The 60948-nt window shown below is 42.2% G+C and overlaps 1 protein-coding gene across 1 annotated transcript; it reads left to right on the plus strand.

The window, feature by feature from the left end:
• The first annotated feature begins 22142 nt into the window (after nucleotides 1–22142).
• On the plus strand, nucleotides 22143–57578 carry ARGLU1 (arginine and glutamate rich 1). Its single transcript, XM_051849986.2, has 4 exons — nucleotides 22143–22735; nucleotides 35849–36074; nucleotides 38348–38431; nucleotides 53770–57578. Exons 1-4 carry the CDS (start codon nucleotides 22389–22391, stop codon nucleotides 53932–53934), a joined length of 822 nt encoding a protein of 273 aa, XP_051705946.1. The 5' UTR covers nucleotides 22143–22388; the 3' UTR covers nucleotides 53935–57578.
• The last annotated feature ends 3370 nt before the right edge of the window (nucleotides 57579–60948 follow it).

Genomic DNA, 60948 nt, shown 5'->3' on the forward strand with positions numbered 1-60948 from the left:
AGATAGAGCGAGAGAAAGAGAGAGAGGTCTTCCATCTGCTGATTCATTCCCCGTAAACAGCCAGACCTGGGCCGCTCCACAGCCAGGAGCCAGGAGCTTCTTCCAGGACTCCTATGTGGGCACAGTGGCCCAAGGACGTGGGTCATCTTCTACTGCTTTCCCAGGCCTTGGCAGAGAACTGGCCCCATTCATTCACTTTTAAAAGTGCAGTAAGGCAGATTCTATTTAGGACAATTCCCATAGGTGTAGAGACCACTGCAACCAGGTTTTGCAGAGAGGGCTACAGTAAGAAAAGGTGATGATTTATAGCCAAGGAGAAGGTGGAGGCAGTGTCTATAAAATTACCACGAGGAAATATCAAGGGTATGGGGAACTGTGGCTAAAATGACTTAACAGGCCAGCTCTGCGGCTCAATAGGCTAATCCTCCACCTGCGGTGCCAGCACACTGGGTTCTAGTCCCGGTCAGGGCGCCAGATTCTGTCCTGGTTGCTCCTCTTCCAGTCCAGCTCTCTGCTGTGGCCCGGGAAGGCAGTGGAGGATGGCCCAAGTGCTTGGACCCTGCACCCCATGGGAGACCAGGAGAAGCACCTGGCTCCTGCCTTCAGATCAGTGAGGTGTGCCGGCCGCAGCACGCTGGCCGCGGCAGCCATTGGAGGGTGAACCAATGGTAAAAGGAAGACCTTTCTCTCTGTCTCTCTCTCTCTCTCACTGTCCACTCTGCCTGTCATAAATAAATAAATAAATAAATAAAATGACTTAACAGGATTTTTGAAGAAGGCAGGCCACGATCAACCATTGCCCGGGGTGGGGGGTGGTCAAGAGTTGGATACCCATGGTGATCAGATATGCAGGGTGGGAGGTCTTGGCTAAGCTGCCTTAGTAAGATTCTTGCTAAAACTGGACAATGCAGAAAAGAACACAGAAGCCCCAAAGTCAGGTCCCATTTGACAAGAGTTCAGAGGCGGCTGAATACTTTGTTCAGTTAGAGAGACTCTTCATCAGCACACACACACACACACACACACACTCACACACTCACAAAAGCAGGTCACTTCTTGGTAACCGACAGGATGTAGCACAGCTTCTGGAGTGAGGTGGGAAGTCTCTTTAGCTTCTGCTTCATTCTCTCGGGTCATTCACATTTGGAGTTGCTAGAAGAAAGCTGCCAGGTCATGGGGAAGCCCAGGCACCGTGAGAAGGCCACCAGTAGGTGTCAGGGCTGACGGTCTCAGCTGAGGCTCCAGACTACAGCCGGCCTCCACGCCAGACATATGGGTGAAGACATCCCCAGAAAATGGCAGCCTCTCACTATGGAGTCATGCTCTGCCTTCCGCCTTGTGAGCCCCAGACACTGTGGAGAAGAGACGCGCTATCCCCACCGTGAACCTAAGTTCCTGACCCACAGAATCTTCGAGCATAATTGAATGGTAGTTTTATGCTGCTAAGCTGTAGGGTGATCTATGATGCAGCAGTAGGAACAGGAACCGTTTTTATTTCCTTTACTACAGATTTCTGGGAGAGGAGCAAAGAAAAATATCCAATTCTAGTCTATTTTATCTCAAGGCAAACTAAAGTCAAAATACTGTATTTGATTTTAAAAGAGAAATGAAATAAAACCTGGTTCTGAATTTTAACTTTCTGTAGCACAGATTCTTTGAGGAAACAAATGTAAGGCAATCCCAAGAGGTTTTTCTATTTTAAATGTCATGAGATTTTCAGAAGATTTGATAAACACTTCCTTAGCAGTTCAGTTCCCAAGCAAACACTAGGCAATTATTCACACATATCTAGCATTTTATCTGGGAAAAAATATTTTTGTTAAAAATTACAATGGCTTGCTACTTTTTAATAATAGTAGCTAACATTTTAAAGAATGTATTTGAGGGGCTCACACTGTGGCGTATAAGTTAAGCTGCTGCCTGCAATGCTGGCATCCCATATGGGCACTGGTTTGCGTCCTGGCTGCTCCACTTCCAATCCACCTCCCTGCTAATGTGTCTAGGAAAGCATGGAAGATGGCCCAACTCCTTGGGCCCCTGCACCCTCATGGGAGACACGGAAGAAGCTCCTGGTTCCTGGTTTTGGTCTGGCCCAACCCTGGCTGTTGCAGCCATTTGGGAAGTGAATCAATGGATGGAAGATTTCTCTCTGTCCCCACCCATCCCAGGGTAGTACTTTCAAATAAATAAATCCTTTTTTTTTTCTAAAAAAAAAAAAAAAAAAAAAAAGTGTATTTGAGAGTCAAGAAAGGAGAGAGAGAGAGAGTGAGCAACATTTTCCATCTGTTGGTTTATCCCTCACATGCCCATAACCACTCTGGCTAAGGCTAAAGCCAAGAGCAGAAAACGTAATCCAGGTCCCCTGTGTGGGCGGCAAGAACCATCACTGCTGCCTTGCAGCGTCTACGTAGGAGCAAAGCCAGAGATCAAAGTTGCTCCAATAAGGGATTCAGCAACCTAACCTCTAGGCAAAATGCCCCTTCCCACCCCAATCCCCTCCATACAAATACTTAAGTATTAAAAACACTTTACATACTGAAAAAAAATACAAATACTTTTAAACGTATTTGCAGTTAAAAGTAAGCAAGTGCTTCTTTGCTTGAAAGTATGATGAGTTGCCAGTGCTGTGGTGTATTGGGTAAAGCCAGTTCACGATCCGGCTGCTCCACATCCGATCCTGCTCTCTGCTATGGCACAAGTCCTTGGGCCCCTCACCCGCGTGCAAGACCTGGAAGAAGCTCTTGGCTCCTGGCTTCTGATCAGCACAGCTCCAGCCACTGTGGCCAATTGGTGAGTGAACCAGCAGATAAAACACCATTCTCTCTCTCTCTCTCTCTCTCTCTCTCTCTCTGCCTCTCCTCTCTCTATGTAACTTTAATTTTCAAAAAAGAAAGAAAGAAAGTATGATGATACAGCCGATTTATTGTCATCATGTAAACATCACTTTTTGTCTAATGCTCAACCTAAATAAAGCAAGGTCAGGTGAATGCCACTTGGGTCAGAGTGTTCTCTGTAGCCACTGACCTTCTTGGGACACCAGTGCAGCCAGACAGCAGCATCAGAAACAGGGGAAGTTGGGGCATTGCATTCAGTGGGCTTCTTCCTCTCCTAGAGCCACTGTAACAAATTACATCCACTTTGGCAGCTTCATGAGGGTGGGAAATATCTGGCCCCTAGGTCAAAATTATTTGGTCTGGCCCTGCCAAGGCAATCCCAGGTGGGACTCGAAGTTCAATCTATAGCAGACTGATTTTTTAAGCTGATAATTTTGTACAGCCAGCAAATGATGCTATAAATATCCAAGTGGCCCTTGGCAGTAAAATGGTTCCCCACTCATGAAACAGAAATACATTGTCTCATGGTTTTGGAGGCTAGAACTCTTAGATCAAGGCATGAGCGCCCGTCTTCACGTGGTCCCCTGCTCTGTGTGTTGTGCCTCCTTTCCTCTTCCTATAAGGACACCCATCACATTGGATCAAGGGCCCCTTACTCAGCTGTGACCCCATCTTTATTTGACTCTGTCTGAAAAGACCTCATTTCGATATAAGGTCACATTGACAGGCTCCGGGGCACAGCACTTCAGCCTGTTTTTGAGGGGGAGGTGCAGTTCAACCCACAGTGGTGTCCTGAACAAAGATCTGATACAAGGCTCTGGTCCTGAGGAGATGGGAATTAATCCGGGAGCATCCCTAGTGCTCCTTATGACGTCTGAAGAACTGGATCTAAGTGCTGCCAGCTGTCAGGTGGTGCGAAGTGACTTCCTCACCTGTCCCAGAGTTCCCCCTCTCCAAGGTGGCGGGCCCAGCGAGCAGCAGAGAGATCACCTAGGGAGACAGGAAACGCATGCCACAGCCCCCTGCCAATGCCCGCCACAGCCCCTGCCAAGGGAGCCAGTATCCGTGCTTTTCCAAGTCCCAGCCAATCTGGGGCACACTGAAGTCAGAGGAGCATTTAGCTTAGCCCTAGGGGCACAATCATTTGCTGATAATTGCTAATCCCTTCTACTCATAAATAGAACAAATGCACTTAAATAAAACAGCTGAGTTTACATTTAATTTAATAACTATGGACTGGAATGAAAATGAGGCAGGAGAAAGCCAGGTCATTCTAAAACTAATTTCTCCTCCAAAAAGAAACTGGCTAAAGAGCAACAGACTAGTTTCAAGACACTAACTTTGGGGCTTTTTTGACTGTCTCATGTTTTTGTTTTTGTTTTTTTTTTTACTTGAGGCAAGATTGCTGAGATAAACGGGGAAAATAGGAGAGATAGCTCATTTACATAAATAAATAGATATATGTTAAGAGTGTGTCATCAAAAAGGAACAGGTAAGTCCAGAGATTGCTAGAATGTGATTACAGGAATTTACATATTTAAACACACATACACACACATTTTAAGTATATATTTGTAAAAACAAAACCAAAAACTCAAAAGCAAGGAAGCTGTTATCTCTAAGCTGAACAAACTGAAAATCAATGACTTTTCTTAGATCCATCACGGAATCGAGGGTCACAGGATCACCCACAACCCTGAGAACGGAGGGACAGGCGAACGCAGTGGTCCCCCTTATCTGTGGGGGGTATTGTCCAAGACCTGTAGACTCTATGAGTCAACTTCCATTACTGCATTGAATTACCTGATGCAAGCTAACTTGATAAGGAAAGAGGCTTATTTTGGTTCATGATTTTACAGCTTCACAGACCAAGACCAAATGGGCCCCCTTAGTGTTGGGCCTCTGGTGATGGTGTTCTTGCCAGCAGAGTTCTGAGGTGGCACAGGGCATGGGCATCTCATGGAAAGATCCAGGGAGAACACGTGTCTGTCTGTCCATTCGTGTGGTCTCGTACAAAGCCACCAAGATTCAATCATGGCAGCTCCACCCGCACAATTTATTCCAATCTAATCCCTCCCCAAAAGCCCCATGCTCAGAATATCATTAACATATTAGAATTGGGAACTAAACTCCTGAGTCTGGGGTATAAATATTCAAACCATAGAACATACATCCCTATGATAAAGTTACAAATTAGGCACACTAACAGATGGACAATAGTAACTAATAATAGAATGTAACAATTATAATGATACACTATCAAAAATTGCCAGAATCACTACTCTTATACTTTTGTGCCATTATTAAGTAAAACAAAGGTTACTCAATACAAGTACTGCAGTACTGAGACAGTCAATCTAAACACCAAGACAGGGACTAACTGACTAATGGGCAAGTGGTGTATGCAGTGTGGATACGAGGCATCAAAGAATGTCCCACACACTGGGCAAGACAGAGTACAGGATGTCATTATGCCACTCAAAACACTACAATTCTGAACCTTCCGAACTGCTTATTCCTGGGATTTCCCAGGACTTTTCCCAGGAATATTTTCAGACTGAGGCTACACAAGGAGAACTAAGACTTCAGAAAGTGGAACTACAGGCCGGCGCCGCAGCTCACTAGGCTAATCCTCCGCCTAGCGGCGCCGGCACACCGGGTTCTAGTCCCGGTCGGGGCGCCGGATTCTGTCCCGGTTGCCCTTCTTCCAGGCCAGCTCTCTGCTGTGGCCAGGGAGTGCAGTGGAGGATGGCCCAGGTACTTGGGCCCTGCACCCCATGGGAGACCAGGAAAAGCACCTGGCTCCTGCCATTGGATCAGCGCGGTGTGCCGGCTGCAGTGCGCCGGCCGCGGCAGCCATTGGAGGGTGAACCAACGGCAAAGGAAGACCTTTCTCTCTGTCTCTCTCTCTCACTGTCCACTCTGCCTGTCAAAAAAAAAAAAAAAAGTGGAACTACAGATGAAGTGGGACTGCTGTGTGCAGAATACAGGCCAGCTTACCTGAGGCAGAAACCACGGAAGCCAGACACAGTTAGGAAGGCTGAAATGGAACTCTGATATTTCTGGAGGCTGAGGGCAGACAAACTGGAGAGTCAGAAACTCCTGGGGGCACAGTCTTAAGTGGGGAGCCCATTTGCATGTGTTTTACGTCTAAGACCCTCACCAGGTTCTCATGGTGAAAGTAAGAAAAATCCCCTCATGTCTGGCCAGGGGCAGGGAAAAGCAATCATTTTGAAATATTGAGTATTTTACACAATAAACACAAACTAGCAAAAGACAAGACTACTAGAGCTTCATTCAATTTGAGGGAAAGAATATTGCTCAAATCCAGCCCCCTCTAGCTTGTCTGTCTTACCTTATAGGAAGGAAAAAGATTTTGAGCAGCTTTGGTGAAGGGCACAGCCCAGAGGCACAGGCTCACTAAAGCACTGACAGCTAAATACAGGATCACAGAGCGGTTTCTCCAGCCCTCCACCAAATCAACAGGGCTCCTACACAAAAACTGGAGATTACAGCTGAAAGAACTATAAGGATCAGACTCTATTTAAGAAGGAGTTCCTAGGGAAACCCACAAACAGAAGGGGAGACAAAAACCAAACACTCTAGGGGACATGGAAGCACCTGACACCTAAAGTCACAGAAAATAGTAAACATAGCCTAACTTTTAGCCAAATAAGCATGAACCCTCACATTAAAGGTCTATCTACTTGAATTCCTATTGCCCAACACATAATATCTGGCTTTCAACAAGAAATTACAGGTCACATCATAAGGTAAATAAACAAATCCAAACACTTGAAGGGACAAAGCAGGTATCAGAATCAGACTCAAAAACATGGTGGAAATGTTAGAATTATCACATCAGGAATTTCAAATAACTGTGATTTTCAATGCCAAGGGCTCTAAAGAAAAAAGGGGACAGCATGCCAGACAGAGAGAGGTAATATAAAACAAAGAGATGAAGACTTTAAGAATCAAATAAAATCTTTGAAATCAAAAACCCCTCTGTAACATTACTGAAATGAAAATGAAGAATGTCTTTGAATGGGTTCATCTGTACACTGGAGACAGCTGAAGAAAGAATCAGTGAGCTTGAAGATATGTCAATAGCAACTTCTCAAATGGAAATGTCAAGGTAAAAAATTGAACAGAATATCCAAGAATTGTGAGGCAATTAGAAAAAATATAACATACAATACTGAAATACTACCAAAGGGGCTGGTGCTGTGGCACAGCAGGTTAACGCCCTGGCCTGAAGCGCTGGCATCCCATATGGGCACCAGTTCGAGACCCGGCTGCTCCACTTCCCATCCAGCTCTCTGCTATGGCCTGGGAAAACAGTAGAAGATGGCCCAAGTCCTTGGGCCCCATACCCCCATGTGAGACCCAGAAGAAGCTCCTGGCTCCTGGCTTCGGATCGGCGCAGCTCTGGCCATCGCAGCCAAATGGGGAGTGAACCATCGGATGGAAGACCTCTCTCTCTCTCTCTCTCTCTCTCTCTCTGCCTCTCTTCTCTCTGTGTAACTCTGACTTTCAAATAAATACAAAAAAAAAATCTTTAAAGAAGAAGAAGAAGAAGGAGAAGGAGAAGGAGAAGGAGAAGGAGAAGGAGAAGGAGAAGGAGATGAAGAAATAGAAATACTACCAGAACAAGAGAGAAAGGAAGAATATTTAAAGTGATAATGGTTGAGAATTGTGCAAAATTGCCAATAAAAAAATCAAATCATACAAAAGCCCAGAGAATATGAAGCAGAATTAAGTACCCCAAAAGATCTACATCTAAGCATATCAATATTCAAACTATAGTGAAGACAAAGAGAGGATCCTGAGAGGAGCATGGGGCATGAGAAGGGGGAACACACTGCCTGCAGAGGAAGAAGGGTAAGCACTGGGCAAGCAAGAAGAGTGTAGCAAAATATTGACAGTTTCACAAGAAAAGCCCACCTACCTAGACTCTCACCTGTAAAAAAATGCACCCTTCAAAAGTGGTGGAGACATTAAGATTTCTCAGGTAAATAGATACTGAGGGAACATGTTGCTGGCACAGCTGCCTGGCAATGTTGAAAGTCATTCTTCAGAGGCAAGGAAAAAGGAAATGATGGGTCAGACACTCAGAGCTCCGTGAAAAGAGGAAGCAGCTCACAAGTGCAGACGAAACTCCTAGGTAGTCTTTAGAGCCCCTGTCTGTGGCCAGTGTTGGATTTTACCTGAGCCCCATGTTCCTGGAATGGTTAAGAAATCTCCTATCTTCTGTGTTTGGGAAATCTCTCTGGAGAGAACCGTTAGCACTGCAGTGGAGACGCACAGGGCCTGGGTGTGATTCCCAGCTCTGGATCCTGACAAAGCTGATCCCGGGAGGCAGCAGGTGATGGTTCAAGTTCTTGGGTTCCATCTATCCATATGACAGACCTGGATTGTTCCTGACTTCAGCCTTGGCTATTGTGGACATTTGGGGAGTTACTTAGTGGATGAAAGCTCTGTCGCTCTAGAACTCTGCATCTTAAACTTAAAAATAAAATTTAAAAAAATCCTCTTCCTACCAAGCCATTCTCCAAAGCCCCCTTTCTTTCTTGTGATGATGCCAGACACAGACCTTCCAAATTCCTGTTCTTTGTATAAAAATTACTGAATTATTTTGAGCCCACAGATCAATGGGAACAAAATTCTTGTTTGCCAAACTTTGGTTGAGTCTCCCTCCTTCCTCCAGTACAGAACGTCGGCCCACCCTCAGTCAGAACAAGAACTGGGCTCTCAGCTGGTTTCTGGGAAGGGTGTCCTTCCCCTTTGACCTCTCAGTTCCTGCAGCTTCTGCTGCCCAGCTCTCCAGGCATCTGAACAGAAGCGCCGTGGATCTCTGGGTTTGTGACTGCTGGGACAAACTGCGTGAGCTTCTAGCAGTCAGAAGATATTTTTTTTCTGCATCCTGAATGAAGAATTCTGATTCTGTTTCTTAGATGAAGTACTGCATTGTTATTATTATTTCATACAGAGGCATGCTTACAACTAAACTTGAATATGAAGCCAGTAGTTTTAGATGGAGAATTAGAAGTTCATTCATTTTAGGAAAAAAAAAGGTTGTATGTTTTGTGAAGAACTGAACACTCTGAATTGAATCAGAAGACAGTTTTTGGAAGATAGAATTCTCCAGATTTTATTGCCAGAAATGTGAGGAAAGCAGATTATTCTATGTTGAAATTATGTAATATTCCATAATTTTGAATGTTGCCTAAAGCTCTTTTAAAAGAATCTGTGTTTTTAAGGTTGCTAGGGGAAGCCAAACGACACATTCTATGTTTATTTACTCATTCACATTGCTTTGTTGAATGCTTCCCATGTGCAAGTCCTAGGCCCAAGATGAGATCAGAGCAGTGGGAAAAATCAGATATGGACTTCAAGGGGCTCACTTTTAGCAAAATGGAAGGATATTAAATCATTAATTAAATTTTTTAAAAATTATAAATATGAAAACTGTTGTCAAGGAGACACTTTGCAGAAGAGTAGGAGTTCGATGGGTTAAGGTGAAACAGGTAAACACTCAGGAAGTGAAGAGGCAACCAAGAAAATGGGAGAAAATATTTGCAAACTATACAACTGATAAAAGGTTAATATCCAGAATCTATAAAAACTCAAGAAGTTCAATAGCAAAGCAAACAATCCAGTTAAGAAATAAACAAAGGTCTTGAACAGGCATTTTTCAAGAGAGGAAATTTAAATGGCCAACAGATACTTGAAAAAATGTTCAGGATCACTAGCCATTAGAAAAATGCAAATCAAAACCACAATGAAATTTCACCTCACTCCAGTTAGAACAGCTGTCATACAGAAATCAACAAACAACAAATGCTGATGAGATATGGGGAAAAAAGATTTTTCACTGTTGGTGGGAATGTAAACTGATGCAGCCACCATAGAAGACAGTATGGAAATACGTCAGCAATCTGAATATAGACCTACCATACGATCCAGCCATCCTACTCTGTGGAATTTACTCAAACTTCTAATAAATCATCACATGAAAGAGTAATTTGTACTTTATGTTCATTGCAGCACAATTCACAATAGCTAAGATATGGAATCAACCCAGATATCCATCAGCTGTTGACTGGATAAAGAAATTGTGGTTATATATATACACTATAGAGTACTACTCAGCTCTAAAAAAAAAAATAAAATAAAAAATGAAATCCTGTCTTTTGCAACAAAATGGATGCAACTGGAAACGATTTTTCTTAGTGAAATAAACCAGTCCCAAAAAGACAGATATCATATGTTTTCCCTGATCTATAGTAACTAATAGAATATCAAAGATGTAATGCATAGGAGTGAAAATCAACATTTTGAAGTTTGATGATTGTCTACAACTCTTGTCTTGTCTGTTGCGGAGCAGTGTTTTCTTTCTTTTTTTTTTTTTCCTTCAGACTATTTGTTGAACGCTTTTACTTAGTGTAGGGTTAACTTTATGATCATTCAGTAAACCAAAAGTAGATCTTTGTCAAAATTAAGGGTGGGAATGGGAGAGGGAAGAGGAAGAAGGGTGGGAGAATGGGTGGGAGGGAGGGTAGAGTGGGGAGTGTCACTATGCTCCTTAATCTGTATATATGAAATGCATGACACTTGTATAATTAAAATAAATTTTTTTAAAAAAGTGAAACAAGTATACAATTCAGGAAAAGTAAAGAAAGTGATACTCTAAGAATAATAACAAAAAACTGGTCCCAGGCAGTGTGTGACACATAGAAACTTGGGACTCTGGTGCCCAAGGACTCAATTACTCTTTGGTGTAGATCATATTCATGAGCAGGAAGTCCTGCTTCTCCCAAAGGGCATTTATGTCCTACAACAATGATATTTACTGGACATGCTGCAGGAAACATCCCCAGTTTTGAAAAGTTAGCAAAACAGACTAAGGATTAATAATTTCAGAATTATGAGGAAAGACATACGCAAACATCTCCTTGGTATGATCACTGTTGTGAAATGGTCTGTTATTTACATTTGGATGTCATAATTATTCAAAGGTGAAGTGAGGAAATGCTTCACTGGAAATGAAAATGGAGGAAGAGTGGCAACTAGACGCTTAAAAAGATTCTAAGAATAAAACAAATCATCCAGATGCATACTCAAAGTGAAAATCTTTTAAATCCTATTTATCCAGTTAATTCAGTGTATATTAGTTGAGACTGGAATTTATTTATTTATTTATTTGACAGAGTCAGACAGTGAGAGAGAGAGACAGAGAGAAAGGTCTTCCTTCCGTTGATTCACCCCCCACAAATGGCCGCCGTGGCCGGAGCTACGCTGATTGGAAGCCAGGAGCCAGGTACTTCTCCTGGTCTCCCACACGGGTGCAGGGCCCAAACACTTGGGCCATCCTCCACTGCCCTCCCGGGCCACAGCAGAGAGCTGGACTGGAAGAGGAGCAACCGGGACAGAATCCGGCGCCCCGACCAGGACTAGAACCCGGCGCCCATATGGGATGCTGGCGCCGCAGGTGGAGGATTAACCAAGTTAGCCATGGCAGTGGCCTCCAAGACTGACATGTTAACCTGTAGGGTCACAGTGGGCCCAAAACAGAGGAGGAGCCAGAAATCTGTATTCTTAAGAAAATAAGATAAATCGATGGAATGTGAAATGCTGACACCTGGATAAGTACACTAAGAAGTGCAGGCACTGGAAAATCCCTAGATCTAAAAAGGCTTTGATGCACTTTTTTCCAGTGGGCATCAAAGCAAGATGGCCGGAGTGGATCAATATCACCCTCTTTTAAAAGTAAATTCTTGGGGCCAGCTCTGTGGCATAGCAGGTAAAAGCCACCACCTGCCAGGGCTGGCATCCCATATGGGCACTGGTTTGAGTCCTGGCTGCTCCACTTCCAGTCCACGTCCCTGCTAATGTGTCTAGGAAAGCAGTGGAAGATGGCCCAACTCCTTGGGCCCCTGCACCCACACGGGAGACCTGGAAGAAGCTCCTGGCTCCTGGCTTCAGATTGGCCCAGCTCCGGCCATTGCAGCCATTTGGGGAGTAAACCAGCAGATGGAAGATCTCTCTCTCTCTGTCTCTCTCTCTCTCTCTCTCTGTCTCTCTCTCTCTCTTTCCATAACTCTACCTCTCAAATAAATAAATAAATCTTTAAAAAAAAAAAGCTGTATGGAATATCTGAAAGACACAGGACTTCATGTTTAAATAAATCTCTAGATGGCAGAATCATTTTTTAAGTGTCTATTTTTGTATCCTACATGACCACACAAATTTTGATATTTTAAACTTTGAACATATTAAGGTTTCAATCTTTGTTTTGGTCCCTGCTATAACACAAAGACCTACAGTTCTGTATTTCACATTTTTTCTTTTAGTTTCACTGGCATATTAAAAATTATATATATTTAAGGGGTACCATGTGATATTTCTATACATGTATGCACTGTATAACATCCAACCAGGATAAACATATCTAGCTCCTCAAAATATTTAACTTTTATTTATGGCAAAAGCATTCAAAAATCTTGTTTAGAGAAATACACAGTACATTATTAGTTTCTATATAGTACTTCCATTGTGCAATAGAATACCATGCCTTCTTACTTCTAACTATAACTTAATACTTGTTACTTAACCATTCTCCAAACCTTCGTCTCCCTTCCTCTCCATGGACTCTGGGGACCACCACTATACTCCTAACTTCTATGACATTAATGCTTTTCTATTCAGCACATGAGTGTGATTATATGGTATTTATTTTTATGCAATTGGCTTATTCACTAAACACAATGACCTTCAGTTCCAACCATGTTGCTACCAGTAACAAGACTTCATCCTTTTTATGACTGAGTAGTATTCCATTGTGTAGGTGCACTGCATTTTCTCTAAACATTCATTGGCTGGCCATTTCCCTTTCTTGGCTATTATAGTGAATGGCACTGCAACAAATGTGAGAGTGCAGAGGCCTCTTCAACAGACAGAGTTCACTTCCTTTGCCAGCCTTGTTATCTTTTTTAAGAGATTTGTTTATTTACTTGAAAGGCAGAGTAACAGGGAGAGAGAGGAGAACAGAAACATTTTCTATTCACTGATTTACTCCCCAAATGGCTGCAAGTGTTCCGGCTGGGCCAGGTTGAAGCCAGGAGCTAGGATCTCCACCTGGGACTCCCACATAGTAGGAGGGACTCAAGTACTTTTTTTTTTTTTTTTTTTGGATAGGCAGAGTTAGACAGGGAAAGAGAGACAGAGAGAAAGGTCTTCCTTCTGTTGGTTCACCCCCCAAATGGCTGCCATGGCCAGCACACCACACCAATCCAAAACCAGGAGCTATGTGCTTCCTCCTGGTCTCCCATGCGGGTGCAGGAGCCCAAGCACCTGGGCCATCCTCCACTGCACTCCCGGGCCACAGCAGAGAGCTGGCCTGGAAGAGGGGCAACTGAGACTAGAACCCGGCACCCATATAGGATGCCGGTGCTGCAGGCAGAGGATTAACCAAGTGAGCCATGGCGCTGGCCCCGGGACTCAAGTACTTGAGCCATCATCTTTGGTTTCCCAGTAGCATTATGAGGGAGCTCCACTGTCAGCAGGATAGAGGGGACTTAAACCAGTACTCCCATACCTGCTGAGCCATGATGCCTGCCCAACCTGTGACCTGCCATCTTTCTGATTATAGCCAATCTACCTGAAGTGAGGTGTCATCCACTGTAAGTCTGGTTTGCACGTCCCTGATGGTTAGTGATGGTGAGCAGCTTCTCATGTGCCTGTTGGCCTTTGGACGTCTTCCTTTCAGAAATGTGTTTAACTCATTTTCAATTGGATTTTTGTTATTATTAATATTTTGCCAATGAGCTATTTGAATTATTTATATGTTTTGGTTATTAATCCCTTGTCAGATGCATAACTTGCAAATATTTTCTTTCAATCTGTAGGTCGTCTTTTCACTCTGCTGCTTGTTTCTTTTCCTGTGCAGAAGCTCTTTAGTTTGGTGAAATGCCACTTCTCTACTTTTGCTTTTGCTTCTTGTGCTTTTGGGTTCTGATTAAAAAAATATCCCTGCCCATTCCAATGTCTTGAGGTGTCTCCTCTGTTTTCTTCATGTAGTTTCAAAGTTTCAGATATTAAATTCAGGTCTTTAAGTCATTGTGAGTTGATTTTTTTGTACAGTGACAAATAGTTTCATTCTTCTGCATATGGACATACAATTTCTCCAGTGCCATTTATTTTATTTTTTATTAAGAGTTTATTTATTATATATTTATTTTTTATTAAGAGTTTTTTCCACTGTGTATTCTAAACACATTTGTCAAAGATCAGCTGGGTGTAGATGCATGGATTTACTTCTAGAGTCTCTATTCTGTCCCATTGGTCTGTTTTATGATATGTTAACAATACTGATCCTTTGAACTCTTGAAAGTGGGATGTCTTCCCACTGCTTTGTGTCCCTTTAATCACTTTTGTCAGTGTTTTGTAGTTTTTATTGTAGAGATCTTTCAACCTCTTCAGTTACATTTTTTTCTGAGATATTTTATTTATTATTTATTTTGTAGTTATTGGAAATGGGATTGTTTTCTTGAATTTTTTCTGAGATAATTCTCTTCACTATATAACAACACTACTGGTTTTTGTATGTTCACTTTGTATCCTGCAACTTTGCTGAATTAGTTTATTAGTTCTAATACTTTTTTTGGTGCAATCTTTGGGGTTTTCTGTATATAAGACCACATCAGCTGCATATAGTGACAATTTGATTTCCTCCTTTCCAATTTGGGTCCTCTTTTGTGGGGAGCAGCTGGGAGCAACTTGGACTAGACTAAGTTACTGGAATTAAGACTTATTCTATGCATCTGCTCTCCCACAATATGGCGCTGAGAAGGGAGGAAACAGCTTCTACACAGCTGCCTCCAGTTCAACCAATAAACAGCAGGACCTGCTCCTGATTGGAGGAGAGCAGCGTACTCGGTGTGTGGGTAGTAGAGTTGGGATTGGTGGAAGAGGACTATAAAGGAGAAAAGAGACAACATGCACGAGGAACATCTAAGAGGAACATCTAAGAGGAACACCTGTGCAGCCCCCGAGAGAGCCGGCCGGCGGTGTGCCGCTCCCCCGCGGAAGTGGGGAAAGTGGCCAGGGGGATCCGCCCTTCCACGGAGGTGGAAGGGTCGGTAGCCAACCCGGGAAGAACCAGCAGCAAACCCGAGAAGGGCCGAGCAGACAAAAGAACAGCGCAGGGTCCTGTGTCGTTCCTCCACGAAGACGGGGAGTGACACTCTTTATTCTTTCTTCTGTCTAATTTCTCTGGTTAGAACTTCCAGTGCTCATTGGAATAAAAGGTTGAAAGCGGATGTCCTTTTCCTGCTCCAGATGTTAAGCAGAAAGTTTCCAGTTTGATCCCATTTAGGATGATGTTAACTGTTGTTTTGTTATATATGGCCTTTATTTGTTGAGATGCATTCCTTCCATATCTAATTTGTTCAGATTTTTGTTATCATTAAAAGATATTGAGCTTTATGAAATGCCCTTCCGGTATCTACTGAGAAGCTTACATAATTTTTATCCCTCACGTTAGTCTGTATATGTTGAAATATTTCTGCATCCCACTTGATCATGGTGAATAGTCTTTTGGATGTGTTATTAGACTTTGTTAGTATTTTCTTGAGGACTTTTCACCTATGTTCACCAAAGGTATTAGCCTATAACTTTCTTTACTTGTATCCTTATCTGGTTTTGGTATCAAGGTGATGCTGGTCTTGTAAAATGACTTTGGGAGAAATCCCTCTTCTATTCTTTTAAATACTTTAGGAAGAATCTGTGTTAATTTTCCAAATATTTGGTAGAATTAAGCAGTGAAACCATCTGGTCTTGAGCTTTTCTTTGATGGGAGGTTTACATGACTGATTAAATCTTACTACTCATTATTAGTTTATTTAGGTACACGATTTCTTCAAGACTCACTCCTTTTAAAAATTTTTTTTAAAGATTTTTATTTATTTATTTGGAAGACAGAGTTACAGAGAGGCAGAGTCAGAGAGAGAGAGAGAAGTCTTCCATCCACTGGTTCACTCCCCAGATGGTCGCAATAGCTGGAGCTGTGAAGATCCAAAGCCAGGAGCCAGGAGCTTCACCCAGGTCTCCCACATGGGTACAGGGGCCCAAGGACTCTGGCCATCTTCTACTGACTTCTCAGGCCATAGCAGAGAGTTGGATCAGAAATGGAGCAGGCGGGACTTGAATCTGAGCCCAAATGGAATGCCAGTATTGCAGGCAGTGGCTTTACGTGCTATGCCACAGTGCTGGCCCCTCATGACTCACTCTTGGCAAGGTATATGTGTCCAGGAATTCACTCATTTCTTCTAGATTGTCAAATCAGTACTGTTCATAATCTCCTATAATCCTTTGTATTTCTGTGATGTCTGGTAATGTCTTCCTTTCTCAGCACTGATTTTATTTAATTGAATTTTCTTTTTCACTTAGTTATTTGGTAAGGGTGTGTCAGTTCTGCTCATTTTTACAAAGAATTAGCTTTTCATTTCATTGATTTTTTTTGTCTATTTTACTAGTTTATGCTCTGAGTTTTATTAATTACTTCCTTTACTAATTTGGGGTTTGATTTGTTCTTGTTTTACTAATTACTCAAAATAAATATAGCAATGTGTTTTTCACTTGATATCTTTTTGCTTTTTTGATGTAATCATGATTGCTATAAGCTTCCCTCTTGGTACTCCTTTTCCAGTATCCCATAGGTTTTGGTATGCTTGTTTCCATTTTCATTCATTTCAAAAAATGTTTAAGTTTCTTTCTTGATCTACTGGATGTTCTTAAGAGTGAGTCATTTGACTTCCTTGTATTTACAAAATCTCCACAGTTTTTCTTGGTAACAATTTCTGCTTTCATTGCATTATGGCCAGAAAAGAGACTTGATACCATCTCTGAAGTTAGTTGAGATTTGTCTTGTGCCCTATCATATGATCCACCCTGGAGGATGTTCCACATGCTATTGAGAAGAATGTGTATTCTACAACTGCTACATCCTGTAGATGTCTGGCAGGTCCAGTCCAATTTAATTCTGTTGTTTCTTTGCTGATTTTCAGTCTGAATGATGATTTGCCCTTTTTTCTAAAAAAGATTTATTTTATTTGAAAGGCAGAGTTACTGAGAGAGGAGAGGCAGAAAGAGATCTTCCATCCTCTGGTTTGCTCCCCAAATAGACACAGGAGCCAGGGCTGGGCCAAGCTGAGGCCAGGAGCCATGAGCTTCCTCCGAGTCTCCCACATGGGTGCAGCAGCCCAAGGGGTCGCTTTTCCAGGTGCATTAGCAGGGAGCTGGATCGGAAAGGGAGCTGAGACTCGAATCGGTGTCCATATGGGATGCCAGCACTGCAGCAGTGGCTTAACCTGCTCGGCTACAGTGCCAGGGCCGATCTGTCTATTTTTGAAGGTAGAGTGTTCGTCTGTCTATTGCTTTAAGACTATTCACATTTGCTTATTGTACTTGAGGGATCTGATATTGGGTGTAAATATATTTAAGAGTGTTATTTCATGTTGCTGAATTGAAACTTGTATAATCATATAAAGATTTCCTTGTCTCTTTTTACTGATTTTGATTTAAAACCTATGCTATCTGGTAGAAGCATGGCTACTCCTCTACCTTTTGGGTTACACTTGCATGGAATATCTTATCTCATCCTTTCATTTCTATTTGTGTTCTTAGAGTAGAGTAAATTTCCTGTAAACAGCGTTTGGTTGGATTTTTAAATAATCTATTCAGTCACTTAACTGGGGAACCTAATCCATTTACATTTAGGATTAACTATTGATAAGTAAGGTCTAATTACTGTCACTTTGATACTTCTTGTTTCACTATAGTTCCTTTCTTTGGCTCTCTTACATTCTTCCTTTATGGTTAAGTGATTACTCTAGTAGTGTGCTTTGATTTCTTGCTTATTCTTTTTGGTGACTCACTTATAGATTGTTGCTCTGTGGTTACTATGAGGCTTACAAAAACATATTTTGGCTATAATAAGCTATTGTGGAATGACAGCAACTTGACATTCATTATATAGATAGGAAAAGAAATAAAAAGAGATGAGAAATACAAGTAAAGAATTTTACTTTTTAAAAATGATTTATTTATCTCTTTATTTATTTGAAAGGCAGAATCAGTGAGAGAGAGAGGAAGAGAGAGAGAGAGAGAGAGAGAGAGAGAGATTCCATCTACTGTCTCATTCCCCAAAGGGCCACACGGGAAGGCAGGAGCCTGGAACTCCATCTGTGTCTCCTACATGGGTAACTTGAGCCCAAGCACTGGGTCATCCTCTGCTGCTGCCCTAGGTGCATTATCAGGGAGCTGGATTGGAAGTGGAGCAGCTGAGATTCAAACAAGTGCTCATATGGGATGCTATCATTGCAGGCAGCAGCTTAGCCCACTGTACCACCCCACTGGCCCCAAGAACTCTACCCTCACCCTCCATTCTTCTCCACATTTTGAGTTTTTAATGGCCTATTTTACATCTTTCTATGCCTGTCTCTGAACATATTAATGTAGTTAATATTTTTTATTATTTTGCTTTTTAGTCTTCATACTAAAGATATGAATGTTTTATGCACTGTGATTACTATATTAGAGTATTCTGAAATTGTTTAGCTGCTCTTACCAGTGAGTTTTTCTATTATTTTATATTTTGTTTTCATTTATCAATGTCTCTTTCTTTTAGTAGAACTTCCTTCGGCATTTTTTAAAGATCATATTTATTTTTATTTGACAGGTAGAGTTGCAGAGAGAGGGAGAGACAGAGAGAAAGATCTTCCATTCCCTGGTTCACTCCCTAAATGGCTACAAATGGCTAGAGCTGGGCTAAGTCAGGAGCCAGGTGCTTCTTCCAGGTCTCCTACGTGGGTGCAGGGGCCCAAGCACTCTAGCCATCTTCCACTGCTTTCCCAGGCCGTAGCAGAGAGTTAGATTGGAAGAGGAGCTGCCAGGACTTGAACCAGCACCCATATTGGATGCTTAGCTTACTACACCACAGCACACCAGCCCCCTTCAGCATTTTTTGTAATACAGGTCTGGTGGTGATAAATTCTGTTTGGGAATGTCTGTATCACTCCTTCATATCTAAAGGAAACCCTTCTCAGTAGGTTCAGTATTCTTGGCTGGCAGTTTTTGTTTTTGTTTTTTCCCTTCAATACTGTCAAAATCTCATCTCACTTCCTCCTGGCCTGTAAGGTTTCTGGGGAGAAATCTGCAGTCAGACAAACAGGGACCCCTCTGTATGTTATTTATTTTGTTGTTGTAGTTTTAGTCTTTTCTCTTTAACTTTGGAGGGTTGGATTATAACCATTCTTGGCTGAATTGAATCTGAGAAACATAATTTAAATCATGGCAGTGCCCTTTTATAGAAGGCCCAAGGGATCTTGTTGATCCCTTCCACTGTAAGAGAACAGAGTAAGAAGGCACCATTGATGAAGCAGAGAATCAGCCCCTGCTAGACACTGAGTGGGCAGGCTCCTTTCCCTTGGACTCCTAATCTCCAGAACCACAAACAATACATTTGTCTTGTTTGGACATTACCTGAAATATTTTGTTCCCATAGCTAGAAAAGACAAAGACAGGCACTGATCTCATTCACAAGGACTCAGCCCCTGCAGTCTCATCACCTCTTAAGGACCCCACTCTGAAATACTATCACTCTGGGAGCCGGCATTGTGGCAGAACGGGTTTGGCAGCCACCTGCAATGCTGGCACCCCATGTAAGCATAGGAGTCCCGGCTGCTCCACTTCCAATCCAGCTCCCCGCTGATGTGCCTGAGAAAGCATCAAAAGATGGCCCAAGTCCTTGGGCCTCTGCCACCCCTGAGGGAGATCTGGATGGAATTCCAGCCTCTTGGCTTTGGCCTGGCCCAGCCCCAGTCACTCTAGCCATTCTAGTGGAGAGTGAACTAGAGGATGCAAGCTCGCTCTCTCTTGCTCTCTCTCTCTCTCACCCTCTACCTGTAACCCTGCGTTTCAAATCAATACATAAATGTTCAAAAGCAATAGCATCACATTAGTGATTAAGTCTCAACATATTAATTGAGGGCGGTGGTTACAAACATTCATATCATAGTAGTGCCCTTAAAATGAGAGCCCTGGCCCCTTCTGTTACATGAGGACATTGCGATAAGTCCTCATCTACAAATCAGAAAGCTGGCCCTGGCCGAGATCCCATCAGCAAACACCTTGATTGTGGCCTTTCCAACCTCCAGAAGCACGAGAGAGAAGATTCTACTGTTTACCAGTGTCTTCGTAGGCTTTTCAATACTTTAGAATACCTGAGAGGAGTGTCTTTGGGAAAGAAGAGGTTGAACTTACTGTCTGAGGTTACAGGAATGGTGGCCCCTAGTTCCATGTCTTGTGGAGGCTAGTTATGGCAAGTGTGGTGGCAGGGACCACATGTGAGCCAGTCAGGAGAGACAGGACCTAGGCTGGACTTGCACTGAGACACTCAAACCTCTCATGAGAACCATCCTCTGAGGGTCACCCCCAATGACCTAAGACCTCCCACTGGCCACCTCAGATGCCATCATCACATCAAGTCTCCATACTTAGTCACTCAATCATTAAAACATCAGAGTTTAAACAGCTGCATGAGGTTTTGGGGAGATGAACCCTACTCAATCCATAACCAGCCACCCAGCCTTTGGTATTTTGCTATAGCAGCCCAGACACATTAAGATACAACTCTTCTATTTTCAAAGTTTTCTAGATACTTACAAGTACATGATCATCCACAGAAAACTTAAAATTATGCCATTAGTTCTGACACACATGTCCCCAAGAGAATTTGGGACTCTCACAGGAATTACACAAATTTATAATAAAACTGACTTGGGGAAGAACTGGCTTATTTTTAATACTGACTACTCATCCAAGAAAAAGTTTTCTACTAACTCAGGTCTTACTATGCCTTTTAGCAAAGGTTTGTCATAAGGGCTTTGCAATGCATTAAAAGTCTATTCCTAAGTATTTTATGCTTTCTTGAGGAAAATCTTATTTCATTTTTTAATAGATTGTTGCTTGTTCAAAGGAAAATTTACAGGTTTTCTTCCATTTACCTATCTTAAGCCTTTTAGTTGACAGTTTTAAAATTGGTGCACCCAGACTTTCAAGGTTCCCTACCATCTGCAGATAACGTTTCCTCTCCCTCTGATATGGGCCAGGCAGGGGTTAGTGAGGGACAAAAGAGCTAAGAGGCTTTCAGCAGTCTAGCACCCCCAACTCCACTCCCCTACACGCCAGTCCAGCACAACACCCATTTTCCCATGATGCACCTGAGCCTCCTCCACCCTGAAGACCCCATGATGAATGTGTGTTTAAGAGCTCCCTGAGGGGCCACAAAACTTTCTCAGCGCTCCTCACAGGCATGCTTACCTGAACCCCACCCTGCTTATACCTTCAATGAGAGCACCCACTTCCTTCCCCAGCAAATGGGGGCTACTGAACTGGGGTGGGAGTGATTTTCCTCCATCGACCTCCCAGTGTGTACTCTCTCTTTCATCTCCTCTAATGAAGCCTGCTCCCATTCTTGCACTTTACGCCTCTACTTTGCACTGCTCTCTGACCCGGAGCCAGGAACTCGGTATAAATACAGCTGGGGACCCACTCCCGGCATGTTGGGGGGCATAACCGTGACACATAAGAACATAGCTTTTCATGGCCAGGGCTTCTTGCGGCTTAAACCATGTCAACAGAGTAACCAACGTAGATGTCCCCGCTCTGCCATCTTCTAGGTGTGTCATCCTGGGCAACTTCTCCTGGGCCTGCGGGGTCCCCATTTCTAAATTGGGGGTAACTGTAGTACTTAATCCAGGATTACTCTAAAAATTGAGCACTAGGTAATAAATGAAAGCATTTAGGAAGCAATAAAACTCTATACTAAGCATTAGCTTACATTAGGCAAAACCTGCTGCACACTTCATTTCCTGTAAGTCCCGCAACCGCCTCGCGTGGCACTCTCCATACTGCAAATGAATAAACAGCTCCAAAACAAATCGAGTGATCTGCCCAGGGTCACCCCGATGCAATTTCTGGGGGCCTGACAGAACCAGCGCCTAGAAATAATGCAATCAACTCCTGTGGAGGAGCGCTTTGGCCCGCACTAAAACGGTCTCAGTCCTTGCAGACACGTAGGCACTTCACCAGAAACCAAACGTGCTCTAAGGCAAAGCCGAAGTCTCCGGCGACTGCGCCCAAGGCTTCCGCCAGGACGGGCGGAAAGAGCCGAGGGCGCTCGGACACCGCTCGCCCACCTTCGGCCGCAATCGTCAAGGGGCGGGGCCCCGCTTCGGCACGTTCCGCGCGGGGCATTGTGGGAAGGGCGGCCGGTGCAGCCCCAGCTGCCATCTTAGGGACGCCTTGCGTTGCGGCCTTCACGTTGAGGCGGCCTTCGCGGCGGCTGAGGACCTCGCGGACAGGCGGAAAGTGCGCTGGCCGACGGCTTTCCTCCCTCCGGCCTCGTCGGGAACGGGCAGCCAGCGTCCGCGCGCGGAGGCGGAGGCCGCCGGGCGCGTGAGGGGGCCCGAGGCCGGCGGTTAGCCCGGGAAGATGGGCCGGTCCCGCAGCCGGAGCTCGTCGCGCTCCAAGCACACCAAGAGCAGCAAGCACAACAAGAAGCGCAGCCGCTCCCGGTCGCGGTCCCGGGACAAGGAGCGCGTGCGGAAGCGCTCCAAGTCCCGGGAGAGTAAACGGAACCGGCGGCGGGAGTCGCGCTCGCGCTCGCGCTCCACCAACGCGGCGGTGTCCCGGCGCGAGCGGGACCGGGAGCGCGCCTCGTCCCCGCCGGACCGCATCGACATCTTCGGGCGCACGGTGAGCAAGCGCAGCAGCCTGGACGAGAAGCAGAAGCGGGAGGAGGAGGAGAAGAAAGCCGAGTTCGAGCGGCAGCGGAAGATGTGAGCGCCCGCGGGGGGAGGGCCGCGCGTGGGGCGCGCGTGGGGCCGAGCGTGGGGCCGGCGGACGGGGCCGCGGCGCTTTTGGCGCGCGAGGAGCGCTCCCGGAAGTCGGGGCGGAGTTGGGCGCGGGGGGCGCCGCCGGGCCCGGGGTCGGGCCGGGGGGCGCAGGTGGCGGCTGCCCGGAGCGGGCTTCCAGGCCGGAGCTTAAATTGGGCCGGGGCTTTGCGCGATAAGGCCCTTCTGGGGGTCCATCAGAAAAAAACAAACAAAAAAAAAACCCACGCGTGTTTAATTTCGTGCGTTCCTGTTGTTAAAGGCTGCTCTTTCTTGCGTGGAGCCTGCCTGCTCCCCACCGGCCTTGCACACTAAGAAGGAAAATACAGAACGCGTGGTTTTTTCTTTTTTTTTTTTTAAGCTTTTGCTGTTGATCCTTTAGTAAGCAGGTTTGGTTCCCTCGTTTCCTCTGCAGCGTATTTGTTAAAAGACACCTGACTAGTTGCTTCTGTTTCTGCGCTGCACGTATGTAGGATTTTCCTGGGGAGAGAATCAGAGTAAGGTTCAAGCAGTCTGCTCTCAAGAGTCCTTGGCTCTAAGTATAGATGTGGGTAATCCCACACTAAATGAACTTGTAGTTTTAAAAGTTCAGGGTTTTGCTGTGTTTTTTAACCTTAAGAGTACTGAACTTGGATTCCCAGAGGTCGCATTGAAAAGTAGTTACTCAGATGTGCTAACTCTGTGTAACCATTGCCATCCTTGTTCATTGCTCTAGCGAATGCTTAGAAAGTGCTCATGTGTTAACTGAATTTATGATTTTTCTGAGATTTATTTTTTTGTGAACTGAATTGTCTGGGTGTTTTATTACGTTTTTCTGCAGTTGGATTGCTGCCATGTGTATGTGATAGCCGATTCATTTCTAAAAACAGTTATTAAGAGATGGGGACTGGAACAGTAATTATCGGGGAAGCAGAACCTGGAGCTATTTTGCAGCCAATACACTTTTAAAACATGCAACTCTTAAACTTTTTTGCGTTCTTTGAGCTTAGTAATATGTGTAAAAGCAAAGTTTAACTATTTCACAGTAAACTTTGTGTAGAGTCCAGCTTTTTGGTTTGGAACAAGGAGTTAGCTGTAAAAATGCCCCGAAATAACTCTAAACAGATGAACTACTACCTAAGACATCACTGAGTTAACTTTTCCAGATGAAAGGAAAGGAGATTTCCAGAGAGTTATAGCCTGCGTTTTACAAGAAAGCTGAAACTTACAGGAAAAGTGAAAAGTGTACCTAGTATGCTAAGAATCATTAGAAGCATTTAGCAAGGTGCACATACATGGTCAGTGGAGAAGAAATCCAGAGATGAAATGATGGAAGTAGAGCAACTATATGGTTCTAGCTTGAAGGCAGAAGCAAACTGCCATTAGCATGTAGGAGAGGGAAGAGAAAGGGCTTGCAGCCACGTGTACATTAAATTCCTGTGTACCATGCAGTTGTCATTACTTTCTGAATGTCTTAATGCTTAATAGTGCCAAGGAAAAAAGGTGGATGTTTGTGCCCTTAGGAATGGTGAGGTAGAGGAAGTAGTGGTCTGTCTACAGTCCTTGCTGGTTAGTTTTTTTTTTCCTTCTTCCTGTCCTGTCCTGTCCTGTCCTCCCTCTCCCTGCCTCCCTGCCTCCCTGCCTTCCTAGATCTGAACAACGGAGAGAGAGCTTCCATCCACAGGTTCACTCCCAGATGGCTGCAACAGCCTGGTCTGGGTCAGGTCAGAGCCAGGAACCAGGAACTCCATCCTGGTCTCTCACATGAGTTAGCAGGAGCCACTTCGATAGTCTTCATTGCCTTCCTAAGTGTTTTAGTGAGTATCTGTATTGGAAAGCCAAGGAGCTGGACCTCCTGCAAGGAGTAGCTTAACTGCTGCACCACAAGTCTGGACTCCCTCCCCACCAAGATCTTGATCTATTAGAGGACACACAGTTAAATGGGTAATAATACAGTATAGTGAATTCAGTGATGATATTGTGACAGTATAAAGGAAGCATCCTAAGTGGGTAAATACCTTAGTTGTCCTAAACAATGGGTGGAGAGTATAAGAACATGAGACTGTCCCGTGGGGCATAGGATACATGTGGATCAGTAGAGAGAGCTTTTTCCTCCCATTCCTGCTAGAATAAAGAAAATGAGGGGAAATGGTCTTTTTTTTTTTTTTTTAAAGAAGTTTATTTATTTAAAAGGCAGAGTTAGAAAGAGAAGGAGAGACAGAGAAGATCTTCCATCTGCTGGTTCACTCCCCAGATGGTCACAACAGCCAGAGCTGAGACGATCCGGAGCCAGGAGCTTCTTCCCAGTCTTCCATGTGGATGTAGGGGCCCAAGTACTTGAGCCATCTTCCACTGCTTTCCCAGGCTGTTAGCGGGGAGCTGGATGGTAAATGGTGCAGCCAGGACTCGAACCCACGCCCATATGGGTTGCCAGCCCTGCAAGTGGCAGCTTTGCTTGCTATGCCACAGCTCTGGGCCTGGGAAATGGTCTTAAAGTAGAATAATCTGGTGATTGAAAGCTAGGACATAAGTACTAGAACAGTAAAGTTGTGGAGTGACTGGAGAACTAAGTAGCTGCAATTGTGGAAGGGTTGTAGTTTATCATAGTAAGGAGTTTGAATTTCATCCTTGAAAGATTTTTTTTTTTAAGGTTTATTTTATTTATTTGAAAGAGTTACAGAGAGAGGTAGAGACAGGGGCGGGGTGGTGGGGAGAGTCTTCCGGCCCACTGGTTCACTTCTCCAAATGTCCACAACAGCCAGAGCTGAGACGACCCAGAGCCAGGAGTTTCTTCCAAGTCTCCCACACAGGTGCAGGGACCCAAGGATTTGAACCATCCTCTGCTGCTTTCCCAGGCGCATTAGCAGGGAGCTGGATCAGAAGTGGAACATCTGGGGCTTGAACTGGCATCCATATAGGATGCCTGTGCTGCAGCCAGGGCTTTAACTCGCTCATCTTAGAAAGATTTTAAGCAGGCAAATGGCTTTACACCTTTTTTGTTTTAATACACTGACTTATATAGGATGGAAACTAGTTCTTAAGCATTTAGAGTAGGTTCACACAAAAGTTGTAAGGAAAATAAGTACTGCATGTCAGGTACTGGTTAAAATGTCAGGAACTTGAATTGTGGATAAGGGAGAGGGAAAAATCCCAAAGGAGTTTCCATTTGGGACTTAGAAACTGTGGTGTTCTAGTTTGGGTTGTACTGGGTTTATCCAAAGTTCATAGTGGAGGACTGAAGTCTAGGTTAGGGGGACTTCGCTGCTTTCCGTGAAACCTTGAGAGTGAATGGAATGACCCAAAGAGAAGAGCGCTTGGTTCAAGGAAGTAGAAGAACCTAGGGAATGAATGTATGTATTTGCATTAGGGCAGTGAAAGAAGAGCCCATGGTGGAAGCAGCAGAAATGCTAGAACAGGAATGCAGAAGGTCAGACCTGCAGAATCTTGTGGTCTGGCTCTCTGCTGTGGCCCAGGAAGGCAGTGGATGATGGCCCAACTGCTTGGGCCCTGCACTCCCATGGGAGACCAGGAGGAAGCACCTGGCTCCTGGCTTTGGATTGGCGCATGCGCCGGCCATAGCAGCCATTTGGAGGGTGAACCAATGGAAGGAATACCTTTCTGTCTGTCTGTCTGTCTCTCTCCCTCTCTCTCTTGCTGTCTAACTCTGCCTGTCAAAAAAAAAAGAATCTGTGGCCTGGCCCTCCTAAAGCAACTGCAAGTGGGACTTGACATTCAGTGAATCTATAGCAGTCTAATTTTTTTTTTTTTTTTTTTTTTTTTGGTAAAGATTTACTCATTCGTTTGAAAGGCAGAGTTACAGAGAAAGAAACAGAGATCTTCCAGTTCACTCCCCAAATGGCCACAATGACCAGGGCTGGGCCAGGCCAAAGCCAGGAGCATATAACATCTTACAGGTCTCCCAGGTGGATGCAGGGGCCCAAGTACTTGGGCCATCTTCCTCTGATCTCCCAGGCCACAAGCAGTGAGCTGGATTGGAAGTGGAGCAGCTGGAACTTGAACTCATGCCCATGGATGCTGCCATTTGAGCATTGCAGCTTAACCCTTTATGCCACAGTACCAGCCTTAGCAGCCTAATTTTTTAAGTTGATAATTTTGTATGGCCTGTGAATGATATTACAAATACCCAAATGGCCCTTGGCAGAAAAAAGGTTCCCTACCCCTGTGGTAGGGTCAAGTGTACTTTGAAAATATCTAGATAAAAACATAAGAACATATTTTGAGTGTAACCAGTTAGGAAGTCTGTGCTAAGAATGGGAAGCAAGTAAGCAAGTTAGTTTGCCATGCAATAGTTGTGTGGGTGTGTTTTTTTTTTTTTTTTTTTTGAAAGGCAGAGAAGATCTCCCGCCTGCTGGCTCACTCCCTGAATGTCTGTGACACTGGATCTGGGCCATTCCAAAGCTAGGGTGAAGAACTCAATTTTCCCACCATGAGTGCAGGGAACCAGCTACTTGAGATATCGCTTGCTGCCTCTCAGCGTGTACATTTAGCCAGAAACTGTAATTTGGAACTAAGCCAAAACTGAAACCCAGGCATTCTGATGGGGGAGTACCAGTGTCCCAAGCAACATTTTAGCCAAAGCAACATTTAACCATCATGCCAAATACCTGCCCCATCACCCATAATTTTGAGGTCGTGACTAAATCGACCTCTGAGTTTGTTTTCCTATCTTAAATGGAGATATATTTCTGGCTTACTGTGAAGACTGGAGGAAGTGGGTATATATAAAGTACTTAGATAGTGCTTGGCATATAATGGATCACAGGTTAATATAACTTCCCGACAGCCAAACTGAGTCTGCTGGATATTTGGGGCTGGCGCTGTGGCACACAGCCTCTGCCTGTGGCGCCGGCATCCCATATGGATGCCAAGTGACTGCCCCTCTTCTGATCCAGCTCTCCACTATGGCCTGGGGAAGCAGTAGAAGATGGCCCAAGCACTTGGGCCCCAGCCCCCCCCGGGGGAGACCCAGAAGAAGCTCTTCAGATCAGTGCACCAGCAGATGGAAGATCTCGCACGGTCTCATTCACTCTGCCTCTGCCTCTATGTAACTTTGGCTTTCAAATAAATGAATAGACCTTTTAAAATAAAGAGAGGGCCAGTGCCCTGGCGCAGTAGGTTAATCCTCCGCCTGTGGCACTAGCATCCCATATGGGTGCCGGTTCTAGTCTCTGCTGCTGCTGTTCCAGTCCAGCTCTCTGCTGTGGCCCGGGAGAGCAGTGGAGGATGGCCCAAGTGCTTGGGCCCCTGCACCTGCATAGGAGACCAGGAAGAAGTACCTGGCTCCTGGCTTGGATCAGTGCTGCTCTGACTGTTGCAGCCATTTGGGGAGTGAACCAATGGAAGGCAGACCTTTCTGTCTGTCTCTCCCTCTCACTGTCTGTAACTCTACCTCTCAAATAAATAAAATCTCTTAAAGAAAAAAGATGTACTCTTAGGAGTTACAATCTTACTGCAGTAAAAAGTCTTTAATTTTTCTTCTTTTTTTTAAAGATTGGTTTATTTATTTGAAAGGCAGAGTTGCAGAGAGAGGGGGGCCTCTCCCAGATCTCCCACACGGGTGCAGGGACCCAAAGACTTGAGCCCTTTTCTGTTTTCCCAGGCCATGGAAGAGAGCTGAATTGAAAGTGGAGCAGCCAGGGCTGGAGACAATATCTATATGGGAATGCTAGCACCAAAGGTGGTGGCTTTACCCACTATACCACAGTGCAGGCCCCTTTATTTTTCTTAACTTTTGAATAGCTAGTTCATATGATTCAAAATTCTCCCTCTCACCCCTGTGTCTCAGTAATTGAAATGCCTCTGACCACCCTCCTGTAGCACATATTAGCATATTCATATATGCTTTTTCATATGTTGTATATATGTATTAACTCTTAGAAAAATAAACGGCTGAAAATGATTTAGAGCAATCAGAGGAAGTTAATGACATAGTAACTTACTCTAACCTAGGATATCTGGGTATAGATAGCCTTAGTGTTCAATTGTGTGACAGATTAAGTCTTCTAAATTAAAGAATATTAAGCTGAATGGGATCTGTATGGGTGATTCTTAGAATAGGAAAAATACTCAAAGAGTTCATGGTGAAAGTAGAGAGCTTTTATGAGTAATTTCAGTACGTGGAACTAGTATCTTTTTGGAGGTTAGGGCTTTGAGACAATGTAGGGCATGCAAATTCTCCCTGATATTTACCTGTTTAAACAGTATAGGGTAGTATCTGTATAGTACTTAACATCATTAACTTTCAAGTATATGAAGATTGAGAAGTCACAGCTCAGCAACATCTGTGAGTTTGAATCCAGAAACTTAAATTCCTTAGCCTTAGTTTCCTTACTGAAAATGAGGATATAAGTACCAATTTTAGGAACAATTGTTAGATATAAATGAAGACCTGGTAAATAGCGACTTTAGCACAGTATTTGGTATTTATTGAATGCTAAATAATTGCTGTTTGTTAATAATTAAACCCTAGAAGTAAACCCCCATGCTTGAGTTTGCTCAGTTTAAAAAAGTTTTGAAATAATGGTGTTGGGGCCAGTGCTGTGGCATAGTGGGTAAAGCCACCACTTGCAGTGCCGGCGTCCCATATGGGCGCCTATTCGAGTCCCAGCTGCCCCTTTTCCGATCCAGCTCTCTGCTATGGCCTGAGAAAGCAGTAGAAGATGGCTGGAGTCCTTGGGCTCCTGCACCTGCGTGGGAAACCTGAAGAAGCTCCTGGCTCCTGGCTTTGGATCAGCTCTGGCCATTGTGGCCGACTGGAGCGTGAACCAGTGGATGGAAGATTTCTCTCTCTCTCTCTCTCTCTCTCTCTCTCTGTAACTCTGACTTTCAAGTAAATAAATAAATCTTTATTTAAAAAAAGTTCTGTAGCAATCAGAAAAAAATTAGGGAAATAAAAGAAACAGTGATCTCAGTTGCTCTGGTTTAACAGAGTTGATGTGCTATATAGTTGCTGGTCTGTGTCAACAGCATTTTTTTTTCTTTCTTTTTTTTTGACAGGCTGAGTTGGGGGGGGGGGGTGGGGGAAGGTCTTCCTCCCGTTGGTTCATCCCCTAAATGGCTGCTATGGCCGGCGCACTGCGCCAATCCGAAGCCAGGAGCCAGGTGCTTCCTCCTGGTCTCCCATGTGGGTGCAGGGCCCAAGCAGTTGGGCCATCCTCCACTGCCTTCCCGGGCCACAGCAGAGAGCTGGACTGGAACAGGAGCAACTGGGACTAGAACCAGGGTACTGGCGCCGCCGGTGGAGGATTAGCCAAGTGAGTCGCAGCGCTGGCCATGTGAACAGCATTTTAAAGTTGTGACTAGTGCTTTTACCTGAGAGCATGGAGAGAAAATGGGGACGCAGTATTAAACCATTTCCATTGAAAACTTGAAAATTTTTATTTTACCCTTTCATTGGTACTACAGATTATATGTAAAGAAAACATGAAGACAAGATTATAGAGAACATCAAGAAGGTGACAACTCCTGTGGTGATTATTTTAAAGAATACATATTAGATGATTTTTTTTTTATAAAAGATTTATTTATTTTACTTGAAAGTGAGAGTTACACAGAGAAGATGAGAGAGAGAGGTCTTCCATCCTCTGATTCACTTCCCAGTTGGCCACAACGCCTAGAGCTGCACTGATCTGAAGCCAGGAGTCATGAGCTTCTTTCTGGGTCTCCCATACAGGTGCAGGGGCCCAAAGGCTTTGGGTCATCTTTTACTGCTTTCCCAGGCCATAACAGAGAGCTGGATAGGAAATGAAGCAGCCAGGACTCGAACCGGCGCTCATATGGGATACTGGCACCGCAGGCAGCGGCTCTACCTACTATATCACAGTACCGGCCCCTAGATGATTTTTTTAAATGTTATTTGAAAGGCAGAGTGATAGAGAGGATGAAAGAGAGATTTTTCATCTGTTGATTGACTCTCCCAATGCTTGCAGTACCATGGCCGGGCCAGGTAAAAGCCAAGAGCTGGAAACTTTATCCAGGTCTCCCAAATGGATGGCAGGGACCCAGGTACTTGGGCCATCATCATCCACTGCTTTCCCAAGTACATTATCAGGAAACTGTGTTGAGAGCAGAGAAGCCAGAACTTGTACTGGCACTCTGTTAGGGGATGCCAGTGTCCCAAGCAGCAGCCTAACGTGCTGCGCTGAAATGTTTGTAAGGCGCTGGTGACCAAAAGTGTTGGGGTTTATTTTCCTTCTCTAGAAATTTTCAGTGCCTTTCATGGGAATTAACCTAACAGTGGCATTATCATTGATTATGATTATAAATTTGTCATACATAAAGATGAACTCATGCATTACTTCAGTAGTGTGTGTGCTCATTGATTTTTCTGAATTAAGTATAGTATAGAGGGGAGATAAAGTGATATTAAGCATTAACTTTTCCAGTTTGGTTCTAAAAATTGATGTAAATTTTTTTCTGATTACTGAAGAAGCAGTTTAATAACCCTGTTTAATTAACCTTATTAATATTTGTAGGAAACAGTTCTGTGGTGCTCTGGCCTTGCCTTTCTTCCCCACGTAGGACTCATCTGCAAGGCTTAATTGCAGTCACGGTGAGATGCCTTGTAATTTGCTCTAGGAACTAAAGGAGAAAAGCAAACTTGTGAGCCATTTCTCATCCTCCACTGGTTTGAGCTGAGCATGAGACTTCCCACGTGGCTCACTTCTCCTGTGTGATATAAAACCCACAGAGCAGTAGGGCAACCCACTGTATATTCTGCCTGTTCCTTAACCCCTCTGGTTTGGTGATGTTGGTAGTAAAGACACTCCATGCTAATTTAGTTTTTGCTGTAGTAAAGTGACTTAATTTGGCTTATTTTTCCTTACTGACCAAATCTTTGGGGTTGTGGCCCTGTTAGCTATTGTGCTGTTGCTTAAGGATGGCATGAATGCCTGACAAAAACCTTGAATATATATCAGGTCTCTTCTACCTTACCAAATTCCTAAGTTAGAAACTTTTCTAGTGATGAGCTAACATATAGCCTATTATTTCTATTTCCTTTCTGTGGAAAGTTGTAATTGGATCTGCTTTACATTATTCTTTTAAAGTAGTGCTATGGTCCACTTAGCATTGATAATTAAGAGTTTTACTACTTTTGAAATTTTAAGTATTTTTTCAGTCTTTTTTTAAAGTTACTAACTCATATGAACTAACTAGCCAAAGTATGTTGAGGAGGTGTATACTTTGAAAATTATGAGGAAAAGTACATATACAAAGGTAGAATATTACCTTTATATACCCATCATCTGGCTTTAAGCAGTTGCCATACTTGTTTGATCTATTACTTGTCTCCTTTTGGATGAAGTAGAGGAACATTTTCTATTGAAATGTGATTTCATTCCATTGAAGTCACTGATTTCCTTTGGATGATTCATTTTTGCTTTGGGGGGTATTTGCTAATATTTTTGTGCAGTTGCTGTAGTTACAGGCTTATTGTAACTACCTTAATTAAAAGTTGATCAGGGGAAAAAAGCAGACAAGTTCTAGACTTTGATAAATTTTTTTTTTAGATTTCATTTTGGGAAGGAGACTTTTCTAAGGTATATTTATTTACTTGAAAGGGCGGAGTTACAGAGTGGCAGAGGCAAAAAGAATTCGTCAGTCCGTTGGTTCATTCTCCAAATGGCCATATGGCCAGGGCTGGGCCAGACTGAAGCGAGGAGCCTGGAACTTCACCCAGGTCTCCTATGTGGATGCAGGGGCCCAAGCACTGAGGCCAATTTCCCACTGCTTTCCCGGGTGCATTAGCAGGGAGCTGGATTGCAAGTAGAGCGCCTGCAACTCAAACCAACGCCCATGAGGGATGCCAGTGCTGCAGGCGGTGGGTCAACCTGCTATGCCACAGCACTAGCCCCAGGAAGGAGACGTTTAAGAAACAAACGACAGAGTCCTTGGAATGGAGGTCGAAGATAATCCAAGACCTTAAAAGAAAATCCCTGCTGTCAAGTGCCTAATGTATCCTTGACAGATAAATGCGGAGGATAAACAATCAGAATATAAATTGGTATTAATATGGAATCACTTAGAGTAAGTAACAGGAATTCAATGAAAGCCCTTGGGTGGGAATTGTATCACACACACACACACACACACACACACACCATGGAGTTGAGTTAGAGTGAATTGGGGTGTTAAATAGTCCCTTTAAAAGTATGGTTGGTCCTGGCTCTGTGGTGTAATGGGTAAAGCTGCCACCTGTGGTGCCGGCATCTCAGGTGGGCAACGGTTCAAGTCATGGCTGCTCTACTTCTGATCCAGCTCTCTGCTATAGCCTACGAAAGCAGTAGAAGATGGCCCAAGTCCTTGGGCCCCTGCACCTGCATGTCAGACCTGGAAGGAGCTTCTAGCTCCTGGCTTCAGATTGGTGTAGCTTTGGCCTGGCCCCGCCTTAACTGCCCCAGCCATTTGTGGAGTGAACCCCTGGATGGAAGATTATGCTCGCTATCTCTGTCTTTCCCTCTTTTCTCTCTAACTCTGCCTTTCAAATAAAATAAATCTTTTTTTTTTTTTTTTTTTTTTTTTTTTTTTTTTTTTTTTTAAGAAACTGTAGGGGCCAGTGTTGATGGCACAGCAGGTGAAACTGCCACCTTTGATGGCAGCATGCCACCCATATTGGTGCCAGTTTTATGTTGGCTGCACTTCCAATCCAGCTCCCTGCTAATGGCCTGGGGAAAACAGCGGAAGATGGCCCAAGAGCTTGGGCCTCTGTCACCCATATGGGAGACTTAGAAGACACTCCTGGCTTCCGCTTGGCCTAACTCTGGCTGTTGAAGCCATCTGAGGAGTGAACCAGAGGATGGAAGATCTCGATCTCGATCTCTCGATCTCTCGATCTCTCGATCTCTTTCTCTCTTTCTCTCTTTCTCTCTTTCTCTCTCTCCCCCGTCACCCTCTCCCCCTCTCCATCCCCTCCATCTCCCTCTCTGCCTGTAACTGACTTTAAAAAATGAGTAAATCTTTTTTAAAAGTATAAAGGCTTTCCTAAACATCAGTTGAATGATTGTCTTATGCAAATATTTGTTGAATGAGTAAAGAAATGAAGATTACACAGATTTGCTTAATTTTCTGATTTGTAAGGAAATTGAAGCATTAGTAAATTAGCCTGTTGGGATTTAGATGCATGGAGATCTCTGAATTCATTGAGCACTAACTATTGTCTCAGTATATTACAGAAGTACAGTGTGGGCCGGCGCCACGGCTCACTAGGCTAATCCGCCGCCTAGTGGCGCCGGCACACCGGGTTCTAGTCTTGGTTGGGGCGCCGGATTCTGTCCCGGTTGCCCCTCTTCCAGGCCAGCTCTCTGCTGTGGCCCGGGAAGGCAGTGGAGGATGGCCCAAGTGCTTGGGCCCTGCACCTGCATGGGAGACCAGGAGAAGCACCTGGCTCCTGGCTCCTGCCATTGGATCAGCGCGGTGGCCATTGGAGGGTGAACCAACGCCAAAGGAAGACCTTTCTCTCTGTCTCTCTCTCTCACTGTCCACTCTGCCTGTCAAAAAAAAAAAAAAAAAAAAAAAAGAAGTACAGTGTGACCAAAATATACAATTCAAAAACTTTTAGTGGTTGTATTAAAAAGAAACCAGTGAAATATTAATATATTCTCCATCTACCCAAAATATTACCAGTTGATCACCTAATATGTGTATAAGATCTGTCATATTTTTCTTGGTAATCTTCAGTTCAGACTAGACACGCATGACTATTGCTCTCACTGATGTAAAATCTGCAAGATTTCCATGACATTACTCTGATCAATGTTAATTTTTCCACAGAACTTTATTTTGAATAAATTAGCTTATAATAATAAACATGGGATTAAAATAATTAAGGTAGATGGGATGGGCATTTGGCGTGGCATAAATCATTTGTGTTCCATGTAGGATTACTTGTTCCAGTCCCAGTTTTGCTTCCAATTCAGCTTCTTTTAACACGCACCCTGGCTCAATATTTGTGTCCCTGCTAGTCAGGTAGAAGACCCAGATTGAGTTCAAAACCCCTAACTTTGGTGCTTCAGATCCTGGCCATTGTGGGCATTTGGGAAGTGAACCAGCAGGTAGAAGGTCTTCATCCATCTGTCCTTTCTGCCTTTGAAGTAAAATAAAAATAAATGAATAAAATAATTGAAATGGTACTATCAGGCTTCACTGAACTTTAACCAATAATTTTATCATTATACTTTAGAGAAGGTTTTAATTGAAAATTAATTAACAAAAGGAAAAAGCATAATAAAGTTCAGAACCTGTCTTCAGTCGGTTTATATTTCACTAAACGTTGCTTTTTACTGTTGCTGAAGCAGTCTGAATCTCTCTAAGCTTGTGTTTGTTCTGACTTTGATTAGGGAGAAGAGAAAAATGAATCCAGTGGTCTAAAATGCCTCCTATATAATTTCTTCGGACTTTTCTAGCTCACTCCTTAGGCTGAGAGAGTCAGCAAATGAACAGATAACAGTTTGTGTATCCTCTCATTAAAAAGTTGGTAACAAAAGTGTATTTCCTGTTTCAGATTTAGTCTCCAGTTCTTTTAAAGTAATGAATTAGGCTGTTCATATAAGCTAGTGCATGTATTTAGATAACAACAGAGAAAAAACTAAATTTACACTTTTTATCATTTAAAATCTGGTTACCGTTTCCTTCAATGTAACATGAAAATGAATTTAAAATCGCTTGACAATACATATAATCAGGCTCTGTGGTTTGATAGACTTAACTACTTTTAATTCCTACTTTTTTTTTGTTTAAAGATTTATTTATTATTTGAAAGGCAGTGTTCTAGAGAGGCAGAGAGAAAGAGAGATCCTACATCTACTGTTTCCTTCCCCAAATGGCCAGTGCTGGCCGATGCGAAACCAGGAGCTCAGGAGCTTATTATGTGTCTTCCATGTGGGTACAGGGGCCCAAGCACTTGGGCCATGTTCTGCTTTCCCAGGCCATAGCAGAGAGCTACATTGGAAGTGGAGCAGCCAAGTCTTGAACTAGCACAGGTGGCAGCTTTACCTGCTACGCCACAGTGCTGTCCCTTAAATTCCTACTTTTTAAAAATCATTTTTCTACTTTGTTTGCTAGTCGGCAGCAGGAAATAGAAGAAAAACTCATCGAGGAAGAAACGGCACGAAGAGTGGAAGAATTGGTGGCAAAAAGAGTAGAGGAAGAATTGGAGAAAAGGAAGGATGAAATTGAGCGAGAAGTTCTCCGAAGGGTGGAGGAAGCCAAGCGCATCATGGAAAAGCAGTTGCTCGAAGAACTCGAGCGACAGAGACAAGCTGAGCTTGCAGCACAAAAAGCTAGAGAGGTAACGCTCGGTCGTTTGGAAAGTAGAGACAGTCCATGGCAAAACTTTCAGTGTTGGGTTGTGTCTCCTGCTCAGTTCAGAAAGAGATGGAATACAGACTATCTAATTCCTTTCTCATCTAAACTTACATTGCTGCAAAGTTAATTTTTTAGCCTATTCAGAACTGCTGACTGATACATAAAAGTTTACTTTTTCATTAAACTTACTCAAGGATACTTTTTGATTTAATGGAACTGACTTACTATTTGAGAAGTGTTTGAAACTTTTGCCATGGCTGCAGGACTATATTCTTTTTTGGGAGGGTTGGGGAAGACCGGGAGCGGTAAAGGGAAAAGGTTAAAATTCCACCTATGGTTGTATATTCTTTTCTGTTAACACTCTGTTACCTAGACTGTGAGAGGCTTTTTGCCTTCAGTCAGATTAAAAAGAGCAGGGCCTAACATTGAGTGACAGTACCTGCTTTTGATAAATAGGTTTTCTCACCCTTCTTTTTTTTCCTCCTTTTATTCTTTACTCCTTCCCCAAATCCTGCTTCAACACAATGGACTAATTCTAGCATTCTGATCATAAGGCCCTCCATTTCCTAATGTGTTTCAAGGAATCTTTTTAGGAAAAATGTCCAGATTATTCATCCACTTTTTTAGTATCTACTAACAACTCCTTTTTTTCTCTAGAGAGTTATGAAGGAACAGGTTGTCCTTGTCTGGAGTCAAGCTAAACACATGATTTGTTTTATCAGCAGCTGGAGCAGAAGTTGAAAATGTCTTTCTGTGAGACAGTAATTTGCTACTGAAGCTTTATGGCTTGTTTGCACTGATTACTCCAGGATCCTAAAACTTGGTCAAAGTCACTGAAACACTCAAGGCAAATTATTGTACAGCCCTGAGTGTCTGTCAATATAGTTTGCATAATGAATATGGATCCCTCTGGTGTGTGATACAGAAAATTCTGTAGTTCTGTTTTCTTGAACTGAAATATTTGACTCAAAATATGACTCATTGTCGTTTTTCGTCGGTGTTATTGTGGACAAGTTGACATCATATTAAATCTTTCCAGTAAGCTTAGCTTTTAAAACGCATTTTCCCTTGTCCTGTTAACTAGATATACATGTCTATTGTGGATTTCATAGACTATGAAATTGAATGTATAAAATTTTTATTTATATGCATGCTTTTAAAAATTAAGATATTTTTGGAGTAATGGTGCTGTCTTGTAGCGAGTTATTAATCATAGTAAGATTTTTTTCTCTTCATTTCCTTTTTGTTTCATATTAACAATTTTTTTTTACACGGACACAACCCTCTGACAATCTTTCCAAATATTAAAATCATTTGAATATGTATGCTGTGATCTGAACACTGCCCAATCCATCAAGCAATCTTCATATAGTTTGCATTATAAAATCATTAAATTCTCCAAGAGAAAATAAATTACAGAATTTTATTTCCTGACCATGCATCCCCTGGATTCCTGAATTTCAGTTCAGACTGTAGATGACAATATAAGCTGCCTTTAGAAATTGTCAACATCTGAATGTTAAGTCCATTTTCCCCATGGAAGAAGCCCTTAGTTCCATGAAGTATGGATTACCATTTGTATTTTTCACTAACAGTAAATGTATTTTTCTTATTAATTGTTTGCCTTAGGAATGATGAATTACATTTTTTGTTCCTTCTTACCATAAACATCTGCATTCCTCAGCTCAGCCTTCCTTGTATGTTGTTTCTTTATAAATGGTTGAGCTGCTGATGCAGGTATTGCCAAGCTAACAGTACAAATCATTTTAAAGAGGAAGCTGGCGCGTATGGCAGCCGAGGAGCACACTCTGCAGGACACTGGACAAGACAGTAAATATTCAACTTTTAATGCTGATTAAAGGAGTATAGGTAAAGAATACGTAGGTATACATAATTGGTGAGACAAATATTCACTTTATTTATATTTTATATATTATTTTTTTAATTTGGTAAATACTATCCAGTTTTGTAGTTGTCCTTGTTGATTTGTGTGATATTAAAGTATTAGTAATAATTGCCAGGAAACTATCCTTAGGGAGGGTTTAGTCGGTTGCTGTTTGGACTGGGAGGGATGATTTAAATTTAGTGCTAGAAACCAATTTTAGTGGCTGCACAGTTTATCATTGTCAGACAGAAGGTAGCTATAAAGCTGCCCCGTAAGTCAGATCAAAAAAGTTCAGAGGAAGATTAGTAAATATTTATCAGTACAAATAAACATTTCATTTTTCTAACATCTTAACGTGTCCTCCCCTTTAGGAGGAAGAACGTGCAAAACGTGAGGAGCTAGAGCGAATACTGGAAGAGAATAACCGAAAAATTGCAGAAGCACAAGCCAAACTGGTAAGCATAAAGGAGTACTTATCCTGCACCCCCAGCCCCATTTTTTCTTCTCCTAACCTCTTTCATATTTTTCCTAAGTCTTTTAAAAAGTAATAACCAGATCTGGCAGAGAATTAAACCAAGTATTACTCAGCATTTCATTTTGAAGTGGCTGCCCTGTTACTTAATCAGTAGCCAGCATATATAGTAGATTGTTTCCTGTGCCTGGTTTACGAAATAACTTCAGTAATTGAATGCTAAAGATATATGTAAAAGTAGATTCAGAGCAGTTTTAAAACTAATAAACCAAAATGCAAACATTGAGGGGAATTTTTTTCTTTAATAGAGAACTATCATTTACATTTTTCATTTAATTTTGTGTTGTTTTTAAAGCACATACTATTTATTTATTTATTTATTTGAAGGGCAGAGAAGGAGAGAGAGGTAGAGCCAAAGGAATATTCCACTTGCAGATTCACTCCCCAAATAGCTGCAACAGCCGAGTCTGGGTCAGACCAAAGCCAGGACCTGGAAACTCCATCCTGGTCTCACATGAGTAGCAGGGACCCAAGCATGTGGGCCTCTTCTGCTGCCCTCCCACAGACATCAGCAGGAAACTGGGTCAGAAGCAGAGCAGCCAGGACACAAACCGGAATTCTAATATAAGATATGGGATACCAGCATCACAAGTGGCTGTGTAACCAGCTGCGCACAACCCTAGCCTCCATACTAGCATATTTACGGTAGAATACATTTTTGGTGTCCTAAGCTTTTTTTGATTTAAGAGTGAATATATTTTGATAGTCTGAGGAAGAAAAAAGCTAGACTTAAAGGACATGAATATACATAAGTGAATATACATAATACACGAATATATTCAATACATGAATATACATAATCCAAAACATAAGAGGGTAGTTGGGTATTTTGAAACTCTTATTAGGGTGATATACAGGAAGACTGCTTCAAAGTGAGAATACAGATCAGAGATAGAAGGGAATTTATTTATGATGGCAGAGGCGGGTACTTGTTATTCAGTGCCCAGGAATGGAGACATAACCCAGGAGTGATTTGTGGTGTTAGAGAAATATCTGGAAAAGCGCTGAGGATAATACTACCAAAGAAATACACTTGCTGCTAATGTCCTCATGTTAACTGGGGAACAAAAGCAAGTTACAAGCTTTGGTGATGTAAAAATGCAATTCTATTGCTTGCTTATAAATGCACAGAAGAAGGTGCCAGAGAGTCTGATTAGTCGACATTAGATCCCATTGTGAGACTGTGGACTGCTATCTTATAGTAGATAAGAATGTGAAAGATTAAGGCAGTTGTTTCCAGAATATGATGTTTTAAAATAAGAGTATATGTCCCAAATAAGAGACAGTACTGGAAACTTAATGAGCATGACACAATGAATTCTTCATAAATAATCATGTCCTGGCTTTTGTGAAAGCCATAGTAGAATCTGCATTAAAAGGCCTTATTCCTGATTTCTCAGTGAAAGACCTTAAAACTGCTTAGTAGAAAAAAGCGATGTGAGTGAAATGGATGAATCATTTTAAGGTATCGTTCCTTGCTTCTGAATAATGTATGCAATAATGCCTTTTTAGTGGTTGCATGTGAAGAGAGAATCTCATTGCAGGTCATAGGAAGTTATAGAGAGAGAAAGTGTGAATTTTAATTTGAGTTTTGAAGGTTGAGCTTTGAAGGGTGAAAATAGTCTTTTGTGGGGCATGGCCATTGCAGAAGAGAATAAAAACATGATTGGCAGATGAAATTAGAATTCCTCTGAGGACATGATAAAGAGATGGGATAGCTGTGGTGGTTTTGTTTTGTGTACTTCCTGGAAACTTCTCAGCTCTTCTGACCTTGAGATAGCTAGGAACAATGTGCTACCGCATCTCTTGAACAGCCTTGTTTGTTTATGCTAATGAACCATAAAAATATAACTTCCTTGGGTTACTTTCTGGGAAAAGATAAGTTTCCCCTAGAGGAGTACTTCTCAAATAGTAAGAAAATGGCCCATTTTTGCTTTTTAGTCCTAAATTATCTCAAACCTCTGTTTTTGCAAAATACAATATGATGGGATACTGGAAAAATGAGATCACATATCTATTAAAGCTTTTAAGACACGTGTTCTTGGTTTCTGCTTGTTCATTTGAGTTTTTGCAGACTGTCGCTGGTCTGTGGTCATGCTTCAAAGTAGCATGTTCAAGAACACACACATTTAAATTTGATACACTAGGGTGTGACACTATTGTGATGGTGAGTTGTTGATACACTGTAGTGATGATATCTGGGGGAACAGGAGTTGCATTTTAAGAAAGTTGAGTGAGAATTTGGACATATTTAAAGCATTTGCTTGCCTGTGTTCAGTATAATTGGGTGCATAAGAAATTATTTTTCATGTTGGAGAAAAAATTTTAAAGTTGGTTCTATTAGGAAGGTACAGTAGGATCCTTTGCATATAGGAAGAGAATATTGTAGACCACATGGAACTCTCCTAGGTGTATCAATAGTGGTAATTTATCTTGTTGAGCCAGTAGTTGCTTTGTGACATCATAAATATGCTATAAATGTGTTCAATTTATTATAAAAGGAAACATTCTAGTGACTAGATAATAATGGAAGAGAATGGCCAAACTATTCACTAAAATCTATATATTTGTTTCTTAATAATTGTTGGTATAACAACTCAACTCCCAAGTTAATAATAACACAGAAAATTTGCTGAGTGGTATGGATAGTATGAGATAATTGACATAATTGCCCTGGGTACCCTGGGAAATCTTCCTAAGAGATACCCCTTAAAGTGGGCCTTGATAGGAAATTTTAAATAGGAAATAAACAGGAATGTGGTGGAATTAAGCATGGCACAGAAAGACCTTTTGGAAAATAGAACAAAGGAAAGAGTATCTAAGCTCTTGATAGTGGGAAAATGATAGTAATTGTACTAGGAAGTGGTGAAAATAATAATAAACCATTGGGTATAGTAAGAAATTTGTGAGGAATATTGTGAGGTATGATTTTGAAAGTTTGAAGCAAGGTTGAAAAAGAAAGTGCTGTGAAACTGAGTGGTAGATTCTTAAAACATTATAACTATTAAAAATAACACAATGATCTCTGAAAAATGGTTAAAGACCAACTCCCTAATTTTAAGTTTTTCAAGTTTATTTTATTTGCGAGACAGACCCCATCTGCTGGTTAACTTCCACAATGCCTGCCATGGCTGGGGCGGGCCAAGCCAAAGCTGGGAACAATCCAGATGTCTCACAGAGGTGGCAGGGATGCAGCTGCCTGAGCTGTCACTCCAGTCTCCCAGCGTGCACAGCAGCAGTGAGCTGGAATTCAGGACAGAGCCAGGACTGAACCCAGGCACTCCAAAATGGGATGCAGTCATCCTGGCAGGTGTCTTAACCATGACACCAAGCACCCAATTCAGAGGTTGAACTGAGTTATGACTGTAAAAAATGTTAGTTTGGCTGCATGTTTTCACTAAAATAAGAAAATCAGCTCTGGTCCATAAGTTTTTGCTCATTTCGGTTTCAAATTGTGTTATCAAGTTACTTGGTTTGTCCATAAGGATACAGAAAGTTATGAATCAGTAACAAACATACTTGATTTGTAAAATCAAATAAAAACAAACCCAGATGTAGCTAGACTTGGCTTTCCGGCAGATTGGTTCCCAGTTCTTGAGTTCATATCATATCACGTGCGATTATCTTTGAATATTTGAACGATGATTGTTAATAAATAGAGAAGTTTAAATTATGTGCCTGGAAAAATCCCAGATGTTATTCTGAAGTGTAAATGAATCTTATAATTTGGCAAGGGAAGCAGACTAAATAAAAGGTGATAGATGTTGCTGTGAAGTAAAACGTTCTTGCAGGAGGTTGAGTCAGTAGGAAGAATTACTCTCAAACTGTCTCCTGGAGAAGATGATATAAAACACAAAAGAATAGGATCTGGTTCATTAATCTCCATGTAAACTAAGAGTCATGAAAACAGTTTTTAATAAGTTATAAATAAGCAACATGCTAGTCAGAGGAAGGACAATTTTGGTGGTGAGGGTTCTTTGGGGTTTTAAAATACATATAAATTGGCCGGCGCCGCAGCTCACTAGGCTAATCCTCCGCCTAGCGGCGCCAGCACACCGGGTTCTAGTCCCAGTAGGGGCGCCGGATTCTGTCCCGGTTGCCCCTCTTCCAGGCCAGCCCTCTGCTGTGGCCAGGGAGTGCAGTGGAGGATGGCCCAGGTGCTTGGGCCCTGCACCCCATGGGAGACCAGGAAAAGCACCTGGCTCCTGGCTCCTGCCATCGGATCAGCGCGGTGCACCGGCCGCAGCGCGCCGGCCGCGGCGGCCATTGGAGGGTGAACCAACGGCAAAGGAAGACCTTTCTCTCTGTCTCTCTCTCTCACTGTCCACTCTGCCTGTCAAAAAAAAAAAAATACATATAAATTATACATTTTAGATGTATGTATTTCTCTAATATTTACATAGTTGTGTCCTTCCCCCTTGCCTAGCTTGCTAGTTTGAGAAGAAAATAAATACCATATTTTAAAGTTGGTTATATACAAAAGTGTTTCAAAAATGTAAGCAGAATTTTTTTTTTTTAAAGATTTATTTATTTATTTGAAAGTCAGAGTTACACAGAGAGAGAGATGGAGAAGCAGAGAGAGAGAGAGAGAGAGAGGTCTTCCATCCGCTGGTTCACTCCCCAATTGGCCGCAACGGCCGGAGCTGCACCAATCCTAAGCCAGGAGCCAGGAGCTTCTTCCAGGTCTCTCACAAGTCCTTGGGCCATCTTCTACTGCTTTCCCAGGCTATAGCAGAGAGCTGGATCAGAAGAGGAGCAGCCGGGTCTCGAACCAGCGCTCATATGGGATGCCTGCGCTTCAGGCCAGGGCATTAACCTGCTATGCCATAGCGCTGGCCCCGCAGAATTTGTTTTTAATACATCTACATGGTAGGCTGAAAAACGGCCCCTCCTCCAAAGCTCTATGTGTTGTAATTCCTAAAATCTGAATGCTAGCTTAAATAGCCAGAAGGGGGGAGGAGGCTGCAGATGTGATTAAGGATCTTGAAATGCTAAGTTTATTCAGGGTTATCTGGTGATCTTAAATGCCATCATGTGTATCCTGTTAAGAGAGAACTAGAGGGAGATTCACCACATAGCACAGATAGGAGAAACTGAAATAAACACAGCAGGTTGGAAGATTCAAGTGATGTAATCAGAAAACAAGGAGCGCTTGAAGCCTCTAGAAGCTGGAAGAGGCAAGTTGCTGTCCTCTTGTAAAAGGTCTCCAAAGAGAGTATGGCTCTGCTAACACCTAGATTCGGCCTGGTGATGCTAATTTCAGGCTCTGACTTCAGAATGTCTGTTTTGAGATATAAGTATGGGAGTGGTTGTTAACATTATAGAAAACCTAGCTCACTTGTGTGTTACAGTTACACTGTATGGAAGGCAAAACTTAGAAATAGTATACTTTCATATTTAGCCAAAGAGGACTATACAGCTATAGAGCAATTGGAGATAGTGAAGAATAAACTAAAAATAAAAGGAATCAACTCTTGATGTTTTGGGGGGAAATTTCAGTTGATTCGGATTATAAAATGTTCATGATTGGAAGAGTGCAAGTGACTCCTAGATTGAGGCATCTCAGCAGAATCCAGGAGTTGATGAGATGATTGAGGTGGGGGAACCTGTGAGGGGTGTCATCTGAATGGTGTGACATGGGGGAGACTGGATGGTTTGAATGCCTGGCCCCTCTAAAAACCCAGGTGTAAACTTTATTTGCACTGTGATGGTGGTGTGAGGTTTGACCTTTAAGGGCTCTGTCCTCATGAATGGATGAATGTCAGTTATACAAGAGTTTCATCTGCTCTTGCTCGCGCCTCTCACACACTGTTGTCCTGTAATCAGGCCTTCTGAGGATGCTAACCCCCCTAATGTTGCACTTCCCAGCCTCCAGAACTGTGGGAAGTAACTTTGTCTTTTCCTTATAGTTTACCTAGTCTGTGCTCTGTTACAGCATCAGGAAATAGACAGAGACCCACAAGATTGCAGAAACAATACCAGATAGGACTGAAAGGGATAGAAAGGGGACATGATGAAGAAAGGCTGTCAGACTGCTATAGAATCCACACACACAAACACATGGGGTGATATGAAGACAAAAAGAATTTTAAGGATATTGGCCTTAAGGATAAGAGTGATGTGTTCATAGGCCAAAAAGCCCTGGTGCCCACCAGAAGCAGGAAGAAGCAAGGAACATATTTTTCCCACCTAAAGAGCATGTCCATATCAACACCTTAGTTTTGTTCAGTGGATAGTGATTTGGGACTTCACCCCCTTATGGTAGAGTATATAAGTCGAAACAGCAGAGTTCTTAACATGGCTCAGAGTATTGCATGTACCTATTTTAAGAAGTGGAAATAGATGACACTAAGTGTCAATGTCATATATTTTAATTTGATTGAAGTGATGGGTAAGTCAGTTAAAGATTTTTAGTCAGTGTGAGAAGCTTGTTCCTGATTAACGGAAAAGAAAAGGATGTAGAGCGGGCAGTAGTACACATTTTTTTAATGGTTGCTGATGATACCGCATAAGAATAGATTTGGCATATTGTATACTTCAAGGAGGTAACCCTATTAGAATAAAGGGGATCCTTGTGTTTTACCTTTTTGTGCTCTTTTTTAACCTTGTACATGAAGACTTTTTACTAATACATTGTAACCTTTAAGGGTCAGAACTAATTGGATCAAGTTTTTTAAAAAATTATTTACTTGTAAGGCAGAGAGAGAGAGGGAGATAGACTGAGATCTTCCATCATCTGGTTCACCTCCCAAATGGCCACACGGCAAGGACGGGGCCCAGCCAAAGCCAGCAGTGTGAAACTCCATCTAGGTCTCTCGTGCATGGCAGGGCCTAGGTGCTTGCTGCTGCTTTTGCAGGCACATTAGCAGGGAGCTGGATGCAGAAGTGATGCAGCCATGACTTAAACTGGCCCCCATTTAGGGTATCAGCGTTGCAGATGGTGGCCTTACCTGCTACCCCACAACGCCAGCCCTGGTTTTTAAAATATTTCCTTATTAGTTACTTTAAATGTAGGTTATAGTGGAGAAGATAAGTTATGGATTTAAAATTACAAGTGACCGTGGATTAGGATTTGTGTCCTGGAAGTTGCAGAAATTCACATTTCTGAGTGGTGTCATGGTTCCTAATTGTTACTTTCTATCTTTTCATTTTATAAAATTTCACAGACATACACTTCCAATAGAGAGTAGATGTTGGTATCCCTATCTGCTATAGAAATGATTGCCAAGGACACATTGATTAAATCTATAGACAACATAGGAAGGAAAATGCTGAGCAAAATAATATTTACAAAATCTGCAAACCCTTTGGGTAGAGAAGGGGACAGAGGTAAAGCAGCTCTTCAACTGTAATGGTGCGTTACAATTTTGTGTATTCCTTCTCAGTAGTCACTCATTGGGTTAGGGAGCAGAGTCCTGGGCATAGTAGTTAGGAAGGCTAACCCTATTGTAATGGCTTAACTATTGTAGGTGTTAGCTTTCTGCTTGGTCTCCAGGATGTACATCACACAGTCCTTATGAGTGCAGGTACATAGATGAACTACCCCACTCCTCAGTGCAAATAGTCTTCTGCATAAGTGTGAAACAAAAGGGGTAGAATCCTCAGGAAGGAAAAAACTAACTACAGAGAGAGACTAGGGTTTAGAAGAACACCTGGCAAAATATAGGATCCTGCCACACTGAAAGGAGGAAGAGCAGGAAACAACTTTTTTATTGTTTTGAAATATATAAAAATGAGACACGACTTTTGATTTTAAATTTGAGGGGGACGTCAAGTCCAATTGACTAACATTTACATTTAAAAGATATAACAAAATAAAAAAAAATTGTATTAAAGGTAGCACATTTGCTCAATTTTTTCCCCAAATAATTGCATTATTTTTTTTTATTTAGTAAATATAAATTTCCAAAGTACAGTTTATGGATTACATTGCCTCCCCCCCCCCCATAATTTCCCTCCCACTCGCACCCCTCCCATCTCCCGCTCCCTCTCCCATTCCATTCACATCAAGATTCATTTACAATTATCTTTATATACAGAAGATCGATTCAGTATATATTAAGTAAAGATTTCATCAGTTTGCACCCACACAGAAACACAAAGTGTAAAATACTGTTTCAGTTACTAGTTATAGCATTACTTCACATTGGACAACACATTAAGGACAGATCCCACATGAGGAGTAAGTACACAGTGACACCTGTTGTTGACTTAACAAATTGACACTCATGTTCATGGCGTCAGTAATCTCCCTAGGCTCTAGTCATGAGTTGCCAAGGCTATGGAAGCCTTTTGGTTTCGCCAACTTCGATCTTATTCCAACAGGGTCATAGTCAAAGTGGAAGTTCTCTCCTCCCTTCAGAGAAAGGTACCTCCTTTTTTGATGGCCCCGTTCTTTCCACTGGGATCTCACTCACAGAGATCTTTCATTTAGGTCTTCTTTTTTTTTTATCCCCCAGAGTGTCTTGGCTTTCCATAATAATTGCATTATTAAGAACTACTAGTTGGTATTTTAGTTCTGAGGGTTAATCCTTGTCTACATTTGTAGACTTAAAACAAATGGGGGAGCATTCTAGCACACCAGTGCCATTTCAGATTGCTAGTTCAAATAAGTACTGGCTGCTCTGCTTTAGATCCAGCTCCTTGGTGATGTGCCTGGGAAAGCAGCCATGGCTGGTGGCCCAGGGACTTGGCCCCTGCCATCCACAAGGGAGACCTAGGTGGAGCACCAGGCTCCTGGCTTGTGATTTGGACTAGCACTGGCTATCAGTCATTTGGGGCAGTGAACCAGCAGCTAGAAGATAACTTCCCATTGTCACTGTCTCCTTCTAATAAATAAGTCTTAAAAAATTTTTTTTAATTAAAGTTGATTGTTTACTGGAACTACGGTTAATTTCATTGTAATAGTATAAATTTCTATGAAGAAAAGTTGCTTTATTGTAAAAGTTTTGTTTTTAGCTTTTAACCAGGTGATGTAATCATATAATTGTATTTTAGAACAATAGTGAAGTCCCTCAGTTTTCTTGCACCCACCCACTTCATCCCCATTTCCAGAAATTGTAGTTATGTTTTTAATTTTTCTAGAGTTTTGAAAATGCATATTTAAGGAGGTATGTTTAATATTGTCCCTTTTTTGCACAAAAGTGCACATTCTTCCCCCATATTTTGAGAGAAAAATATCTTTCACCTGCTGGTTCATTCCCCAAATATCCATAGGCTGAAGTCAGGAGCCAACAACTCCCATCTAGGTCTCCCACATGGGTGACAGAGGCCCAAGCACTTGGTACCATCTTCTGCTGCTTTCCAAGGCATATTAACAAGGAGTTGGATTGGAAGTGGAGCAGCCAGGGCTTGAATTGGCATCTAAGCAGTGGCTTAATCTGCCATGCCACAATGCCAGCCCTAGCATTTTGGTTTTTCTCACTTAACAGTACAACTTGGAGAATTTTTTACATTTCCTTTGTATAATTTCCTTTTTGTTTTCTTTACCAGCTGAATGGTATTTTCTTATGTACATCTTGCATTATTTAGTTAGTCACATATTGGCAAATAATCCATTTATCCCTGTTTTTTTTTTTTTTTTTTTTTTTCCCACAAACTGTGTTGCAATGAATAACTTCATGAATAGATCAGTTTTGCCTCTGTGCAGGTATACTTGTAAGATAAATTCTAGAAAATAAAATTGCTGGGTTATAAGTATGGTAAAGCTAACATTTAGATATTATCAAAGTTCTTTTATACAATGGCAATACTGTCACACTTTCGAATTTGTCAGTATAACAGAGTTATATATTACTATGTCTGATTTTAATTAGATCTCTCTTTAAGGTTGAGGTTATGAGGTTATATCTTTTTTTTTTTTTTTTTTTTTTTTTTAAGATTTTTAAAGGTTCTAGTACGCTTTCCCAGAGCTGAGTGAGAGCCCTGGGGAACACTGAGTCTTGGTATTGATTCTGCTGGCAAAGGTTCCCATGTCTGCACACAAGCAAACAATCTTTACTGTGCCTTGATTCACTTGCATGCACCAGACACTCCAGAGTGTTAGTACGAATGAAGTATCTGAAGAGAATCAGAGGCATCTAGATAACTCTTGGTGATGCCACTAGAAGTATAAGGGAGAGAGACTATTTGAGATGGTTTCCAAAGTACAGATAGGATTCAGTAGGAGGAGAATGGAACGAGCAAAGGAGAAGTGATGGAGATAGAAAAGAAAGCGTAATTTAATAAGCAGTAGGAACACAAGTGGAGCCAGAGCAGAGCAAAGTATAAAGTCTTACAGAAGCATGCTAATGTAGGAATTTAAGTTGTATTCTGTTGACAGTGAATCATTGGATATTTGAAGGCAAGCGAGCCGTGATCAGGAAAGTCAGGTCCAGCAGTATGATGTAAAAATTGCAGGACACTGGAAGCAGGGATGCTATTTTAATTGTGCCTGAGATCTGTGGCTCTGCACTGGTGTGATGATAGAAATGGGCTTCAGATGAGAGAGAATGTAAAAGAATTAAACTTTGTGATTGGTTATGATGGGACAGAAGAAGAGAAGGCAAAGTATAGAGTTTGGCTGGCAGTGCAGGAGGTGGAAAGTATTGATGTATTTTAAGGATTTGGTCAAAATGTAAGCATTAAACGTGTCACATTGTAAAGGAACCACTAGGTCTCCTAGTTGGGTATCTAGTAGTCAGCTGTAAATGTAGTGTAGAAAAAAGTTTTGAGACAAATAAGGTATACAGTTGTGCACCTTCTGAGAACTGCGTCATTAGGTGATGTTGGTTGTTGAGCAAACGTATGGGATAGCCTGTTTTTGTTTATTTTAATAATCTTCCATGAACAACTTTTTTTTTCTAAGATTTTATTTTATTTGAGAGGCAGAGAGGGAGAGAGAGAAACATCTTCCATCCACTAGTTCACTCCCCCAAAAGGCCACAGTGGCCAGAGCTGAGCTGATCCAGAGCCAGGAGCAGCTTCTGGGTGTCCCATGTGGGTGCAGGGGCCCAAGGACTTGGGGCCATCTTCACTGCTTTCCCATGCCATAGCAGAGAGCTAGATTGGAAGAAGAGCAGCCGGGACTTGAACTGGTGCCCTTATAAGGGATGCTGGCACTGTAGGTGGCAGTATTACCTGCTGCGCCGCAGCGCCGGGCACTGGTATAGCCTGTTGTAGGTAGGCTGCAAACCTGTACACTGTGATGCTGCGCTGATAAGGCAGTTGTAACATAATGGTAGGCATTTCTGTATCTAACTACAGGAAAAGTACAGATAAGAATATGCTATAAATGATTTTTAAGTGGTATTCCTTTATAGGGCACTTAGATGCATGGACCTTGCTGTGGGTCTATGAGTAAATCAATCAGTGAATATCAAGGCCTTGGACATTACTGTATTCTACTCTTGACTTCATAAACACCATATACTTACACTATACGAAATGTATAAAACTTTCTTCATTAATAAAATTAACACTTGCTTGCTGTAACTTTTTCACATTATAAACTTAAAAATTTTTTTTAATTTTTTATTTAGTAAATATTAATTTTCAAAGTACAGTTAATGGATTACAATGGCTTCCCTCCCCCATAATTTCCCTCCCACTCACACCCCTTCCATCTCCCGCTCCCTCTCCCATTCCATTCACATGAAGATTCATTTTCAATTATCTTTATATACAGAGGATCAATGCAGTATATATTAAGTAAAGATTTCACTCCCATGTGGGTGCAGGGGCCCAAGGACTTGGGGCCATCTTCCACTGCTTTCCCATGCCATAGCAGAGAGCTAGATTGGAAGAAGAGCAGCCGGGACTTGAACTGAAACCCACACAGAAACACAAAGTGTAAAATACTGTTTCAGTACTAGTTATAGCATTACTTCACATTGGACAACACACTAAGGACAGATCCCACATGGGAAGTAGGTGCACAGTGACTCCTGTTGTTGACTTAACAATTGACACTCTTGTTCATGGCGTCAGTAATCTCCCCAGGCTCCAGTCATGAGTTGCCAAGGCTATGGAGGAAGCCTTTTGAGTTCGCCGACTTCAATCTTAAACTTAAAAACTTTTTTGACTTATTAAGAACATTCAGCTTTAAAACACAGACATTATAGAGCTGTACAAAAAGATTTTTTTAAATCCTTATTCCATAAATTTTTTTCTAGTTTTAAAATTAGGATTTTACTCCTTAAACTTTTTTGGTTAAAAATGGAAGTAGAAACAACACAGGGTAGAATCATCAGTGTCTTTGTCTTCCACCTCCACATCATGTCTGCCCCAGAGGTTCTCAAGTCCATCACATGCATGGGACAGTCATTTCCAGTGACCACAGTATCTCCTTCATACTTCTTGAAGGACAGTCATTTCCAGTGACCACAGTATCTCCTTCATACTTCTTGAAGGACTTGCTTAGGCTGTTTTATAGTTACTTAAAATTAGAACTGCACTCAAGTGCAGTGACCAAAAAATACAGTAAAGATGAGGGTACTCCAGAAGGTTATGGGGGGGCTGGAGCTGTGGCTTGGAGGGTAAAGCCACCGCCTGCGGTGCTGGTATCCCATGTGGGTGCTGGTTTGAGTCCCAGCTGTTCCACTTCCGATCCAGCTCTCTGCTGTGGCCTGGGAAAGCAGTGGAGGATGGCCGGAGTCCTTGGGCCCCTGCACCCACGTGGGAGACCTGGAGGAGGCTCCTGGCTCCTGATAAGCGCAGCTCTGGCCATTGTGGCCAGTTGGGGAATAAACCATCGGATGGAGGACCCCTCCCTCTCCCTCCCCCTGCTCCCCGCAACTTTGACTTTCAAATAAATCTTCAAAAAATAAGGGATGGGTTATGGGGGAAAAATTGGTTTAAAAGTTGTTTATTTTTGGTGCAAAACATTTTGAAATTCATGCATATTTTTCATAATACACATTTTCTATGAACTTTCTGAAGGCCATTGTACATAAATCATAATTTATTATTACCGAGTAATATTCACTGCACATAATTTTATGTGCTATACTTTTATATGACTAACAACACAGTAATTCTGCACCACATTCACCACAGACACATAATGTGCATTGTGGCACAATTTTATGAAGGCTGTGATGTCACTTGGTGATAGGACTTTGTCCTATAATTTTATGGGACCATTGTTATATGTGTACTACATCCTTGGCCACAGTGTTCTGTAGGTGGGGCAAGGCTGTATTTCAGTTGTTGGATTTTCTACCTTGCCTATTCACTAGGTTCCCACTGCTTTTAATTCTGATCTTCATTATCTCTAACTACAGTGAAATTGCTTGGCCATCCATCTTCCACCTTTCCAGTGTACCCAACACTGCTGTCTTTATTTATTTATTTATTTATTTATTTTTATTTTTGATAGGCAGAGTGGACAGTGAGAGAGAGAGACAGAGAGAGAAAGGTCTTCCTTTGCCGTTGGTTCACCCTCCAATGGCCGCCGCTGCAGCCGGCGCACCGCGCTGATCCGATGGCAGGAGCCAGGATCCAGGTGCTTTTTCCTGGTCTCCCATGGGGTGCAGGGCCCAAGCACCTGGGCCATCCTCCACTGCACTCCCTGGCCATAGCAGAGAGCTGGCCTGGAAGAGGGGCAACCGGGACAGAATCCGGCGCCCCGACCGGGACTAGAACCCGGTGTGCCGGCGCCGCAAGGTGGAGGATTAGCCTATTGAGCCACGGCGCCGGCTCAACACTGCTGTCTTAACAAACCTGTTTTTCTTCCGCACTGTAAATGTTTTTTTTTGAAGGTCCCCTTCACCTTCATATAAGGTGAATTTTAAACATGTTACGTACCAGATTTCATTCCCTTTGCCATCCTCTGCTATCAAGACTATAGTCCAGTGTTGCATTTTACTTAAAAATTAACAGACAAAAAGAAGGGGCAGTGCTGTGGTATAGCAGGTGAGGCCAACCGTCATCCCATATGGGCACTTATTTGGGTCCCTGACAACTCCACTTGTGATCCAGCTCTCGCTAATGTGCCTGGGAAAGCAGCAATGGCTGGCCTGAGTCTTTAGGCTCCTGCACCTATGTGGGGACCCAGAAAAAAGCTCCTGGCTTCGGAATAGCACAGTCCTGGCCATTGCTGCCATTTGGGAGTGAATCAGTAGTTGAAAGATCTCTCTCTGCCTCTCTCCCTCTTTCTCTCTGTGTAAATGTACCTTTCAAGTAAATAAATAATTTTTTAATAAAAGAGTGATTAGGTGGAGAAGTTTACTTTTATATTAGAGAATATATGGGAAGAAAGAATTCTAAAAAGACTTATTTGAACAGAATTTGAGCATAGAGAAAGATTCCTGAATTTGTATCCATCTAGAAAAAATTTCAGTAGAAAAATGGAGATGAAGGCACTAACTTAAAATTGGGCTTTGAATATGAATAGGAAGGCATTAAAAGGATGGCAGTAATCAAGATTGGAGGAAAAACAGTTTGATGATAACTGAAATTAAAAGTCTAGGGTTATGACAAGATTTATGAACCCTGGATGCTGTAATGTTTAATGTGGGCTGAGTCTTTGTTGTAGGTCTTTTGCATTGTAGGATGTCCTACCTTCTAGATAGGAGCCATCCTCAGATGTGACAGTCAGGACACACTGTCCAATGACCCCTGGGAGAGGAAGTAAAATTATACCTGGTTGGAAAATAAGAGGATGTGATATCCATGGGACACTGGGAAGGGGGAAAGATTTGATAAAGCGAGAGTTCATGAGAATGGCCTGTATTAGTACATGAGAGAAAATCCTTTGTAGCTAAATGTGGGTAGAGAGTTCGTTGCTTGAGACTGAAGAAGTTTAAGGCACTTTAGGAACTAAATCACATGTATATGAAATTCGGTAGCATTTTATAGTCACCAGTCACAAGGTTTCCTCATCTTTTCTCTCTGAAGAATTAGGTTTACAGGGTTTCTTGGTATGTCTTTCTAATTATATAGCAATTGGTAGAGGATGTACTGTGAATAAATCTATGCCTTGGTTTCTAATTGACAGTCTGTTAATCTTATACTGGAGGTATAGATAATGATAGGTAATATGTAGGAATTGTTCCCCATTTTCATTTCCTACAGTTCATTTAATTTTTATGAGAAAATGAAATACAAAATGTGTAGTAATAATTGAGATCTTTTCTAGTTTCTTGATTTCTTTTCCCTCTACCACAGCTCATGAAGTATACTCTTATGTGTTCATATTAATTTTTAAGTTGTCACCAGATACCAGAAATATTAATTTAAAACAATTCACAGAAAGTTCTGATTTTTACTTTTAACTTTCAGGCTGAAGAACAGTTGAGAATTGTTGAAGAGCAAAGAAAGATTCATGAGGAAAGGATGAAACTAGAACAAGAGCGACAGCGTCAGCAAAAGGAAGAACAAAAAATGATCCTGGGCAAGGGCAAGTCCAGGCCCAAACTGTCCTTCTCATTAAAAACCCAGGACTAAATGGCAAACTCTGGACTTTTTACGAAGAAAATGGAAAACTTTGTATGGTAGCTTCATGTTGAAGTGGTTTTTTTTTTTTTCCTTTTTTTTTTTTTTTTTTTTTTTTAATTTGGAAAATCTGGAAAGTTAGCTTGTTCTAATAGGGGCTATGCTCTGCAATTCCTTTTTTCCCCCTTTTCCTTCCATGAAGTCAAATCCTTATCAGATCATTGTTATCTTCTAAAAAGTGATATATTTTTCACCAGTTTGGATTCTACTAGTGGTCTGAAGAACAGCAGATCACTTTGTGTACTATGGATGGTCTGATAAGGTTTTTACTGACCCTCTGACTTCAGAGTTATACTCTGTTTATTACATCATAATGCTGGTTTTGCTGACTTTTTGTTTTTTTATATATTTATAAAAAAAGAAAAAGTTGGTAATTGCATTGGAAAACTCCCAGGGCATTTCTGGACCTGTGTGGTGTATTGTTAAACCAGTGTCCTTGTGATACTGTTGCTCTTGATGTTCCTGATACAGGTAAGGAAATAGTTGGTCAACCCTGATAAAAATATATATACATTTCAGTATTGTCTCTGTTCAGTTTGTTTTTATTTCATTGACAAAATCAAACCAGCATTCCCCTTGTGTAAATAAATGATTTTGCTGAATAAAGTAAAGTCTTAAATTCATATGTTCAAGCAATTTTTTTTAAAAGTTCTGTTAAGTCTTAAAGAGGGTGGTTTACTGTTTGATGGTTAACAATTTAGAAGTCTTAAAATGATGTGATATTTCCTCTCGTTTATACTTTTAACATAGGGTTTATATGTACATTGAATATACTTATGAATTAATATTTAATGGCTATTTTTACAGATGATCTGCTTTATGCTGATAGAGCAATCGTGACATCAGTATGACTTTTAAGAAAGACTAACACCCAGAAAGATTTGAATTTGCAAACTCTGTGCCTCTGTTTTAGGATATAGGATTTATCACCACAAATTAAAGACTAGAAAAAAATACTTTTAAAGCTTACAGAATCTTAAATCATTTTCAAAGTGGGCCATCAGAAAGAACTTAGCTTTGTACTTTCAAAAAAAGACTTAGGTAATCAAATCATCTTCAGTGTAGTGTACTTATACATTTATTTTTTGGAACAAACATGCTTAACCTTTTATAAGAATTTTTTTTTTGCATGTGAAATCTTAAAGATAATGCTTTCATTTTATACACTAGAATCTGCCTCATTCTTACATAAGGTTTAATTCTACTGGTGTTAAAACATTTATTCATGAAAGGGATATGGATACAAAAATGCTGCCTGAGATGCATAAACATGTCATCAGAGTAAATACTCCCCGATATTTTGAGACAGTTTGATCATTCTCTAAGTTGAAAATGTAAGTTAATGAGATGACTAAATGGTAGAGTATTTTGTGTGTGCATGCTAAGAAAAATATTTCTTTAATTTTGAGGTCTTCAATGAGTAATTGTGAGGAACAATAAAATCAGTTTAACCTTTAAAAATAAATTTTTAAATAGGCATGAACTGTAGTTAGAACTTTTAGTGAACATGATACCTATTACTCTAAAATCAGTTTATTTTCCTAAGGAATACAGGTTGCCTATGGATTTTTATCTCTATAGATTAGCTCTAATTCATGATTCTTAAACTTTATTTCTTTTTTACTGTAATTTTTTTTGGTACAGATTATTGTTCCTGAGTTCTGTATTCAGATTTTTGGAAATGTTTATTTAAAAATTGTTCTGCTATACAAGTATTCTAAACATTGTATCTAAAGAATCCTGGACTTAAAGTATTTGAAATAAGCTTATGCGTGCCTTTTAATTTTTTTTTTAAGTTTCTTACCGCCACATGTGGTGTGAAATTACAGTAAGTTGCTTAATGACATATTGCAGTATCTGCGTGGTATCGGAGACTCACACGAGACAGTGAAATTGTTCCTCCGCTTGGTATTGACTGTTCTCAGCCAGGCTCCTGGAAAGAGGATGTAATTGTGAAACATCTACACTCAGTCTTTTGTGTGCTGCAACAATGTAGTAATTTGTTTTTCATTTGTTTCTACTGCCTTTGTGTACATATTATAAGTTAAAATTTTCACCCAATCTATTAGCAGTTTAGATGTTCCCTAATTTATTATCTATGCCTTTATTCACAATTTGTTTTTTAGGCTATTAATGCATTACAGACTTAACTGCTTATTTTTATTACAGTATTTAAAATGTAGTTATTGCCATTAAGATTGTGGAGTTTGCAGAATTATCAATTGTATAAACTCTAAACTTTTAAATTAGCTTGGTGTGAGAACTCTTCAATGCTTTAAATAGAAGAGATTTGTAGTTTAAGGTGTACTACTGCAGTTTCCCTTATGAAGGTGTAGCAAATTAGACTGTCCTGACAGTCTTAGTCATCTAATTGTGCTAGTATGTGTCCATAGCTTTTGTATTGCCATCTTTCCAAGATAAAGCAATACCTTAAGAATTTTCAGTGGTTTTGTATTTTTTTATTTTCTAACGTACACAAAGCACAGAATTCTTGACTAGTTGACCTCTGTGTATCATTTCTAGTGCCTCATTTACTTGAGGGATCCTCAAGAAGTACATGGCCTTTTTTTCAATAAATTTTTTTTGAAGATCCCACATTAAATAACCTTAGTTTTCCACTTAAGTAAAATTTCTCTAGAGCTAATTAGAGTTTCAGTTTTGTCAGTTTTCTGCTTTACACCTCAAACCATCCATCGTTTGGCGTTACTGGCCATGAAAAATGCTGAAGACAGTTATCTTAAAAGTTTGAGACCCTTGATTCCCTCCAGGAACCTTGTGAACACGCAAATGCTAGAAATTTATTAAAAGTATGTAAGGTAAAAAGAAGGGCCTCAATCTAGAAGTCTAGAATGGGGTTGGAAGCCCAGCAGTAGGCGCCTGTGTGTGAATTACCATTGAACAGTGGTCTTGATTCCTTCACTACCACCTTTTAAATTCATTATTTTTATTTGCTGTAAAGTTACTTTAACACCTAGTGTTTCATGGTGGAGAGTGCAGTAATATGGGAAGTTTGCATTTGCCAGTATCTGCAGTATACTTGGGTTGGATCCGCTGTTCCTTGCTCGAGATGATTAGATCCTGTTTCCTGCCATTTGTGGTGGTTGCACTTAGTGACATGGAGCTGGGAAATAATGGAAAGGGATACAGAGGACTCAAATGTAAATACAGTGTGTGCGTGAGGGTGACCCAGTCTCCTACCCCACAAACAGTTTCTTTGGAACTTTTCTCAGATTTTACAAAGTAATATGTATTAAAATGCTTGCTTGTATATCTGTTAGGCTGCCGTATACATGCCCTGCACATTGAATGATAGGTGCTTTTAAACCTGAATCATCACTGGGTTTATAAGTTAAGTACTTCAGTGGAGGTCATTTGAAAAGGTTGCTCTTTCCTGAGCCCCCAGTGGTTATCAAAGGCTGTTGGAATAGTTCAGTTGTTTATACTTTAAAATACTGTGTCTAAAGCTAAAAATAAAAGTTTTGCAGTGATCCAGCAGTTTCACTGTGACACAGAGTTGTGTGTTTTTAACCGCATCAGTGTTTTCTGAGATTGGTTCACTTGTTGGATTGTTAGAAGAATAAAAAGTTTCTCTTACACATTTGGATGATTGCTTCCTTCTCATTCTCCAGGCTTTCGCTATGGGTTACATGAGAGGTAAAATAAGGAATTAAAGGATTATGTAATTCCAGTTGGTTCCAAGTGCTTTTGAACCTCTTATTATAAAGTGGGAAAAAGAGGGAGGAAAAGTGGCTTTGTGGATCCAGAATAGGTGATGATATCACCTTTTGGCTACCAACAGTGATTTCCCAGAATAATTTAGCTTTATTTTCATAGTATGAGGGCAAAAGTGGAATTCTTGTTAGGAGAGGTTCAGATATTAGAATAAATGAGAGGACCCAAATGCACAGCTTGCTGTCAGCTGTTCTTTGTCTCTACCACACTACCCAATGCATTTGGGAGTGATGTGGCATGCTGGCTGGTCTTCCACACCTCTCCAAATAGAAATGATGTTTCCTCCCAGGTGCTCTAGCTGTTAGAAGCCTTTCTTGTGTTCTTGTCATCTGTGCTGTGTGGCCTTAGGATGCCATAGAAGAAAAGGTACTGAGTTCTGACTGGTGGTAGAGAATACAAGGACACTTCCAAATGTTCCCTGGAAAATGGAATTAAAAGAATCTATTTCGGTGTAAAAATTTTGAGATCCATGCCATTTTTCAGTCATTTTCTGTGAACTCTTAAAGACCCTTGCATAGGGCGTCTTGCTTTCATAAGGAATATGCTTTGTGATTCGGAAGGTAAGTTGACTGAACTTAAATGATTGTCTTAACCAAGCTTAGTACTCTCCTGAGACGAGTAGGCTCAAAGTGAAGATGTGTCAGAGTGTAATCAGAGTTTTAGAAGTGGAGTGATTGGGGGGTGGGGTGGTGTTATCGTGGAGTTGTTTTTAAGAAAGGGTTGTTATTTTGCTCCCGTTCAGGAAAGTCATCCTTGTGGAGGTACATTGGGCCCAACGTGATTCGCCAGAGTTCTTGTACAAAGGGTACAGGTTCAGGAGAGGATTAGCAAGAACATGCACAGCTTGGACAACACGAAATTAGTTTTCTGTGACTTAGGTAAGCTTGTTTTTACAAAGGGTATGTTACATGTGTCTTGAAGCATGTCTTTACAATTGATGGAAGACTTTGCAAGAAACACCGTAAGTCCTACAGACCAAAAAGTGCTATGAATTCAAAGGGGCAGAGACAGAATTTTTTTTTTTTTTTTTTTTTTTTTTTTTTTTTTGACACTCAGAGTGGACAGTGAGAGAGAGAGAGAGAGAAAGGTCTTCCTTTGCCATTGGTTCACCCTCCAATGGCTGCCGCAGCCAGTGCGCTGCGGCCAGTGCACTGTGCTGATCCGATGGCAGGAGCCAGGTGCTTCTCCTGGTCTCCCATGCGGGTGCAGGGCCCAAGCACTTCGGCCATCCTCCACTGCACTCCTGGGCCACAGCAGAGAGCTGGCGTGGAAGAGGGGCAACCGGGACAGAATCCGGTGCCCCCACCCGGACTAGAACCTGGTGTGCCGGTGCCGCAAGGCGGAGGATTAGCCTAGTGAGCCGCAGCGCCAGCTCATAGAGACAGAATTACTAGGTACGTTTTCTTGGGCAAAACTGATTGCCCTGTTAGAAAACTAAAAGTATCCAACTGGGTCTCACACTTGCTGCCGCACTGTATTTCACAACTGACAAATTCCCAACTGTTTGTTCGTTTGACTTTGGAACTTCCTCAGCTTCGAGAACATTCTGCTGGAATTTTATCTGCTCCCTCTATGTTAAGTTCATCCTGGTGAAATTGCACAGTAACCAGATTTCACTAAGAATTGTAAAATGAAGTCCAAATGCAAGCAAGTATTAGGCAGACGTACAATTTCTGCTTGGCCTTTTGTACATGCTAACACGAAACCGTTTTGCCTGGCATGGTACATGTTCAGTAGTAGATAAAAGTGGCTTGCGGTGACAGTTACTGAAATTTTACAGCTCAAAATTGTGTGCTATTGCAGTTTTCAGTCTTAGCGAATCGAGTTACTAAAAGTTGGTAAACATTCACACTTTATCAGTAGTAATCTGGTTTTAAAGACTTTAGTAATCTCTGATTTTAAAGAGTAGATTTACATTTTCCCCAAGGTAAAATGCTTTGGATGAGAGACTGATTTTCTGTAAACAGTATTTTTGGAAGCTGGGTTATTTTCAGACAATGCCAATTTCCTTTATTTCCTCTAGTTTACTCGCAGAGGATGTAGTGAGTTAAGAGGTCACAAATTCCACAACAGCAAGCTTGCTAAACCATGAGAAATCCTCCCCATGAAGACATTCGGCTAACTTTATACAGGGGCACCACAGAAAGTTCATAAAGTGAGACGGAAAGGTGCATATTTAGCTGCCAAATTTTAAGACGATAGTTTATTTTTGATGATACACAATTTCATGACCTTTTTTAAAAGTTCCCTCATGTGCACGGATTCAAAACTGCAACACACGTCGTCTGTTGATCCCTTCGCCCCAAGTGTTTTCAAGTACCCCGGCAGTGGGTTGCAGCGAACTTAAATTCTTTAAGCATACTGGGAACTAGACCTTTTCCACTCCCGCGAAGTTAGAAATCATGGCGCCGGCCCCTTCCGGTCTCTTTCATCTCTCCTGGGGGATCTGCCGGTAACTTCAAATCGAAATCCCGTCTTTGGGCTGTTTATAAATCCTCCCTAGCAGATGTATTCAAAGCGCCGAGCGCGCTGCGCACCGGGCACGCGTCGGTGCCATTTCCAGCTTCAACCACTCCGTCTCGGTCACGGCCCCCGACGCTGCGACCGAAACGCACGTCCACTGCGGTTAGTAAAAACCCGGCACCGGAGCGGCAGTGCAGCTCGTCCTGCAGCGGGAGCGAACAGCACGGGGCCAGCGCCGTGCGCTCGGCCGCTCGCGCGTCCAGTCCAGTGGTCACTCCCGGCAGTCCGAAGGAGAGTCCGGGACGAGCGCACGGCGCCGGTGCGCACCGCCATCGGGAAGGCCAGGACACGCGCGCGCCGGCACAGCTCCGAGACGCCGGGCAGAGCTCGGAGGCGCCGGCACAGCTCCGAGGCGCCGGGCACCGAGCGGCGCGCCCCGGGACCCGGCGGCCGGCAGGCTCGGCCGGTGCTCGCGGGACCCGGCGGCCGGCAGGCTCGGGCGGCGGCTGCGCTCGCTGGGCGCCGGGCGGCGCGGGCGGCCGCTAGTGGGCGCTGTGGGTCCGTGGAAGCCGAGCGCGCCGCCCGTCCGCGCTCGCCGAGGCCGAGGCGAGACGAACGCCGGCCCCTCTCCGCGCGGGTCTCTCGCGCGCCGACACGCACGGGCGTGGGCTCCCACGTCCGGAGGAGAGGCCCCGCGGTGGGGAGCGCGGGAGCCGCTGACTCCGCCGCCGCGACCTAAACCCACGGAGCGGAGGCTGCGGAGGGAGCGGG

The sequence above is a fragment of the Oryctolagus cuniculus genome, chromosome 9 (genome assembly GCF_964237555.1).
Source record: "Oryctolagus cuniculus chromosome 9, mOryCun1.1, whole genome shotgun sequence".
NCBI classification, from domain to species: Eukaryota; Metazoa; Chordata; class Mammalia; order Lagomorpha; family Leporidae; genus Oryctolagus; species Oryctolagus cuniculus.

Coding starts and splice junctions, on each gene's coding strand:
- ARGLU1 (XM_051849986.2), top strand. CDS start 22,389: ATGGGCCGGTCCCGCAGCCGGAGCTCGTCGCGCTCCAAGCACACCAAG. Junction 22,736..35,848: donor TTCGAGCGGCAGCGGAAGAT/GTGAGCGCCCGC, acceptor TTTGTTTGCTAG/TCGGCAGCAGGAAATAGAAG. Junction 36,075..38,347: donor CAGCACAAAAAGCTAGAGAG/GTAACGCTCGGT, acceptor CCTCCCCTTTAG/GAGGAAGAACGTGCAAAACG.